This window comes from Dendrobates tinctorius, unplaced genomic scaffold (genome assembly GCF_039654945.1).
Source record: "Dendrobates tinctorius isolate UK_male_01 unplaced genomic scaffold, ASM3965494v1 ptg000026l, whole genome shotgun sequence".
In the NCBI taxonomy this organism is placed as follows: Eukaryota; Metazoa; Chordata; class Amphibia; order Anura; family Dendrobatidae; genus Dendrobates; species Dendrobates tinctorius.
The window spans coordinates 9,365,081-9,437,169 of record NW_027361694.1 but is presented as its reverse complement, the minus strand read 5'-3'; the positions used below and the strand labels follow the sequence as shown (position 1 = coordinate 9,437,169).

Here is a 72,089-nt window from a genome sequence, read left to right as displayed (position 1 = left end):
ACGGGTTCGGGGTGACTTAGCCCTAGCGCACGTGATGCAAGCTGCCACGTACGAGACCACGTCCTGCCGGATTTTGGGCCACCAGAAACGACGCGATACCAGCTCTAAGGTGCCCTTCACCCCTGGGTGACCAGCCAGTACCGAATCGTGGTGTTCCTTCAACACCTTAGGCCGAAGATGCAGGGGTACAAATGATTTGTTGGCGGGAAGTCCTGGTGGTACCTCCTCTTGGGCCTCGGCAATCTCCGCCTCTACCTCAGTCGTGAGAGCCGAGACCACTACCCCTTTCTGGAGGATGGGTACCGGCTCTTCCCGAGGTTCTCCCCCCGGAAAACACCTAGACAAAGCATCCGCCTTGGTGTTTTTAGCCCCGGGACGGTACGTCACAAGAAAATTGAAACGAGTAAAAAACAATGCCCAGCGAGCCTGCCTAGGAGACAGACGCTTGGCCGACTCCAGGTAGAGCAGATTCTTATGGTCGGTGATAACTGTGACCTGGTGAGCCGCCCCCTCCAAGAAGTGTCGCCATTCCTCAAAAGCCAGTTTGATGGCCAACAACTCCCTGTTGCCGATATCATAATTCCGTTCGGCCGGCGACAACTTCTTGGAGAAGTAGGCGCATGGATGCATCTCGCTCAAGGACGAGCCTTGAGACAGTACTGCCCCCACTCCCACCTCCGACGCATCAACCTCTACCACAAAAGGTTTAGACACGTCTGGTTGCACCAGAATGGGGGCTGAAGCAAAACTATTCTTCAGACGCTCAAATGCACGTATAGCCACCTCAGGCCAGTTCGCCAGATCGGCACCCTTTTTTGTCATGTCCGTGAGCGGTTTGGCGACAGTCGAAAAGTGTTTTATAAATTTCCTATAATAATTCGCAAACCCCAGGAACCGCTGGAGTGCTTTCAGACTCTCCGGCCTCTCCCATTGCAACACCGCTTGCACCTTAGCGGTGTCCATTTTAAAACCAGCTGCGGACACAATATATCCCAAAAAGGGCAACTCCTGGACAAAAAATAAACATTTTTCCAGCTTAGCATAGAGCTGGTTCTCCCGGAGCAACTGTAACACCTGCCTAACATGCTGCAAATGAGTGTCCCGATCGCTAGAATAAATGAGGATATCATCCAGGTATACAATCACAAATCTCCCCAGGACATGAGCAAAGACATCATTAATAAAATGTTGGAAAACGGCAGGCGCGGTGGTCAACCCAAACGGCATAACCAGACTCTCAAAATGACCCTCAGGAGTGTTAAACGCCGTCTTCCACTCATCCCCCTGACGGACCCTTATGAGGTTATACGCCCCCCTGAGGTCCAGCTTGGAAAACCATTTTGCCCCCGCTACCTGGTTGAACAAATCCGGGATCAACGGCATTGGGTAGGGATCACGGATAGTAATCTGGTTTAACTCTCGGAAATCCAGACACGGGCGTAACCCCCCATCTTTCTTCTTAATGAAGAAAAACCCCGCGGCTACAGGCGAGGACGAAGGCCGGATGTGACCTTTGCTCAGACTCTCCGCGATGTAGTCTTTCAGAGCTTGTCTCTCAGGACCAGAAATATTAAACATCCTGGCCTTAGGTAATTTGGCCCCGGGTTTTAGCCTAATAGCACAGTCATAGGCTCTATGTGGAGGCAGTTCTGAGCAACCCTTCTCAGAGAAAACATCCGCGAAATCCTGCAAAGCCTCCGGCAGGCTGGGCGTCACGGCGGACACACATGTGGCCAAGCAATTGTCTTGGCAGAAACCACTCCATTGTACTATGTCCTGAGTTTTCCAATCAATTACCGGGTTGTGCCTGGACAGCCATGGAAAACCCAGGACCATTTGAGCTGGGAGATTACGGAGGACCCTACATGTAACCGACTCAGAATGTAGGACCCCAATGTGGAGTTTCACCTCTGCCACAAACTCAGTAATCTCCCCTTGAGGGAGGGGAACAGCATTAATGGTCACCACCTGTATGGGGTGAGGAAGTTTTTCAATCTTAAACCCGGCGGTGTGTGCAAACTCCTCATCTATGAGATTGGTGGCGGAACCGCTATCCACAAACACTGATATAGGTAGCTCTCTGCCGGCGACAATAACCTTGGCAGGGAGCATACATTGAGATACCATCATGGAGGATACGCATACGCTCAGTTGGGTCTCCTCCATACCCTCTGAGCTTAACAGTTTTCCGCCGGTGTGACCCTCTTAGGTAGTACCGGGCAAACGTTAACATAATGACCACCTTTACCACAGTAGAAACATGCTCCGGACTTCCGGACTCCCGGAGCGCGAGGCCGAACCTGTGCCACGCCAGCAATCTGCATAGGTTCAGGGGACTCATCTACTTCAACCACACCTGCACCTCTGTTTTCCCCCAGAGGTAGCGTCTCCTGTGCCCCCTGACGAAAACGGCGATCAATACGTATCACCAAACTCATGGCAGACTCCAATGATGCCGGAGTCTCATACATCAGGAGGGCTTGTTTCACCCTCCCTGATACCCCATGAATAAACTGGCTCCGCAGTGCTGGGTCATTCCACTGTGTGTCTACAGCCCAGCGGCGAAATTCCGAACAATAGTCTTCTGCCAAGCGCTCCCCCTGGCGGAGGGCGCGGATTTTAGATTCCGCTAGAGCCAGTCGGTCAGGGTCATCGTAAATGAGCCCGAGGGCAGAAAAAACATTATCGACCGAATGAAATGTAGCAGAGTCAGGTGGTAAGGAAAATGCCCATGCTTGGGGGTCACCACTCAGTAATGACAACACCAGCCCTACTCGCTGGGCCTCATTACCTGAGGATATTGGCCGCATGCGGAAGTATAATTTGCAGGCCTCCCGAAATACGACAAATTTGCTGCGATCGCCTGAAAATCGTTCTGGCAGCGGAAACTTCGGCTCTGCACCGATACCTGCAGATGCCGTTTGCACCTTTGCTACTACCAGGCCCTGCTGCTGAACTGCCCCATTCAACTCGGAGACCTGTATGGACAGCGCCGCCAACTGGCGGGTTATGGAATCTAATGGATCCATGGACTCCTGAAAAAATGTGGGCCGATTATAATGTCACGGGGGCTTAGTTCAACTAAGGCTGAAAGACCCGGGGCCCCTGTGGTGTCCCTTTACTAGGGGAAACCCTGTCTGACCCTCAACCCAGGGTTTTTGCTGAAGGTGCAAATGCCTGAGCCTCCGACCTTTCCTTATCTCCTGCTCAGCCCTGCACTTAACCCTCCACCCTCCACCCAGTGAGAAGTCACCACCAAAGCTCCCACACAAATAATGACAGGCAGGGAGAACTTAAACTGCACTGCGCCGCACACACACAGGAATAAACAGTAATGTGAACAGGGCACAACTAAACACAAATATGGGAAGGAGAAAGGATAACGACGGATCATACGACACCAGATATGAATCTCTCTCTCTTGAACACCTCCACTCCAGACCGGAACCACTTGGTATGAAACACAAGCTATAATCGGCGACGCCCATAGGCCAGCATGACTATTTAAAGACCGTGGGCGTGACTAACCATCCAACCTGGTCTCCAGCAGGATTAACCCCCAAGAGCCTGAAGATCAGGCCGGCGCCACTGAGGCTATAGTGGCTGGAGGTGGAACTACCTCTGCCTGCCGGATGCTGTGGTGTGAACAGCGTCCGACATGACACGTTAGGGCCCTTGGATGCACTCAGCTTGTAAGGATACAGGGAAAGATGGACTCAGACTCTATGAGGTGGAAGGTGTTGCAATTTGGGTGTACTGCTAGTGGTGGAGATAACTTCCTAGTGCTAGTGAAGATAGCAAGGAAGACACTCGATTTATACAAAGAGCAAGGACTGAAGTTGTGTCCGGTACCTGTGTTAAAGACGATAACCCATTAGGCCTTATCCAATATGCCTGTGGTATGGACTGCCAATTGTCCAGTAAAAGTGTCTCCTGGATTTATTGCTGCCAAGGTTCCAGAATAGATTTACAAAGAAAGAATTTTTGGATTTAAACGTGCGCTGCTAGACAAACGACTCCTTGCAGATTGTATGCTTATATACTTTTAATTCCCAACGCGTTTCAAAGTTAACACTTCTTCCTCAGGGGATGATAGGTACATATCATCCCCTGAGGAAGAAGTGTTAACTTCGAAACGCGTTGGGAATTAAAAGTATATAAGTATACAATCTGCAAGGAGTTGTTTGTCTAGCAGCGCACGTTTAAATCCAAAAATTCTTTCTTTGTAAATCTAATGATTTATGGTCACTGAGTGGCCATTTGGATGTGCAGCAGCTTGACCTCTATTCCGTTGTGCCTGAAACTCTCCTGTTATTGGTGAGTATAATAGCTTGATTTATATCCATTTTACTTGGGTAAGACCCTATTGCGCTCTTTCTCTTTTAGTTTTAACCACAAGGTTCCAGAATAGGAACACCTGGAGCCAATGGAGGCATGAATGCAAGAAGTCAGTGTGATGCACCCTACACAGCAACACATCTGGATGGGGGCACATATTGTCTGTACAGTGCCAGGGAATGTGAGATCAGCAACTCGCCGACGACTACCTCTCTTGGGCACTTTACACAGACATAATAAGAATATTAAAACTAAACCAGCCTATCTCATTCAGCTGTAAGTTTTTGGAACATAGAAGTAATATGAATTAGAAAAATTAAAACAAAAATAGTTTGAGTATTGGAGGCAAAGGAGGGGGCAATGTTTATGAGAATTACTCTGGCATATAGTAAAAACTCTCATGTGTGTTAGCTACAGTATTTTATTAATTTGTAGAATTTATTGCTGTCAAGTGTATCCTTCTTACTGACGCTGAGTATCAGTGTTTCACAGAATATTTATTGTGTCATATCCCTAAAAATATGACTGGCAAAGCAGGATATAGTATCATACAGTGCTAACTAGCCAGCAGTGACTTCACTTTGGCAAGCTCCTTCGCCAGCGTGAAAGATCAACAAGATGGATATATTTCAAATTATACCTTGTTACTGAGAAAATTTTAGCTCATATATACGTAAACCTCTATCAAAGCACATTCAGTATGGACAGTATTCAGAATATGAGATTCCAAACAAGAAAACAAGAGGATTCCCTTATAACCTATCTGTACTGCAATGTAAGGTGAATACAAGTGAAGACCTGTCATGTCTGAATACTCTTTCACTTTAGTGGACTTGGGATACCATAGTTTACGCTGTGGGGGCACTCCAGGTAAATTGACACACCCTGCCATGCTCCTTTACAAAAATTAAATGCTTAGTTTATAAAATGCTGCAAAGTAAAAAGGCTTAAAAAAGTGTTAATATTTTATTTTTTATCAAGCAACACAATGCAAAGTAAGGAGAAATCTAAAAACAATCAATATTTTAGTGTTACCACCCTTTGTCTTCAAAAAACATCAAATCTTCTAAATACACTTACAACAAAGGCTTGGATTTGGTAGGATTATGGTCATGGTGTATGAATAACAAATTATATAAAACAGGTGATAATAATCCTCGTGTCAGGACTCAAACCCAGCAGCTCTTGGGCACCAGCTCTCCTCTCTGAGCTATTCAGCTCACTGGACAGTTCCTTGCTAACCCTGTGTTGTTTCTGATTGTCTCCACCCTTAGTTCCTGATTGTCTCCACTGAGTTCCTGATTCGCTCCATCCTGTAAACTACTGATTGAACATCCTACTTAAACCTGGCATTGCACTTCCTTCCTTGCAAGATTATTGAGCTCCCTGCCTTTAGTCAAGCTTTCCTTTCACCTGCTACTTCATAAAAGATTATTCCTCTGCTACCATGTACCAACCCCTGTTTATTCCTTTTTTTTTAAACCAGTTATTTTTATTTAGGTTTCAAAAGATTTTAAACAATAAACAGTGGATATCAATATACATGTAACAATTCACATATCTTGTAGTAATACAATCAAAGCCATCCCCCCCTCCCCCCTCCCCCAATACTCCTTATGCCGGGTATACTTGAGAGTCTTAGCAATCATATCACCGCCATCCAGGCGGACCATATTTTTTCGAAAGTGCTTTCACCATGTCTTCGCCTGTAAATGCTTTCCTCTAAATGCATTACCGAACGTGTCTGAGCAATATTTTCCCTCCTAGTGGGGGGTTCCGAATCCTTCCATTTTCGTGTTATTAGTTTGCGTGCCACATACAGCAACCTCGCTATTGCCACTTTGTAATGTTCTGAGACAGGTATCCCATCCACCTCCCCCAAAACACACAGCACTGGATTCCTGTCGAGCGTACATGCATAAGCTCTCTCAATTTTGTTGATAACGACCAGCCAGTATGCCACCAGCCGCGGACACGACCATAACATATGTAACAGTCCGGCCTGGTCTGTGCCACATCTAGGGCAGCTAGAGTCTCCCCTCAAGCCCGCCTTGAATAGGACCAGCGGTGTTTTGTATGTTCTATGTATTACATATAATTGGGAGAGCCGTGCCTGCCCGCTTAGAGAGATCTTCGGGACATATTCAAGAATAGTCTCCCATTGTTCTGTTGTGAGGGTACCCACCTCCCTTTCCCATTTACTCTTTGCAGTGAGGTGATTGTCCCCCAGATAGGAGTGTAGTAGATCATGATATATGCTCGATATAACTCCCCTCGTCCCTCCCTTCATACACACAAAGTCTAGTACAATGTCGCCCTGAACCGTCATGGCTCCCAATCTACACTGTGCCCTCCAAGCATGTCGAAGCATATAGTATTTAAACCCCCATACCAAAGGCAAATCAAATTCCTCTCTCAATGTCTCAAAGGTCTTCAGGTCCGTTCCACTCTGCAGCTGGCACACATATCTTACTCCTTTCGCCTTCCAATTGCCCATTTGACGCAGCTTATTAAGTTCCGTCAGATGCTCATTGTCCCACACCGGTGAGTACCTAGTCAGCTCATCCACCCCTCTGATCCTTTTAATGGTGTCCCATACCTTCTGAATCATGCCTATGGTAGGATATGGTGCTCCCAGTTTCTTAAAGGTACCATCCTCTAGACCCTGGATAAGTGGGCGTCTCCCCGTCACATGTACCAGCACCCGGTGAGCTGCTCCTCCACAATCAAGGTCTTTCCATGCCCTGACATGCTGGCCCTGTACTGTCAAGAAATAGACCCATGGATTTGGTGCGGCCAGTCCTCCCTCTTCCTTTCCTTTTTGCAGAGTTCCAAATTTAATCCGTGCCTGCTTCTTGCCCCATATCAAGGATCTGAAGATAGAATCAATGCCCCGAAACCGTTTTTTTGGTAGCCATATCGGCGAATTGTGCAAAACGTACTTTAGTTGTGGCATAAGGACCATCTTAATCAGGTTAGTTCTACCCGTTACCGTTAAAGCCAATTTGCACCATGCACCTATTTTCCCTTTAAATTTCTCTAGCAGAGGAACCAAATTCAGACCCGTGAATCGGGACAGTGGAAGAGCTACCCATATCCCTAGGTATTTAAACTGTGAAACTAGCTGGAGTTGTTTCCCCCTCTCATCTATCTCCTCCGCTTCTATTGCTCTATCCACAGCCATGACATAAGACTTGTGCCAATTTATCTCCAGTCCCGAAATGCTCCCAAATTGTTTAATTACATCCATCGTGCACCCCAGTGTCTCAATGATATTTTTTCTTCCAGCTTCCCAAATTTAAATCCGACCACTCCCCTCTCAGCTCTGATCTTGGCCGCCAGGGGCTCCACTGCCACCGCAAACAATAGCGGGGACAGCGGACATCCCTGCCTTGTGCCCCTATGCAAGTCAAACATCCCGGACTGTTCTCCATTCACCTTAACTACCGCCTTTGGGGATGAGTACAATAACTTCACCCAGGCCATGAACGCGGGGCCGAATCCCATCAGTTCCATGATTTTCCATAAGTATTGCCATTCCACGCTATCAAATGCTTTCCTAGCGTCCAATGACATCACTATTCTCCTGCCACCATTATCTGCAGGCAGTTGCATATTAAGAAATAATCTTCTTAAGTTAACAGCCGTGGAGCGGTTAGGCATAAAGCCCGACTGGTCCTCGTGTATAATGGTATGCGCAACCCCGGTGAGCCGGGTGGCCAGGATCTTAGCGAGTATTTTGACATCCGTTGTCAACAACGAAATGGGCCTGTACGACTCTGCATCCATGGGATCTTTTCCCTCCTTCAGCAGAACTACTATCACCGCTTCCTCCATTGATCTCGGCAGTGCCCCCGTCACTAAAGCCTCATCAAGCACAGATTTCAATTTCGGAGCCAGCAGTTCCACTAACTCCCTGTACACCTCCTCAGGTAGACCATCAGCTCCCGGTGATTTGTTATTGGGCATAGACAGTATTGCACATTCCACCTCCTCCACACTCACAGGTTCTTCCAACCTCAACCTATCTTCCTCAGACAATTTAGGTAGTGAAATGCCTTCCAAAAATTTCTCCACATCCCCCTCTGTGTCCCGTGCTCTCGAAGTGTACAGTGCCATGTAATATGCCTTGAAGACCTCCAGTATGTCCTTTGTGTCTGTCAGAGTCGCCCCTGTTTGATCTCTCAGTTTATACACCCTGGAAGACTCCCTTTGTGCCGCAGATATCACCGCCAACAAGTGACCTACTCTCTCTCCTTCTTCAAAGAATTGAGCTTGCTGAAATGCCCTTTTCCTCTCAGCTTGCATCATGTGCAGTTTATCAACTGCCTCCTGAGCCAATTTTAGTCTATTGTGAGCTTCACTCGTTGGCGCCAAAATCATGTCTGCCTCCGCTCTTGTCAGGTCATCCTTTATTTGTTGATCTGCCAATTTAGTTTTGGTCTTACACCTCGCAATCTCACTTATAAAAAGTCCCCTTGTAAACGCCTTCATGGCATCCCATACCGTTGTGGCCTCAGTACTCCCTTCGTTCATTTGGAAGAAGTGCTCTAGCTCTTTGGTTATGCCACCCATGTCCACCACTTTAAGCCACGTCGGGTGAAGACGCCAACCTCCCCTCTGACCCTGAGCAGATCTCACCAGAAGCGTGACCACCATAGGACCATGATCCGAGAGAGTCCTCTGTAGGTATTCCACCTCCCCCACCATCCCGTCCATAGCGGTATCCCCCAAAGCCAGGTCTATCCTCGACAGTGTTCCATGTGTTGCCGAATGACATGAAAAAGTCCTCTTACCCTCATTTCGTACTCTCCACAGATCTACCAGCCCAAGTTCCCCTACATACTTGCCAAAGGCAGTCATCCTGTCCTGTCCAGCTTCCGTACCTGCCGGTCGTACTTTATCCCAATAATCATTCATAGTGTTGTTAACATCTCCCATAATCAACAATGGAGTCTCCCCCCATCTGCCCGTCAGTTCCAGTACTGCTTGTAGTTTCTTTTTAGAGTAAGGTGGAGGGATATATAAAGCCACTAAAATCATTTTGTGTCCGAACAATCTGCAAGCAATCCATACATACTGCCCTTCACTGTCTACATGCACTTCCAGCTCTTCATAATGTGTGTTTTTGTGTATTAGGACTGACACCCCCCTGGAGTACGAGGAATAAGTAGAATGATATGTCTTTAGCATCCAGGCTCTTGACAACCAGTGCATAGTGTCTCTAGTGAGATGTGTCTACTGCAAGCACGCGATCATAGGTTCACAGGATTTGATATGATTCAGAACAGCCGCCCTCTTAACCTTATCAGATATACCACGTACATTCCAACTTAACATCCGAACAGTACGGTTACTCATTGTGCATTAGAAAGAACAATCCATCATCATCAAGTAACATCAATACATTGTGGTCCCAATCATACCCGGTCAAACAGCATGAAAACCCCCATCTCCCTACAAATCCGCCCCACCCACCTCCCCCCATCCCTCTCCGCTTCCCCTCCCCCCACCCTTCCCCTTTTGCAGTTGTCACTCTGTCCCCAACGTGAGCGTGGGAGCTCAAAGAACCTGAGCAACTTCTCAGTATTCCGCACTTCAACATGCGTCGTGTCCTCCTCCATCATTGGCAGCCTCTCCGCCATATTCTCAACAGTATGCATAGTCCCGAACCATTAGTCAAACAATTAACCATAATACGTAGATCCCAGTGGGGAGTTCTCCCCCTCCTCTGCGCTCCTATTTCGCAGAGTAAAGCAGCGCCACAACCCTGTCCAGTGATCAGTCTAGCAGGGTCATGTGGTCATATTGCCATTATCTTCTCTCAATTTGCTCCGGTTGCGCTCCAACCACGAAGCAGCCTCAACCGGTCACGGGAAAAAAATGACCTTTCCAAAAGCTTCCACTCTTAATTTAGCAGGATAAATTGTAGAGTATTTCAAATGCAAAGAGCGGAGCTGTTTCTTCACTTCGCCATACCGCAGTCGCAACTTTTGCACCTCGGCTGAGTAATCCGGGTATATTTCGATTCGTTTGCCCTCCAGGTTAAGATCTGTCAACTTTGCAGCCTTTCGTAAGATAGTGTCCCTGTCTCTGCAATTCAGGATTCTGGCTAGCATCGTGCGAGGTCCATCTCCCGGCACTGGGGGTCTCATGGGTACGCGATGGGCAAGCTCCACCGCAAACACTCTCGACAAGTTATCAGCACCAAACTTGTCCAGCAGCCAGGTTTCAATAAAGGCTGTGGGGTCAGCACCCTCAGCTCTCTCAGGGATGCCCACAATGCGCAAATTGTTCCTACGTGACCGGTTTTCCAGGTCATCATTTTTTTTGGCTACTACCGTGATCCTCTGAGTGTGCTGTTGTTGTGTCTTTTGCACTGAGGTTAAGTGATCTTCTGTTACACCAACTCTGTCCTCCACCTCAGTTAATCTGGCTGTAACTTTCTGCATAGATGTTTTTATGCCTCCCATTTCTTCTTTCAAGCAATTCACTTGCTTTGTTAGAGCAGTTAATGCAGTCTTGCAGTATAAGACAGCTTGGAATACATCCTGCAGGGTGGGCTCTACTACATCTGCACTTTCAGCTAACTGCAGAGTGTCACCATCCCCCTCTTCCTCCTGCTCCAGCTCTGCATTCAGCACAGGCATCTCCTCATCGTCTTCCTCCTCATCTCTGTGCTTCTCACTCCCTCCATTTCCTTCTTCATCTGTCTCTATGCCCCTCACATACCTGTTCAGCCGGGCTGAGACTTCCAGCCTCTGTGCAAAGGCTGTGTTTCTTCTTCCCGCCTCCTCCTCTCTCTCAGCACCATCTTGGACTGAGGCACTGCTGCAGGCTCCGACATCTTTCTGCCTTTTGCGGCCCATGTCTGTCTCTCTGAGTCTGGCAGAAGCTCACCCCTGACTCCTGGGACCTTCAGACATCTGATCCTGGTAAAGGAATTAGCTGGTTCGGGCTCTGTGCAGGATAATTGAGGCTAATGGTGGCAGAGAAGCACAGCCACCCGACTTCTCACATGAAGAGCTAGGCCCCGCCCCACCCCACCCCTGTTTATGCCTGACTGTGCAACCTGCTGTTCCTTTAACTATATTACTGTTCCTGTGTACCGACCCCTGGCTTTTCCTGACTATGCAACCTGTTGATTCTTTAACTACATTACTGCTCCTGTGTACCGACCTCTGGCAATTCCTGACTATGCTACCTGGTGGTGTTGCCCCTTGTGGTTGCAATACCACTACTCCAACCCATGGCAGTCCATAACAGCATAATTTTGTGCACAAAAAATGTAGTCTTTTGCAATCACCCTGAGGTAATAAGTTGCTGAACTTCAGTATTTTGGTGCAATATACCAAGAAAAAAAAGAAACATTTTCTAAGTTGCAAACACAGGTGGTGGGTCAGCAAAAAAGAAATTATTGAGTTCCAGAGGCAACTTATGGATTTGCGCAACTCAGGCCCAGAATCAAATGCACGCATGCCGCTGCCTGCAAAGTTCAGTGGAGATCATTATCATTACCGTGGATTCCTTAATCAATGCTGTATCTATTTTCAGATGTAACCTTCTCCGTTTACCAGTGACAGGAAAAGGTTCTGTTCATCTTTAAACTCCCGATAGATGAGGCTATTGCATGGGCCTCACCTTATGTGGAAAAGACTTCTAACCTCCTGAATTACTTAGTTTCCTTCATCACAGCCATGGATCAAGTGTTTGATGACCCAAATCGTTGTGCTACAGCTGAAACCAAGTTGCATAACCTACTTCAAGGGCGGTGCTGTGAGCTGAATATACTTCCGAATTTGCTGGGTTGCAGACACCACATGGAATTTAGATGCCCACGGGAATCAATTTTGACAAAGATTATCAGCCCTAATAAAGGATGAACTTGCAAGGGTCGAGAGTGACCCCTGATAATTTAGAGGACTTTATTAAATTATGCATTCAAATTGATCAGAGACTCACTGACTGAAGAAAGGAAAAACTGAGAGTATTTGGAAACAACCCTAACTACTCCTTTATTCAATCAGCATTTAAAAAAAACAACAGGAAATGGAACGTATGCATGGGCCTATGCAAATTGATATAATCCGAAAACCTCTCTGAAGTAGAGAAGGAGAGGCGACCTACAGAAAATTTATGCCTCAACTGTGGGGGCTCTGGGCATCTTGCCATTCACTGTCCTAATAAAAGGACTACAGCCTTCACAAATGCCAAAACTGCAAGCTATTAGAACCTTTCAGAACAGCTAGATCTGGTTATGCAGACCATCTCATCTGTAATGCAGGATAAGGTCAAAAAGAATCTCCATCTTCTCATTTTTCATTCCTATACAGGTAATGATTGGGAGCCAAAAATACAATGCTCTGCCATATTAGATTCTGAAGGAGGAATGTCATAGACTTACAATTCACACTTGATAATAACATTGCAAGTAGGACTAAACTGTGGCTGAATCACCTTTATCTTCTGGACCTGTTACTTACGAGACAATTGAACTAAACATCTCGAATCATCATGAAGCGGTTAGTATTCATCTTATTTCCGCACCAAAATTTCCAGTTATTCTAGGAATTCCCTGATTTTCAATCTAAAACCCTTCTATCAGCTGGGTATCAAGGACCATTACCTTTCCCTCTGAGTACTGTAAGAACTTTGCTCAGGGCCGGCGTCAGCACTAGGCGCACTTGGTCAAGTGCCGGGACCCACTCATCATCGGTCACACCAGCGCTATGGAGGTCAGGTGCTATCGCCCACAAGTGGGCCCCCTCCTGCTTGCTTAGGGCCCCAGTACTTGCAAAACTTACCTCTCCCCATTCTTCCACGGCCTCTGACTGCAACATTTCAGTTCAGATGGCATGATGACATGACTAGTGAGTGCCCTTTGTTTTGTACAGTCACAGTGCAGAGAGCCGGAAGATGGCGACGCTGAGGAGTCTGGAATAGCGGCCAGCAAGAAGAGGTGAGTATTTCATTTTTTTAAATGTTTGGAGAATATATGGGGCCATTATTATATTATTATTTATATAGCGCCATTAATTCCATGAGGTTGTACATGAGAAGCGGCTACATACAAAGTTATAGATATCGTTTATAGTAAACAAATTTACAATGACAGACTGGTAAAGAGGGGACTTACATTCTGCAGGATAATGGGGAAGAGACAGAAGGTCAGGGGTGCAGCAGCTGTGTTGGTGGTGATACGGCAGCTCGGTGGTGGTGAGGCGGCAGAATGGTTATTGCAGGCTGTAAGGTTTCCTGAAGAGATGGGTTTTCAGGTTCAGTCTGAAGGATCCGAGGGTGGTGGATAATTGGACGTGCTGAGGCGTGGAATTTCAGAGGATGGGGGATATTTGGGTGAAATCTTGGTGGTGGTTTTGTAAGGAACGAATAAGTGTGGAGGAGAGTAGGAGGTCTTGGGAGGATCGAAGATTATGTGAGGGGAGATATTGGGAGATTAGTTCAGAGATATAGGGAGGGGACAGTTTGTGGATGGCTTTGTAGGTCAGTGTTAGTAGTTTGAATGGGATTCGTTGGGGAATTGGGAGCCAGTGGGGGGATTTGCAGAGGGGAGAAACAGAGGAGTATTTAGGAGAGAGGTGGATTAGTTGGGCAGCAGAGTTGAGAACAGACTGGAGTAGTGCAAGAGAGTTGGCAGGTAGGCCACAGAGGAGTGTGTTGCAGTAATCAAGGCGGAAGATAATGAGGGCATGCAGAAGAGTTTTAGTAGATTGAGGGCTGAGGAAGGGATGGATTCTGGAAATATTTTTGAGTTGGAGGCGACAGGAGGTGGTAAGAGTGTGAACATGTGGTTTGAAGGACCGGGCAGAGTTGAGAGTTACTCCGAGGCAGCAGATTTCAGGTGCGGGAGAGAGTGATGCCATTTACGATAATAGATAGATCAGGTAGGGAAGATACATGAGATGGAGGAAAGATGATGAGTTCAGTTTTGTCTACATTGAGTTTTAGGAAGAAGAGGTGAAGAAGGAGGATATGGCTGATGGACACTCCGGGATTCTGGACAGCAGAGAGGTGACATCTGGGTCAGAGAGGTAAATCTGAGTGTCGTTCACATACAAGTGGTACTGGAAGCCATGGGACTGAGTAGTCCTAGGCCAAGGGTATAGATGGAAAAAAGTAGGGGCCCCAGGACAGAGCCTTGAGGGACTCCAACAGAGAGAGGGTGGGATGAGGACATAGTGTGTGAGTGGGAAACGCTAAATGTGCGGTTGGAAAGGTAAGAAGCAATCTAGGACAGGGCAAGGACTTTGATGCCAAGGGAAGAAAGAATCTGTAGCAGTAGGCAGTGGTCAACTGTGTCAAAGGCAGAGGACAGGTCGAGAAGGAGGAGGGTGGAGAACTTGTCTGCTAGCTTTGGCTGTGAGTAAGTCATTATTAATTTTGGTCAGGGCAGTTTTGGTGGAGTGGTGGGGACTGAAGCCAGATTGGAGGTTGTCAAGGAGAGAGTTAGATGAGAGGTAGGAGAAAAGTTGAGCATGGACATACTGCTCAAGGAGTTTGGAAGTAAACGGGAGCAGCGATATGGGGCGATAGCTGGGCATAGCAGTTGGGTCAAGGATTGTTTGTTTGAGGATGGGTGTGATGGTGGCATGTTTGAAGGCAGAGGGGAAAGTACCAGAAGATAGCTATAGGTTGAAGAGATGGGTTAGGGCTGGAATGAGTGTGTTAGTGAGTTTGGGGAGCAGGTGGGAAGGGATGGCGTCAAGTGCACAGGTGGTGAGGTGTGATTTGGAAAGGAGATGAGTAAGCTCTCCTTCAGTGATGTTGGAGAGGGAGGTTATTAGGGAAGGTTAGGGGTCTGGTAAATGGAGTGGTTGGGGTGATGGAACAGTAAAGGCTTTCCTTGTTTGGTCGATCTTATTTTTGAAGTAGGTGGCAAAGTCCTCGGCAGAGATGAGGGGAGTTGGAGGTGGCAGTGATGGGTGGAGGAGAGAGTTGAATGTGCTGAACAGTTGTTTTGGGTTGTAGGATACAAGGTTTGTGAAATAGGTCTGTTTAGCAGAGGTGAGGGCTAATTTGAACTGTGGCTTGTTTGAAAGCAGTAAAGTCTTCTGGCAGGCGTGGTTTCTTCCAATGCTGCTCTATGACCCTGAAAGATTGTCGAAGTTTTTTGGTGAGATTGTTGTGCCAGGGTTGCCTGGCACAACATTATAGACTGAAGCATTATATGGGGCCCATCATATATTGGCGCATTATATGGAGCTCATTATATATGAAGCATTATATGAGGTTCATTAAACACTGCTCAAAAAAATAAAGGGAACACAAACAACAGAATATAACTCCAAGTAAATCAAACTTCTGTGAAATAAAACTGTCCACTTAGGAAACAACACTGATTGACAATCAATTTCACATGCTGTTGTGCAAATGGAATAGACAACAGATGGAAATTATTGGCAATTATCAAGACACACTCAATAAAGGAGTGGTTCTGCAGGTGGGGACCACAGACCACATCTCAGTACCAATGCTTTCTGGTTGATGTTTTGGTCACTTTTGAATGTTGGCTGTGCTTTCACACTCGTGGTAGCATGAGACGGACTCTACAACCCACACAAGTGGCTCAGGTAGTGCAGCTCATCCAAGATGGCACATCAATGTGAGCTGGGGCAAGAAGGTTTGCTGTGTCTGTCAGTGTAGTGGTCAGAGGCTGGAGGCGCTACCAGGAGACAGGTCAGTACACCAGGAGACATAGAGGGGGCTGTAGGATGGCAACAACTCAGCTGCAGGACTGCTACCTCAGCCTTTGTGCAAGGAGGAACAGGAGGAGCACTGCCAGAGCTCTGCAATATGACCTCCAGCAGGCCACAAATGTGCATGTGTCTGCACAAATGGTTAGAAACCTACTCCATGAGGATGGTCTGAGGGCCCGACGTCCACAGATGGGGGTTGTACTCACAGCCAAACACCGTGCAGGATGCTTGGCATTTGCCACAGAACACCAGGATTGGCAAATTCGCCACTGGCACCCTGTGCTCTTCACAGATGAAAGCAGGTTGACACTGACCACATGTGACAGACATGACAGAGTCTGGAGACGCTGTGGAGAGTAATCTGCTGCCTGCAACGTCCTTCAGCATGACCGGTTTGGCAATGGGTCAGTAATAGTGTGGGGTGGCATTTCTTTGGAGGGCCGCACAGCCCTCCATGTGCTCGCCAGAGGTAGTCTGACTGCCATTAGGTACCAAAATGAGATCCTCAGACCCCTTGAGAGACAATATGCTGATGTGGTTGGCCCTGGGATCCTCCTAATGCAGGACAATGCCAGACCTCATGTGGCTGGAGTGTGTCAGCAGTTCCCGCAAGATGAAGGCATTGAAGCTATGGACTGGCCCGCCCGTTGCCCTGACCTGAATCCGATTGAGCACATCTGAGACATCATGTCTCGCTCCATCCACCAACGTCATGTTGCAGCACAGACTGTCCAGGAGTTGGTGGATGCTTTAGTCCAGGTCTGGGAGGAAATCCCTCAGGAGACCATCCGCCGCCTCATCAGGAGCATGCTCAGATGTTGTACAGTTGGGAGGTCATACAGGCACGTGGAGGCCACACACAATACTGAGCCTCATTTTGACTTGTTTTAATGACATTACATTCCACTTAAATTTTGTGTGTGACTCCAAATCCAGGCCTCCATTGGTTAATAAATTTGATTTCCATTGATGATTTTTGTGTGATTTTGTTGTCAGAATATTCAACTTTGTACAGAACAAAGTATTCAATGAGAATATTTCATTCATTCAGATCTAAGATTTAACAAGCATTTTTCACCTACTGTGTCCCCCCATTTCCTTGTAGATTGTAAGCTTGCGAGCAGGGACCTCACTCCTAATGTCACTGTTTGAATTGTCTTAACTTGTATTGAATTTATTGTCTGTACATGTCCCCGCTTAATTGTAAAGTGCTGCGGAATATGTTGGCGCTATATAAATAAAAATTATTATTATTATTATTATTATTATTATCTAAGATGTGTTATTTGAGTGTTCCCATTATTTTTTTGGGCAGAGTATATGGATCATTATATGGGGCCCTTTATATATGGAGCAATATATGGGGCCCACCATATACTGTATGAATCATTATAATGGGCCCATCATATACTGGCGCATTATATGGGGCCTATCATATACTGTATGAAGAATTATCTGGGGCCCATCATATACTGTATAGAGCATTATATGGGGCCCATCATATACTGGAGCATTATATGGGGCCCATCACATACTGAAGGGATCACTGTATGGGGCCCATTATATATGGAGCAATATATGGGGCCCATCATATACTGGACCATTAAACGGGGCCTATTCTGTATGGAGCATTATATGTGGGGTATTATATATCGAAAATTATATGGGACCCATTATATATTAAGCAATATATGGGGCCCATCATATACTGTATGGAGAATTATATGGGTCCCATCATGTACTGTATGGAGCATTATATGGGGCCCATTATTCTGTATAGCACTATATGGGGCTCATTATGTATGGATCAATATATGGGGCTCATTATTCTATATGGAGCTCCCATAATACTGTATGGAGGACTATACGGTCTGGTTTCTGAGCTATTGTAGAATTTACAATAGGTATCACTCATGTAATGTCAGAAACAAAATCTTTGGCATTGTTCTATATTTCTCTGCCGTATCTGTGCATCATGAATCGTGGTATGTGTTAAAAGGGCCCACTGAGATTCTTTCGCCTGGGGCTTACGAAAACCTGTAGCTGGCCCCTGCATGCTAATGTATCTGTTTTCAAACAAATTCAGGCATCTGAGATTTCTCATCAGAATTATGATAAACTACCACCTCAGTACCAGCAGTTCAGTGAGGTCTGCTGTAAGAAGAAAGCTGATCAACTGCCTCCTCATTGTTCTTACAACTGTCCCATTGAATTGTTTCCTGGAGCATCCATTCCATTTAGGTGAATTTACAATCTTTCTGAGCCAGAATTGAAAGTACTAAAAGAATATCTAAGTGAAAATTCAAAGAAAAGCTTAATCCAACCTTCTTCTTCACCAGCTGGAGCATGCCACCCATGTTTTTTGTAGAAAAGAAGGCAATGTATTGATTACAGAGAAATAAATAAGATTACCATTAAAAATTGCTATCCACTCCACTTAGGCTGTGTGCACACGTTGCATTTTTTTGCATTTTTTCAAGGCGTTTTTCTGCTGCAGAATCGCAGCGAAAACGCAAAAAAATGCATCCTATGGGATTCCGCATGCCCATTCTTTTTGCGAACCATGGCGATTCCGCACCCATAGGAATGCATTGATCCACTTACTTTCCGCATGTGGCTATGCCCACCATGCGGAAAGTAAGCGGATCATGTGCAGATGGTACCCAGGGTCTGGAGGAGAGGAGGCTCTCCTCCATGCCCTGGGTACCATATCCCTGTAAAAAATAGAATAAAAATAAAAAATAGTGATATACTCACCCTCCGGCGGCCCGCGAAGTCCTTCCCGCCTCTCACCACGCTCCCGGCATCTTCCGGTCCCAGTAATGCTTTGCGCAAATGACCGCAATGCTGTCGCGCTCTCACGTGCGTGACGTCATCTCAGGTCCTTTGCGCAAAGCATTACTGGGACTGGAAGATGCCGGGAGCACCGCAGAGCAGATCGAGGGCTGTCGGAAGGTGAGAATAACAATATTTTTTATTTTTTTTATTATTTTAACATCCTACCTATCATATTCCAATAATAAACAACAGAAAAGGCGGCACAACAAGCTAGAAATAAATAACATAATGTATGAAAAATCATAAATAAAAATAATATAATAGAATAATACCCCAGCTCATTGTAGCACAGTGTAGGACACACTGAAAGCATGCAATTAAATCAGGAGGAAAAACCAGTGCAAAGACGTCCAAAATAACATGTAATAAAATCACAAATCTTTATTGGAGACACAGGTAACAATTGACAGTTAGTGAATACAAAAGTGACACAAGAAAACCTTGTGGCCAGACAAGTATTATGGTTCCAACACATACCAGGGAGAGGAGACACGGGGTTTGCAGCGTGTGGTGCTCAGTGTCTCTTCTCCCTGGTATGTGTTGGAACCATAATACTTGTCTGGCCACAAGGTTATGTTGGAGCTATACTTTCTAGTATGGTGACCAGCCTGGGATTTTTCCTTTACTTCATTTGTGCAGGCCATCCATTTATTATTAACTCTTGATGCTCCTTTTTCTTGTAACCATATGCAATCTATACTCTTTTACACAACCGGATTGTATACCATTTTATTGAGGTACACTGTTCATCTACACCCTGCATGTTTTCTTGTGTCACTTTTGTATTCACTAACTGTCAATTGTTACCTGTGTCTCCAATAAAGATTTGTGATTTTATTTCATCTTATTTTGGATGTCTTTGCACTGGTTTTTCCTCCTGATTTAATTACTATCATATTCCAAGCAATGCTAATCGCTTGGAATGCGCAAGCATTCCGCAAGCGAAAAACGCTTGCAAAACGCTTGTTTTCCGTGGGAAAAATGCATGCGAATTCGCATGCTTTTTACCCGCTGCGGGAGTGCTGAAATGTTGCGAAAATTTCCGCAGCATTTCTGCAACGTGGGCACATAGCCTAAATCTCAAGCCAAAATTATCCCACATGTACTTTGTGTCAATTTAATTGCAAGAAAATCCGTCTGTTCCACTAAGAGTCCACATAAGGAAGTGGACAGAATAAACACAAAGTTCCCAAAAATTATCTTAGAGTTAATCAATATTTACTAACAAAATTCGATTTGTAATTGATTGAATTTTGTTAATAAATATTGTTTAATGAACTCTAAGATAATTTTTGGGAACTTTGTGTTTATTCTGTCCACTTCCTTATGTGGACTCTTAGTGGAACAGATGGATTTACCACTCTCCTTAATTCCTGAGTTGCAGGAGAGAATGCATTCTGCCAAGGTGCAAAAATTAAAGATGTGTCTGACAGGATATCAGGACTCTTCAGACCTACAGATGACTACCCATTCCTGCTACTACATGTGGGGACAAATGACACTGCAAGAAATGACCTGGAAACCATCTGCAGAGACTTTGAAGACTTAGGCAAGAAAGTGAAAGAACTGGGAGCGCAGGTGGTCTTCTCTTCCATCCTCCCAGTGGATGGCCATGGAACAAGGAGGTGGAATAAGATTCTGCAGGTGAACAACTGGCTTCGTCGATGGTGCTGTCAGCAAAGATTTGGATTTCTGGATCACGGAGTGAATTATCTATATGATGGACTACTTGCTAGAGATGGGGTGCACCTTACGAAGACTGGAAAGCATGTATTTGGAAGTCGCCTTGCTACACTTGTAAGGAGAGCTTTAAACTAGAACAACATGGGAAGGGAAGCAAAAGACCAGAAAAAGCCATACACCTGACAAATGCTATTGAGAACTCTGCTATTAGAAGTGGAAAGGAAGAACAAAGACAAAAGAATCTAATTAATAAAAATATTGGAGAAAGAGAAACCTATCACAAACTAAAATGTTTCTATACTAATGCACAAAGCATGGGCAAAAAACAAGGAGAATTGGAACTACTAACACAGGAAAAGAAATATGATGTCATTGGAATCACTGAAACTTGGTGGGACAATACACATGATTGGAATACAAGACTAGAAGGATACAACTTATTTGCAAGAAACAGACTTGACAAACGAGGAGGAGGTGTCGTATTGTATGTTAGAAACGCGTATATCTGCACAGAGATTGAAGCTTCAGAGACTGGGAGCTCTGTGGTAACTGTTTGGGTAAGAATACAAGGACAGAACAATGGAAAGGACACCATTGTAGGCATTTACTACAGGCCACCTGTGCAAGCTGAAGATATGGATGAACTCTTTATGCATCAAATGGCCAAGTTCTCCAAAAAATATGACATAGTTGTCATGGGAGATTTCAACTATCCAGACATTTGTTGGGAATCTCTCTCAGGCAAAACTAACAGGTCAAGGAAATTCTTATCCTCTCTTGCTGACAACTTTATCTTCCAAAAGGTAGGGGAGAAAACAAGGGGAACTGCTACCTTGGATCTAATCCTTATAAACAGGGAGGAAATGGTTGAGGAGGTAAAAGTGGCTGGGACCCTAGGAGGTAGCGACCATGCTATTTTAGAATTTTGGATAACTAGAGGCGGAAGACCTGTGAAGTCTCAGACGTCAAGGTTAGATTTCAGAAAGGCAGATTTTAAGGGATTCAGAAAGAGAATTGGAGGGATCCAATGGTTGGATATCCTTAAAGACAAAAATGTCCAGGAAGGATGGGAAATCTTGAAAAATGAAATTCTCAAAGCACAGTTGTTAACAATTCCGAAAAGAGCGAAGAATAGGAAGCATTTAAGGAAACCAGGATGGATGAACACAGAACTTAAGCACATGCTAAAAAGGAAGAAAAAAATGTTTATAAAATGGAAAGAAGGAGGCATATCTAAAGAAGAATATAATGCTGTCTGCAGAACCTGCAGGGCACAAATCAGATTATCTAAAGCTGAAAATGAATTGAGGCTTGCAAGAGATGTCAAAAGGAATAATAAAGGATTTTGGGGATATGTCAAAAGTAAAAGAAAATTCAAAGATGCTATAGGATTTTTACAGGATGAAAATGATGAAATGGTAAGACAGGATGTTGAGAAGGCTGAACTTTTAAATTCCTATTTTGCATCTGTTTTCTCTCAGAAAGGAAATGTAACATCAACTGTTCTTCACTGTCCTATTAAGGGAATAGAAGAATCCAGGATATCTATAAACAGAAAGACAGTGAGGAAACACTTAGCTAACCTAAATAAATTCAAGTCTCCAGGTCCAGATGAATTACACCCCAGAGTACTGAAGGAGATAGCAGAAGAAATTTTTGAACCCCTCTCCATAATCTTTGAAAAATCTTGGAGAACAGGAGAAGTGCCAGAAGACTGGAGAAGAGCAAATGTTGTTCCTATCTTCAAAAAGGGGAAGAAGGTGGACCCAGGCAACTATAGGCCGGTGAGTCTGACTTCTATACCAGGAAAGATCTTTGAGCAAATTATTAAACAACATGTATGTCAGTACCTGGATAAGAATGAAGTGATTAAACAGAGTCAGCATGGGTTTGTAACTAATAAGTCATGTCAGACTAACTTAATTTCCTTCTATGATGGAATCACTGATTGGGTGGATCAAGGAAATGCTGTAGATATAGTATATCTTGACTTCAGCAAAGCATTTGACAAAGTCTCTCATACAATCCTTATTGAAAAAATGACTAAGTATGGAATGGACAAGGCAACTGTTAGGTGGATTAATAACTGGCTTAGTGATCGGACCCAAAGAGTGGTCGAAAACGGCTGCACATCCAGTTGGAAGAATGTCTCAAGTGGGGTACCACAGGGCTCTGTCCTGGGCCCTGTATTGTTCAACATCTTTATCAATGATTTAGATGAAGGAATTGAGGGTAAACTGATTAAATTTGCTGATGACACAAAGCTAGGAGGGATAGCTAATACTAGAGAAGAGAGAGAGAGGATTCAAAAAGATATAAATAAACTGGAGAAGTGGGCAGCAACTAACAGAATGGTTTTCAACAGGGAGAAATGCAAAGTACTACATCTGGGCAATAAAAATGAAAAAATCATATACAGAATGGGAGGAATAGGGCTAAGTGACAGCACATGTGAAAAAGACTTGGGTATACTAATAGATCACAGACTGAATATGAGTCAACAGTGTGATGCAGCAGCAAAAAAGGCAAATGCAATTCTAGGATGTATTAACAGAAGCATACAGTCTAGATCACGTGAAGTCATTATTTCCCTCTACTCCTCTTTGGTCAGACCTCATCTGGAATATTGTGTCCAGTTTTGGGCACCACATTTTAAAAAAGACATCAACAAACTGGAGCAAGTTCAGAAAAGAGCGACCAGAATGGTGACCGGTCTGCAAACCCTGTCTTATGAGGAAAGGTTGCAGGATTTGGGAATGTTTAGTTTGCAAAAGAGAAGACTGAGAGGAGACTTAATAGCTGACTACAAATATCTAAAGGGCTGTCACATTGTAGAAGGATCAACTTTATTCTCATTTGCACAAGGAAAGACTAGAAGCAATGGGATGAAACTGAATGGGAGGAGACACAGATTAGATATTAGAAAAAACTTTTTGACAGTTAGAGTGATCAATGAGTGGAACAGGCTGCCACGAGAAGTGGTGAGTTCTCCTTCAATGGAAGTCTTCAAACAGAGGCTGGACAGACATCTGACTGGGATGATTTAGCGAATCCTGCTTTGAGCAGGGGGTTGGACCAGATGGCCCAGGAGGTCCCTTCCAACTCTACGATTCTATGATTCTAAGGTTTTAACCAAACTCGATCTAAGGCTAGGTTTACATTAGCGTTTGAGTTCGCAGCGTATCATCTGCATGCAAAAACGCATGTTTACGCAGCGCTTTCTATCTGCCTCATCTTGCGCATGATGGCAAAAAAACACTGCATGTGCATGCGTTTGTATTCATTTTTGCATGCGTTTGTGTTGTTTCTGCGCATGTGCTCGATATTTCTAATGCTTTTCCAGTAGAGTTTCCTTGATACCAGACACCCAATGTGCGTGTTTCATGGGCTTTCTATATATAGACTCACTGCACAGATGAAATCCTCTTCTTTTGCTGCTGTACCAGCTGCAAGACGGATTTTAGCATGGAGAGCTTCCTTATTAATCTTGACTGGCAATTGAAATTGGCTGTTGCCTTTGCTGTGGCTTGCGAAGAAGAAAGAAGAGAAAGACGGAGAAGACCTCCTCGTCGCTATTGGCAACACCCCATCTTAGAAGTCTGAGAGAGATGTGGAGCCTACCACTCGTTGTACACAGAGCTGCGTGAAAACCCTGAGAAGTTTTTTGAGTACAAAAGAATGTTGGAACAGAGCTTCGATGACTTGCTGCAACGTGTCCGAGGATTCATCACCAGGCAGGACACACAACTACATCGAGCAATTCCTGCGGAGAAACGTCTGTTGGTGACCCTGAGGTACATAATTTTGAAAAACAAACACATGTCGTTAGTATTATTGTTTGAAAAGCCATGTACTTATTTTTTTCCCCATTTTCTGTTTGGCAGATTCCTGGCTACTGGAGAGACCTTATCATCTCTACATTTTCCATTCTGGATTGGAGTGTCCACCCTTTCTGGGATTGTTGGAGACACCTGCCGTGTTTTATGTGACGTTCTGCATGAAGAATTCCTCCCCCAACCCACAACTGAACTCTGGCTGGAAAATGCTGTAAAATTACAGGACATTTGTAATCTTCCAAACTGTTTGGGGGCTGTGGATGACAAACACATTTGGATTAGGAAACCTGCTGGAAGTGGATCTGAGTATTTCAATTACAAAAAATACTTCTCCATTGTTCTCATGGCGATTGCAGATGCTGACTGTCGATTTTTCGCCATGGACTTTGGCTCATATGGATGAGGAAATGACTCACACTTTCAAAAACTCTGACATGGGCCACCGTTTGTATGGCAATAATTTCAATTTTCCACAGCCACGACCTCTTCCGAACACTGAAGGACCGCCAATGCCATTTGTTGTGGTTGGGGATGAGGCATTTCAAATGTGTGCCAACCTCATAAAACCGTGCTCAAGTCGGTACTTGAATTACACCAAACAGATTTACAACTACCGACTGACAAGGGCAAGAAGAACTGTGGAGTGTGCCTTTGGATTTCTGGTATCTACATGGCGCATTTTGGGAACGGCCATCAATCTAAAAACTGAGACAATTGATGAGGTTGTGAAAGTGTGTGTTGTTCTGCACAATTACATCCTGGTGAAAGAGCTACAACAATTAGAACTTGACGAACCTGTTCATATCACATTGCAGGATTAACAAGATCACCCTCTGAGGACTACAGTGGAAGTTGCTCTGATGAGGGATACATTTGCTGCCTACTTTATTTCGGATATTGGACGTGTGGCATGGCAAGACGAAATGGTTTAAGCCGCTAAGTTAAATGGTCCTGTAATGTTATGTACCTGTAAGGTTATGTACCTGTAATATTTGCTGACTTTAAGGCCGGCATCACACTAGAGAGGAATACGGACAAGTGAGAGGCGTTAAAAAAACGCATTGCACACGGACCAATGATTCTCTATGGGGCAGCTCCCATCAGCCATATTTTTCTTGTGTATATTTTATGGTCCATGCCAATCGCAGCATGCTGCGATTGTTAGCGTACTACGGCCATAGTACGCCAATGCAAGTCTATGGGTGTGCTACAAATACGCATTACACACGGACCACATGTGTGACTTTCAAGAAATACGCACCCGGGGTCTTTTAGAAAAGCCGGCAATTCAGTGTGCAATACAGTAAACTCGCACTGACAGGTTTAATAAAGAAGCAAAAGATTAGATATATACACATAGAATACATATATATATATATATATATATATATATATACACACATGTCATTGAGACACATATATATATATTTATATTTCACAGAGTTATTCATAGCAGAATAGCCGCTAATGCAATTGCTGGCTTCTGTCAACTCATTCCCCAACCCGACATGAAATGACACATGGTTTACATACAGTAAACCATTTCATTTCATGTTTTTTTTTATATGTCTTTCACTAGTAATTAGATGAGGGTTTGTGTGCTAAATTTGGGAGGTGTAGGTGTTAATTTAAGGGGTTAATTCGTTGTTCAAAAATGCGTGGGCTCCCGCATTAATTTGTCAACCAGAGAGGTAAAGCAGGTGAGTGAGGGCACATTTTAAAAGCCGTGAGAGGGACCATTGTTTTTGCCCCCCCCGGCTACAAAAATCTGCCCCCAGACACCCCAGAAATGGCGCATCTATAAGATGTGCCATTTCTGGCACTTATCCTCTCTATTCCCATTGCCCTGTGGTGGTGGCTAATGGGTTAATATAACAAAGGGCAAATGTCACAATTCGATCGTAAGGTGACATTAAGCCGATTAGTAATGGAGAGGTATCAATAAACCACCGATCCATTATTAACCATATACTAAGAAAGGGTTAAAAACCACACACAGACATTAATTAAAAAGTTTTTTAATGAAATAAATAGACCAAGTTTTTGACAAATATTTATTACTCTGGTAATCAAAAAAAACCCATGATCTGCAAAAAAAACATAAAAAAACCCAATATCCTTACCTCTCCGCCGTTCAGTCATGTCCCACGCTGCAATCCTTCACAAGGGGTTAAATAGTTTACAATGAGGACCGGTGCTAATGCAACCAGCCTCACTGTAATCTACTGCAAAATGAAGTGATTCAGCTCTGCGCAGCCTCAATGGCTGCCTGGAGATGACCTAATTAGCGTGGGAAAGTTTCTGACTTTTTTCCCACGGTCATTAATTCATTCTAACATTAGCCGGGGACTCCCCGCAGGCTAAGTGACGTCAGAGGGAGTCCCCGGCTGATCTGAGAATGAACTAATGACCATGGGAAAAAGTCAGAAACTTTCCCATGCTAATTAGGTCATCTCCAGGCAGCCAGTGAGGCTGCGCAGAGCTGATCTAATTCATTCTGGCTGTAGTTTACAGTGGGGCTGGTCGCATTAGCACCGGTCCTCATTGTAAACTATTTAACCCCTTGTGAAAGATTGCAGCGTAGGACATGAATGAACGACGGAGAGGTAAGGATATTGGTGTTTTTTTATGTTTTTTTTGCAGATCATGGTTTTTTTTGATTATCAGAGTAATAAAAATTTGTCAAAAACTTTGTGTATTTATTTCATTAAAAGACTTTTTAATTAATGTCTGTGTGTGGTTTTTAACCCTTTCTTAGTATATGGTTAATAATGGATCGGTGTCTTATTGACACCTCTCCATTATTAATCGGCTTAATGTCACCTTACGATCGAATGGTGACATTAACCCTTTGCTATATTAACCCATTAGCCACCGCTACAGGGCAATGGGAATAGAGAGGATAAGTGCCAGAATTGGCACATCTTATAGATGCGCCATTTCTGGGGTGTCTGGGGGCAGATTTTTGTAGCCGGGGGGGGCCAAAAACAATGGTCCCTCTCATGGCTATTAAAATCTGCCCTCACTCACCTGCTTTACCTCTCTGGTTGACAAACTAGTGCGGGAGCCCACACATTTTTTAACAACGAATTAACCCCTTAAATTAACACCTACACCTCCCAAATTTTACACACAAACCCACATCTAATTACTAGTGAAAGACATATAAAAAAACATGAAATGAAATGGTTTACTGTATGTAAACCATGTGTCATTTCATGTCAGGTTGGGGAATGATTTTACAAAAGCCGGCAATTGATTTTGCGGCTATTCTGCTATGTAGAACTCTAGGATATATATATATATATATATATGTATATATATGTGTCTCAATGACATGTATATACACTCACTGGCCACTTTATTAGGTACACCATGCTAGTAAGGGGTTGGACCCCCTTTTGCCTTCAGAACTGCCTCAATTCTTCGTGGCAGAGATTCAACAAGGTGCTGGAAGCATTCCTCAGAGATTTTGGACCATATTGACATGATGGCATCACACAGTTGGCGCAGATTTGTCGGCTGCACATCCCTGATGCGAATCTCCCGTTCCACCACATCCCAAAGATGCTCTATTGGATTGAGATCTGGTGACTGAGGAGGCCATTTGAGTACAGTGAACTCATTGTCATGTTCAAGAAACCAATCTGAGATGATTCGAGCTTTATGACATGGCGCATTATCCTGCTGAAAGTAGCCATCAGATGTTGGGTACATTGTGGTCATAAAGGGATGGACATGGTCAGCAACAATACTCAGGTAGGCTGTGGCGTTGCAACGATACTCAATTGGTACCAAGGGGCCCAAAGAGTGCCAAGAAAAAATTCCCCACACCATGACACCACCACCACCAGCCTGAACCGTTGATACAAGGCAGGATGGATCCATGCTTTCATGTTGTTTACGCCAAATTCTGACCCTACCATCCGAATGTCGCAGCAGAAATCGAGACTCATCAGACCAGGCAACGTTTTTCCAATCTTCTACTGTCCAATTTCGATGAGCTTGTGCAAATTGTAGCCTCAGTTTCCTGTTCTTAGCTGAGAGGAGTGGTACCCAGTGTGGTCTTCTGCTGCTGTAGCCCATCTGCCTCAAAGTTCGACGCACTGTGCGTTCAGAGATGCTCTTCTGCCTACCTTGGTTGTAACGGGTGGCAATTTGAGTCACTGTTGCCTTTCTATCAGCTCGAACCAGTCTGCCCATTCTCCTCTGACCGCTGGCATCAACAAGGCATTTCCGGCCACAGAACTGCCGCTCACTGTTTTTTTTTTCTTTTTCGGACCATTCTCTGTAAACCCTAGAGATGGTTGTGCGTGAAAATCCCAGTAGATCAGCAGTTTCTGAAATTCTCAGACCAGCCCTTCTGGCACCAACAATCATGCCACGTTCAAAGGCACTCAAATCACCTTTCTTCCCCATACTGATGCTCGGTTTGAACTGCAGGAGATTGTCTTGACCATGTCTACATGCCTAAATGCACTGAGTTGCCGCCATGTGATTGGCTGATTAGAAATTAAGTCTTAACACACAGTTGGACAGGTGTACCTAATAAAGTGGCCAGTGAGTGTATATGTATTCTATGTGTCTATATCTATTCTTTCGTTTGGATTTGAAAACCTGTCATTGGGCTCCATTATATGTCCGTTTTGCAAGCCTGCGAGAGAAAAACGGTATACGGATGCCATACGGATTAAATACGGATGCTTACATGAGAAAAATATGCGGCCACACCCTGACAACGGATGACATACGGAGCACTATTTAGGGACCATTTATGCGTATTACGGCCGTAAAATATGGTCCGTATTTCTCTACGTTGTGTGTGACTCCAGCCTAATACTAACACCTTGACTGTAGCTTTAATAATAAACACCTTTACTGTAACACCCGTTAATATTTCGATCAACAATACACACATGTTTAAATAAAGAGATAAAGAAACAGGTATTGTGAACCAAAATAATTTTTATTAACAAACATAACAACAAGAGGAAAATTAAAAAAAAGGGCTTTACTTTTGGGATCTGTGTGGTGTGCTGTGATGGTAGGCTATGACTGGTTGGGGAAGTTTTTACAGGGGAAGTGGCAGTCAATTGGAGGATTGTTCAGTCTGAAGTACGTATGCATATCGAACGCATGCATACGCATGTCTGTGCATACCAATGCATTCCCATAGACAGTAATCCGTTTATTGATGCACTCATCCGCATGCCTGCGCATATTTGATGGCTTTTTGACACCTCAAAAATGCAACATGTTGCGTTCGCCACGCCTCGCCGCACAGTGAAACGACGCATACATACGCATCTGCATGCGAACGCATTCAAACACATGTCCTTGTGTACACCATGTTAAAGATATGTACACATGATGCATGTGGATCTATGCGGATCAAACGCAGTGCACAGATACGCAAATGTGAATCCAGCCTAAGAGGGGCTTATAATCTCATATGACTTCAACTGTGAGATCAATGGAAAACTGCCCTTAGAACTAGATAGAGACATTTTGTCGTCAGCCTCTGCTTCATCCATATTGTGAGTCTTCAGTCCACCTCAGCTCTTTCGTACACACTAGACTCTGCTGCTTTGCTGTAATTACTGATCTTCTTTCCTTCACGCTTCCAGTCTGGAACAGCTCAGCTACATTGTTAGCCTACTCTGTTGTGCCAGTATCCTCAATCTGGTTCAATAGTCTTCCTACGCTTCCTAAGTTTCCCCCTTACTAGTGGATTTCTATTCATCTCCTCCAGGTGTCATCTGTTGTTCTCACCGGGCAGCCCTGTTAAGCCAATGTCATCTCTCTATGCTGCATTATTACTGCTCTTTTGGACCACGTACTTTGTGGATCCATTTCACCAGTTAAGACAGGAATGTTAAACTCAAATCCACAGATAACCAAAATGAAAAGCTTGGACAAAGCCATGGGCCAACCTTGATATTTCTAAAAAAAAAAAGTCTACAATTGAGGAAGTTTTACCTTATCATCAAATATAATAATGACATTTTTCATATTGAAACAAACTTAAAGGGGTTGTCCCAAGAACAAAGTACATTTTAATTAATAGATCTTAAAATATAATATTGGAATAATATAATAGGTTATGTAAGAGCAGCAAAAAACATATGGCCGAATGACCTCATTTAACTGTAATAACAAAGGATAAAAAACCTTGAATAATGAAGTAAGATGCAAACAAAAGTGCCCCCAAACACAGTATGATACCCCCACATGCACGGTATGATGACCCTACTGTACTGTACCCCCCTCAATCCGCTCTACAAAGAATGGTGACCCCATCACAGTATGATTCTCCAACAGTAATCTCCACACAGCCCTCCATACATTACAATGACCACAAAAAGTGCTCCATATAGAACGTTGGGACTCACATAATTCTTCATACAGTATAACGGTGCGCTGCATTTCTTTCCATACAGTATAATGGCCTCACATAGTGCTCCATACAGAATAAAGGCCCCACATAGTGCTCTATACAGTATAATAGACACAAAGAGTGCTCCATAAAGTTTAATAGCCTCACATAGTTCTCCATACAGTATAATGGCCCCACATAGTGCTCAATACAGTATAATGGCCCCACATAGTGCTTCATAGAGTTTAACAGGCCCCACATTAAAATAAATACTCACCTTTGCCAGTTCTCCTTCTGCTCCAGTCTCTTCATGATGTCTTCAGATCCTCTGCATACTTTGGTCCTAGATGCCGATACACTTGAAAGCAATGATGGAGGAGGGAGAATCAGCTGACGCTCCCTCTCCGTCTGATGTCACAGTCCAGTGGCTACGATATTGTCATTACAACGCGCCCTCTGCGCTGAGACATCAGAAGGAGAAGGGGAACGATGGGAGAGGGAGCATCAACTGACACTCCCTCCTCCATCATTGCTTTCAAGTGTACTGGCATATAGGATGCTGATATAGTTAAAGTGCAATGCCAGGTGAATGTACTATGCCGGACGGGGAACCCATTCAGCATCGCGGGCCATATATACTTGGGGGACCCATCTAGCGTGAAAGGCCAAATATACTCACCCTACGGGCCAGATTTGGCCCACAGGCCAGAGTTTGACATATGTGAGTTACTGTAAGACATAAAATGTAGTAGTCATTCTTTAATCTGTCAATATTATTAGCATCTGATTTTGCAGTGCTCTAATGCTGTTCTAATGATCTTTACAATTAAGCTATAGGTTTTTAATATAGAATACTTAGCACTTTAAGGACCAGGTAAGCCTTAGGAACTATAACCTTTTTATTTTTCCATCAACATAGACATGTGAGTGATTGATTTTAATGAGACAAATCACAGTTTTGGCACCATTCATAGAATCATAGAATCGTAGAGTTGGAAGGGACCTCCTGGGCCATCTGGTCCAACCCCCTGCTCAAAGCAGGATTCGCTAAATCATCCCAGTCAGATGTCTGTCCAGCCTCTGTTTGAAGACTTCCATTGAAGGAGAACTCACCACTTCTCGTGGCAGCTTGTTCCACTCATTGATCACTCTAACTGTCAAAAAGTTTTTTCTAATATCTAATCTGTGTCTCCTCCCATTCAGTTTCATCCCATTGCTTCTAGTCTTTCCTTGTGCAAATGAGAATAAAGTTGATCCTTCTACAATGTGACAGCCCTTTAGATATTTGTAGACAGCTATTAAGTCTCCTCTCAGTCTTCTCTTTTGCAAACTAAACATTCCCAAATCCTGCAACCTTTCCTCATAAGACAGGGTTTGCAGACCGGTCACCATTCTGGTCGCTCTTTTCTGAACTTGCTCCAGTTTGTTGATGTCTTTTTTAAAATGTGGTGCCCAAAACTGGACACAATATTCCAGATGAGGTTTGACCAAAGAGGAGTAGAGGGAAATAATGACTTCACGTGATCTAGACTGTATGCTTCTGTTAATACATCCTAGAATTGCATTTGCCTTTTTTGCTGCTGCATCACACTGTTGACTCATATTCAGTCTGTGATCTATTAGTATACCCAAGTCTTTTTCACATGTGCTGTTGCTTAGCCCTATTCCTCCCATTCTGTATATGCTTTTTTCATTTTTATTGCCCAGATGTAGTACTTTGCATTTTTCCCTGTTAAAAACCATTCTGTTAGTTGCTGCCCACTGCTCCAGTTTATTTATATCTTTTTGAATCCTCTCTCTCTCTTCTCTAGTATTAGCTATCCCTCCTAGCTTTGTGTCATCAGCAAATTTAATCAGTTTACCCTCAATTCCTTCATCTAAATCATTGATAAAGATGTTGAACAATACAGGGCCCAGGACAGAGCCCTGTGGTACCCCACTTGAGACATTCTTCCAATTGGATGTGCAGCCATTTACGACCATTCTTTGGGTCCGATCACTAAGCCAGTTATGAATCCACCTAACAGTTGCCTTGTCCATTCCATACTTAGTCATTTTTTCAATAAGGATTGTATGAGATACTTTGTCAAAAGCTTTGCTGAAGTCAAGATATACTATACAGTGGGGCAAAAAAGTATTTAGTCAGTCAGCAATAGTGCAAGTTCCACCGCTTAAAAAGATGAGAGGCGTCTGTAATTTACATCATAGGTAGACCTCAACTATGGGAGACAAACTGAGAAACAAAAATCCAGAAAATCACATTGTCTGGTTTTTTTTCATTTTATTTGCATATTATGGTGGAAAATAAGTATTTGGTCAGAAACAAGCAATCAAGATTTCTGGCTCTCACAGACCTGTAACTTCTTCTTTAAGAGTCTCCTCTTTCCTCCACTCATTACCTGTAATAATGGCACCTGTTTAAACTTGTTATCAGTATAAAAAGACACCTGTGCACACCCTCAAACAGTCTGACTCCAAACTCCACTATGGTGAAGACCAAAGAGCTGTCAAAGGACACCAGAAACAAAATTGTAGCCCTGCACCAGGCTGGGAAGACTGAATCTGCAATAGCCAACCAGCTTGGAGTGAAGAAATCAACTGTGGGAGCAATAGTTAGAAAGTGGAAGACATACAAGACCACTGATAATCTCCCTCGATCTGGTGCTCCACGCAAAATCCCACCCCGTGGGGTCAGAATGATCACAAGAACGGTGAGCAAAAATCCCAGAACCACACGGGGGACCTAGTGAATGAACTGCAGAGAGCTGGGACCAATGTAACAAGGCCTACCATAAGTAACACACTACGCCACCATGGACTCAGATCCTGCAGTGCCAGACGTGTCCCACTGCTTAAGCCTGTACATGTCCGGGCCCGTCTGAAGTTTGCTAGAGAGCATTTGGATGATCCAGAGGAGTTTTGGGAGAATGTCCTATGGTCTGATGAAACCAAACTGGAACTGTTTGGTAGAAACACAACTTGTCGTGTTTGGAGGAAAAAGAATACTGAGTTGCATCCATCAAACACCATACCTACTGTAAAGCATGGTGGTGGAAACATCATGCTTTGGGGCTGTTTCTCTGCAAAGGGGCCAGGACGACTGATCCGGGTACATGAAAGAATGAATGGGGCCATGTATCGTGAGATTTTGAGTGCAAACCTCCTTCCATCAGCAAGGGCATTGAATATGAAACGTGGCTGGGTCTTTCAACATGACAATGATCCAAAGTACACCGCCAGGGCAACGAAGGAGTGGCTTCGTAAGAAGCATTTCAAGGTCCTGGAGTGGCCTAGCCAGTCTCCAGATCTCAACCCTATAGAAAACCTTTGGAGGGAGTTGAAAGTCCGTGTTTCCAAGCGAAAAGCCAAAAACATCACTGCTCTAGAGGAGATCTGCATGGAGGAATGGGCCAACATACCAACAACAGTGTGTGGCAACCTTGTGAAGACTTACAGAAAACGTTTGACCTCTGTCATTGCCAACAAAGGATATATCACAAAGTATTGAGATGAAATTTTGTTTCTGACCAAATACTTATTTTCCACGATAATATGCAAATAAAATGAAAAAAAACCAGACAATGTGATTTTCTGGATTTTTTTTTCTCAGTTTGTCTCCCATAGTTGAGGTCTACCTATGATGTAAATTACAGACGCCTCTCATCTTTTTAAGTGGTGGAACTTGCACTATTGCTGACTGACTAAATACTTTTTTGCCCCACTGTATCTACAGCGTTTCCTTGATCCACCCAATCAGTGATTCCATCATAGAAGGAAATTAAGTTAGTCTGACATGACTTATTAGTTACAAACCCATGCTGACTCTGTTTAATCACTTCATTCTTATCCAGGTACTGACATACATGTTGTTTAATAATTTGTTCAAAGATCTTTCATTTTACCATATAATGTACTGAAACACATGAAAAAATTCCAAGTGGTATAAAATGGTGAAAAAAATGCAATCCTGCCATTGTTTTTTGGGTTTTCATTTTATGTCGCTCATTGTGTAGTAAAAAATTACCTAGAAGCATGATTGGTCAGGTCAGTCCAATTAAAGCAATACCAAACTTCATTTTTTTTCTATTTAAGTGCTGAAAAAAGTAGACTATTGCAAAAAAAATTTTTGCTTTGTGTCAATATTTTCCAAAACTCGTAACACATTTATTTTTATGTTGATGGGGCTGAGTGAGAGCGTGTTTTTCATGCGGTGAGTGTCACGTGGACCCGTCCTGTGTGATGCAACCAGCAGGCCGGTAACTAAAACAACAAGATGCGACACGTGATACTGTCCTGTGTGACATGGCTCGCAGGCCGGTAACTAAAACAATAAGGCAAGGGGAAAAGGGAAACAGTTAAAACGGTGGGCCCTGCGATAGGCAAAGGGGAGGTGGAGACCTCCTGCACTCCCCTGAGTCAGTGTCCCTACCGCTCCTAACGTTCCCTATGCCGGTTCCGCACCGGGCGCCGATCAGGATACCTGTCGTCCTAGCACACCCTACACCTATCCCTTGCTAGGGAGCTAGGTGGCGCAGGCACTGGCCCCACCGCTGTACTAATACACACTAAGGAAAAAACACAAAAAGGGAAACACAACTTAGCTTTACTCTGTTGCACTTGCTCCTGGCAACAGAGTCCACCACCAGCAAGCAGCTCTCCTCCTGAATCGCTGCCACCAAGCTCTGTCAGAGCTACAAGGAAATCCCCTATGATTCCTTCCACACCAGGGCTAAGACAGAGCTGCAAGGAACGCTCTCCAGCTCCTTCCTCCACCAAGGATGGTTGAAATGAACACTCACCAACACTGATTGCAACACCTGTGACTCTTTTATAACAGAGCCAGCAATCACACCTGCATTATAAGCATGTGCACTTAACTAAAGAAACTAGAGTGCAATGACGCTCACCACCACCGAGGGCAAACTTAGAACAAACGACACCACAGTGCAATAATCCTAATGGCCACCGGGGGCAAAAACCAAACTTAAGCACAGCTTAAGAAAAAAAAGGTTACCTGTGCTTTTTATCAGTCCTGATCCACCATGGATCATGACAGTACCCTCCCCTTAATGAGGGGCCTCTGGACCCTCAAGACCACACCCCATCAGGGAACCACCTACAGCGGGGACGCCCAGACCCAGAGTTCACCCCAGCAACTACCTGTATGTCAGGCTGATGAGAAACGAGCCAGCTGGTATTGGCAGCAAATGTTCTGGAGGCAACACACATCTCCGAAGCGCTGATCTGTGGAACAAGTTGTGTATGTGTATGTTTGGTATGAGCTGGTAACACTCCACAACACACTTCCACTGGATGTTTTTTGGTGGCCACCCATACACGCTCGTTCACACACAGGTCCGGACCTGAACATTTATTGCCACTCGTTCGTTTGTCACCACTTGGAGAACTCTTTCTGGGATTGACAACAGAGGCATCCCCCTGTGTCACCACACTCACGCCCACGCACCTCACCAAGGGGTACACCACCCTCCAACCCCTTCCACCACGAGGTCTGCGCCTCCCAGGGTTGGCCAATGGCGAGGGTTGAAACTTGCCCCTACTCTCTTGCAGCACATCTGCTGCCCTCACCGGAGAGGAAGGGGTCCGTTGCAGAGAGATGGCAGAGACAGTAGTTCCTAGGCAGCAGCCCTCACACGAGTGCCACCAGCTGACCACTTCCCTCGCCTGCCAATCTATTACTGGGTTGTGTCTCTTCAGCCAAGGGAGGCTTAAAACAATAGGTACTGGCATTCCCTCCAAGACGTAGCATGACAAGGACTCCTCATGATGTCCTATACGCAGATGGATATTCTCTACGACCTTGGTCAAGCTCCCCTGGCTCAGTGGAACAGAGTTTATGGCCTGGACGCTTATAGGCTGGGCTAGCGTCCTACACCTCAGACCATGAGTCTGGACAAAGCGAGCATCCACCAGACTGACTCCTGCTCCACTGTCCACAAACACCGGTATCACCTCCGGTACCCCGCCAGCCAATACCTCTGCTGACATGGTACTTTGGGAGGGCAAAATGGAGGAAATGTATACTCCCTGGTTACCTCCCTCCAAGCGACCAGGGGAATGCGGCTTCTCAGATGGCACAGATAATTTGGCGCACAATGGGCAAGCCTTCAGAACATGACCAGTCTGCCCACAGTACAAACATGCCGACACCACTCCCCGAACCATAGGCAGCTCCGAAAACAAACTAGCTCCTCCTACTTGCATAGGTTCGACAGGAGACTTGGCATGAACTGGGCAGGCTATCATAAAATGGCCAGGCTTCCCACAGGAAAAGCATACCCCCCACCACGACGAGCCGCAGACACCCCCTTTTTTGTATCAACAACACCGGGCTGTCTGGGTTCCTCCGTCCGCACTGGTGGGTCCTCCTCCCTAGCGAGGACATCAGGAGGCACTTTTGTATATGTCTTTCCCTAAGGCGTCTATCCACCCAGATGGCAAGGGACATGGCGGCCTCCAGCGACCTGGGGGCGGCGTACTGCACCAGAGTATCCTGCAACTTTGGAGACAAACCCTGCACAAATTGACTCCTAAGTGCAGGGTCATTCCACTAAGTATTAGTGGCCCATCTCCTAAACTCTGAGCAGTACTCCTCAGCGACCCGGGCTCCCTGTTTACACCTACGGATTCGGGATTCTGCCAGGGCGACGCCATCAGGATCCCCATACACAAGCGCCAAAGCTGCAAAGAACTCGTCCACGGACTCTAAAGATGGAGAATCGTCCGGTAGGGAGAAGGCCCAGGATTGGGGATCCCCTTTCAGAAGGGACATAATGATTTCCACCCGTTGCTCTTCACTCCCTGATGAACAAGGGCGCAGCCTGAAACACAATTTACAGGCTTGTTGAAACACCAAGAATTGATCTCTCCGTCCAGAAAATCTGTTAGGGAGGGATATCTTGGGTTCTGGCTGAGCCGTCTCTGAACCAAGCCCCCAAAGCCCACCAACTGCTGCAGTTGCTGCACCAACTAACCACGCAGCCCCCTAATCTCATCAGTAAGGTTCTGCAGCATTTGGGCAAAGGTCTGAACTGGGTCCATGGCTCAGCAGAAAAAAAAAGTTGTGGTTGGTGATAATGTCACTTGGACCCGTCCTGTGTGACGCGACCAGCAGGCCGGTAACTAAAACAACAAGACGCGGCACGTGATACTGTCCTGTGTGACACGGCTCGCAGGTCGGTAACTAAAACAACAAGACAAGGGGAAAAGGGAAACAGTTACAATGGTGGGCCCTGCGATAGGGAAAGGGGACGTGGAGACCTCCTGCACTCCCCTGAGACAGTGTCCCTACCGCTCCTAACGTTCCCTATGCCGGTTCCGCACCGGGTGCCGATCAGGATACCTGTCCCCCTAGCACACCCTACACCTATCCCTTGCTAGGGAGCTGGGTGGTGCAGGCACTGGCCCCACCGCTGTACTAGTACACACTAAGGAAAAAACACAAACAGGGAAATACAACTTAGCTTTACTCTGTTGCATTTGCTCCTGGCAACAGAGTCCACCACCAGCATGCAGCTCTCCTCCTGAATCGCTGCCACTAAGCTCTATCAGAGCTACAAGGAAATCTCCTATGATTTCTTCCACACCAGGGCTAAGACAGAGCTGCAAGGAACGCTCTCCAGCTCCTTCCTCCACCAAGGATGGTTGAAATGAACACTATCACCAACACTGATTGCAACACCTGTGACTCTTTTATAGCAGAGCCAGCAATCACACCTGCATTATAATCTTGTGCACTTAACTAAAGAAACTAGAGTGCAATGACGTTCACCACCACCGGGGGCAAACTTAGAACAAATGACACCACAGTGCAATAATCCTAATGGCCACCGGGGGCAAAAACCAAACTTAAGCACAGCTTAAAAAAAAAAGATTACCTGTGCTTTTTATCAGTCCTGATCCAGCATGGATCATGACAGTGAGCTGATGTTTTCATTTATACTAATTTTGTCTACATATGATGGGGATATACTGTGTGTAGGGACTTTGTGTGTACATCATACTGTGTGGGGGGACATCATATTGCGGGACAGATAGCATACTGTTTGAGGGGCTTTGTGGGGATATTATACTGTATATAGGGGCTTTGTGTGGACATTACATTGTGGGGGGAATCATACTGTATGGGAGAGATATACTGTGTAATTGGCTGTGTGGAGATATCGTACTGTGTGAGGGGCTTTGTTGGACATGATATTTTGCAGGGGTGTAAGAATGTGGACATGCTGCCCGCATTTCCCCCTTGAAGAGACAAGTTTCAGTGTTGTGAAATGTGTTAATTGGTGTAATATGAAATGTTGTGTAAAATGTAATGTCTTAATGATATGCAATATGAATTGTCATGTGCATTAGATATGTGTAGTTTGACTCTAGGAATGGTCAGAGTTAATGTTTGGGACTAGCCCACAGTGGGGGGCATAGTTTTAGGGAAAGCGATTGTTTCCTCCTAGGAAGACCAATAGTGCCTGGAGTGCTTAGTGAGTGGACCTGAAGGTCCAGGGTGAACAGTGTAGCATTCTGGGGTGACCCCAAATGAGAGTAGACTGAAGATAACGGAGAGCTAGATCCAGAGCATAAGTGACAGAGAGACAGAGTGACCTTCCGAAGACAGGTCCTAGGAGAGGATGTCTAGTAACAAGACCCCAAGCTTGCAACAGTGGAAGGTAACGGGCCTAAACAAAATTGAGTATGTGGGACTAATGAAAGGTCCCAAGTGGGAGTTCAAGGGCGCAATAGTGGAAAGAGGACGTGGAATCGCAGAACAAGTAAAGGAGGCTTGTTGATTAGGACTGTAGTGTTAAAGCTGGGTTGTTGTGAAGTAGAGAGAAACAGCGAACATAGAGATCCCTGCAGTATACTACTAAGGAAGAAAACTGTGTGGTAAAGGAAATGTTTATAAGATATATAATTGATATAAACGAGTAAAATAAAATAAAAATATTTTATACCTATTTCTTGTATATAACCCACCCCAAGTTACTGTTCAGTAAAGAGTTTATTGTAAAATGGTGGTCTCCCACATCGAACTGTGAAACATCTGGTCCTGGCAAAACAGCGGTTACCTGCAGCCTGCAAGAGCGCAATGTCCTCGTAGCACACGTCCACACACTCAGCCAGGACCTCCACTTTCATATAACATGCCAGAGCACCACAGACAAGTGCCTTGCCCACGACTACCGCCCCAAGCCACATTACAGGGGTACAACATACTGCTTGGGAGGGTGTGTAGGGCCATACACTGTTTGAAGTGCTGAGTGTTGACATCATGCTGTGTATGTGAGGCTATTTGAAATCATCGTACTTGTTTGGGGGGCAGCGTGGGAACATCATACTGTTTGAGGTGACATAATACTGGAGACAGTAATAAAGAAATAGAGCGGCACTCACCACTGGTATATGAAATTAAGCACTTTATTAAGATCTTCGCATGAGATGAAAAGGATACATGAGGGAGTAATTGAGCAACAGCTGTTTCGCGTAAAATATGCTTCTACCATACAATCTCAACTATGGATTTCTCTAACACAGTAAAATTTAAACAATAAAATTATGAATTTAGTCAGCATTACAGCGCCTTTAGCATACATGCCTTTATTTTGGGGTACAAAATGCTGATGACAGGTTCTCTTTAAGGAAAGTCTGTGGATGACACTGTTAAGTGGGATAGAACTGACATTCATTTTACAACTTATTCATTAATTTCGAATTTATATTAGCACATCCATTATTTCTGGTAGTTGCATCTCCTAGCTTTGTACAGTTTAATGCTCAGACTTGGCAGATCATAGATAACCTTCAAGTAAAATTGTTCTTGAAATTTTTGAATAAATTTATTTTCTAGAAGTGTATTCTCTTTCCTAAATTTCATTGCCCAAAGTATTGTGGTGTTTTCATTACACAAATAATCAAATGTGTCTAGAAGTTCTTCTAGATATGGATGGTTATAAACAACATCGGCTGCAAGAATATAGTCAAACTGTAAAGAGGTCTTTGAAAACTTCTTTTCCAAATTAGTCCCCCACATTAGTTCTTTAACTTGTGGGACATGTTTACTTTTCATTTTGGTATTTCGAAGCATATTGTACTGCAGATTTCCAATCAGCTCCTCCATATCAGTTGCTACAACTTGTGCCCCTAGAACAGGAAAAAAAAAATAAAGAGAATAATGTGAGGAGATGAATTCTAAAATGAATTGATAAATGTCTACAGTGTCTGCAATCTATATTTATTAAAGTGTGATTACCTCTGTCTGGTTGTTGTGATGGATTTTTCATTGTTATTTTAGTTAACCAGAAGCCAACGTGTTAGTTTTCAACATTTGCTGGGCCAAATGTTTTGCATTATTTGTCATGGTTAGTCAAATTTTTCCTACATTTTTTTTGGGGGGGTTAAAACATGGCAAAGACAAACCCAAATTTATCACCAGATATCAGGAAACTTATTATTCCTCCAAAGTTGATCACATTATTAAGAAAAAGTCAGTATCTGATGTCCATAAAAGTGCTGTACAGATTTTGCATGAAATGAATGAAGAATATGAGGTCAAAGTGAGTCGTCAAACTGTGGTCTGACGGCTAAGAACAGTAGAGTTGAATGCACAAGTTCCAGTCAAGAAGCCTTTCATCTCTGCAAAAAAACAGATGGTCCGATTTGAGTTTGCCAAAGAACACAGACTATGGAAAGAGACAGATTGGTCTAAGGCAGTGTTCCCCAACTCCAGTCCTCAAGAGCCACCAACGGTTCATGTTTTCAGGATTTCCTTAGTATGTCCCAGGTGATAATTGCAGTATCTGCACAGGCAATAATTCCATCACCTGGGCAATACTAATGAAATCCTGAAAACATGACTTGTTGGTGGCTCTTGAGGACCGGAGTTGGGGAACACTGGTCTAAGGTGTTGTGATCAGATGAATCTACGTTTAATCTGTTTGGTAGTGAAGACAATTAGAAAACGTAATGATGTAAGGTACCAAACACCTACAGTAAAATATGATGGTGGCAATGTCACGGTTTAGGGCTGCTTTTCTGCATCTGCTGCATCTGCCCTTGGGCCTCTGCATAGAATTGATGGAAATATTTATTCTACCATGTAGAAGGATATACTGGAGAATGTAATGCAGCCACATGGTAAAACCAAAGTAGGCAGGGGATGAAAATTCTAGCAAGAAATGTATCATAAACACACATCCAATTTAGTAAAAAATTGGTTAGCAAAGAAAAATGTTTGCCTGTTGCAATGGCCAAGCCAATCACTGGATTTAAACTGTATAGAGCATCTTTGCGATGAGTTAGGGGGACAAGTTGGGGCACATACTCATTGCAATTAAGAAGAATTGTTTGCAGATTTGCAAATGGAATGGAGCAAGATCTCTCAGGATGTCTTGAATACCGTAGTGGCTCTAATGCCAGTCAGTGTATGCAGTAAGCACCCCTTCTGAGGAAGAAAAAGCCGAAACGTGCATCAAGAGCTCCACTGCTGCAAGTTCTGACAGTGGGTAAATATAATCACTAACATTCAATGTTTGAATCATATTCAGTATGGCCTGTCTAAGTAATCTTATGCCCACCTTTCCCTAAATCTGTCTGCAGACAGATGACTCAGATTTAATGCTATTATAGCTCTAGCTTCAAAATATCTGACTCCTCTGATCTGCAGTACATGATTGGGTTAGTCTCCAGTGTTGCTTAGCATTTTCTTTACACCTTGTGACCTTGCATTTTACCTGTAAAAATTTTTTTCATCATTCATACCAATGTGTATGTATGGAAATGCATTTATAATCGTATATCATTGTAAACTTAGCAACTGGGGCTATACAATATTTTAATATAATTTCTAATAAATGATTTTGTATGTTTGATGCACTCTATACTTGTCAATAGTATTTACCTTCTTGGGCAGTGTGTTTTCTCGTCTTTCGTGTTTTATAGTATGTGTTCTCTTCTTCTCTGTTACCGTGTTTTTATGATATTTATGTACCGTAATAAAGTTAAATAATTTTGTTTATTACTTTGTATTTGGAGGATCTTTTTTACTCTTCATCGGAGTGGTGCAGTAGTTAAAGTAAGAGGTTATGCTACAAAATACTAAGTTATGGCATTGTGAGCAATAAATTACTCGCAAAACTTTTGACTGTCTGTTTTCTTTAATTAAATGACGATACCTATGTCCTAAAGCATTTTGGTTAAAATTAAGGTCTTGCATGATGACAACTTCATGTACCTTCAATTTATCACCAGGAAAATGGTATCACAGCAACCAGACAGAAATAATCACACTTTTAAACAAAATACAAACCTTTTGGTCAATACTGTAGGATGAACTTACACAGAAATCACACCATTGTATTAGCATTTTAATTTTATACTATACTATTATTCAACACCTACAGGAAGCAAAATGATCATAAACCCTGCGGTAACTGGATAAGTAAATAGCAAAAGTGCATTTAAATAAAACAGGGTTCTTAGTAACACTGTTTTTGATCAAAAATAGCATAAAAGCCATCCCACAATCGGCAAGGTGACCCTGATCCCTGGTCAGGATGGTCCTACACTGTCTAATATTTAAAAATTACCATGTGTCAGAGTTGACCTTAGTGTGTGAATAAGGGCAGAAAAAGGACCGGTTCCCGAACTGTGGACATCAGCCTAGGGAAGCTTTTAAATGTAATTTCCAGCTCAAGGAATGGAGGCCATGCCCTGACTTGCACAAAATGCAAAAATACAAAGAAAAAAACACAAAACTTGAGTTTGGTTTAAGTTGGTATACATGCAGCACATAAACACATGGTCTAATATTAAAAACTTAAACCAATCTCAATTTTTGTCTACCCTTGCAGCCTAAGATCCTACAGGATAATGGGGAAGGAGACAGTAGGTTCAGGGGTTGCAGCAGATCTGGTGTCGGTGAGGTGGCAGCAGGGACATTTAACTGTTCTGAAGACATGAGTTTTCAAGTTCCGCTTGAAAGTTTCGAATGTAGGCGATCATTGGATGTGTTAGGCCACAGAAATCTACAGGATGTGGGATACCAGGGAGAAGTCTTGCAGGTGATTGGATGAGGAACGTTCAGCTGTTGAAGATAGAATGAGGTTTTGGGAGGATCAGAGATATAGGGAGATTAGCTCAGAGATATACGGGGGGAGACAGATTATGTACGGCTTTGTAGGTCAGTGTTACTAGCTTGAATTGGATAAGTTGCAGAATTGGGAGACAATAAAAGGATTTGCAGGTAGGAGAAGCTTAGGAGTAGCAAGGACAGGTGTGTATTAGTGAGACAGCAGAGTCACAGGCAGACTGGAGAGGTGTGATGATGCAATGGGGGATGATGAGGTCCTAGACCTCACATGGAGTCAGCCATTAAATTGGCTGCTACTGCGCACCATGGAACCGCCCCTAGTTTTTTCTCTGTCCATGTTGCCTCCTCCTCCTACTCCGTTTCCTCCCCCGTCTCCTAATCTGGTCTGAAAGTGCGGGCATTGTGAACACGCATTTGGTGTTCTCACCCTGCTGCTTACCTCTCTGCAGTGCAGGGTCTCTTCTGCATTTGTTCTGCCCATTTGAGTAAAGGTCAGTGCTGGTTTGTTGTGTTATAGCACCATCTAGTGGTGGCTGAATTTATAACCTGTGTCTTTAGCAGTAAATAGAGTGTTGCATTGTGGGATTAAACCAAGGTATGTTGGTAAGGGGAAGCTCCATTTTCTTCTGTGTACTTCCTGGGACACACGTGTTTATTTGCTCCAACTTGAGTTTGCTATCCTGGTAAAGCATATCTGGTACGATTAATATCTCTGTTCTTGCAATACAGTATTGTACAGAAATGTGATTAACTGTATAGCAGCCAGTACATAGGAGATGTGATTATTAGAGAGATCTGTGTATTTCCATGTTCAAATTTGCATCACACTGTATACTTTCCTGTTAATTGTAAAGTATCAGCTGTCTGATTACTTGCCCAATACTTACCTATGTTGTTTGTATTCTTATAGTTTTACCACATGTTCTATACTATTCACCAATAAACAAGTTAGACTACAGAGAACGGTCTGCTTATTTGGAAGACAGAAGTGGTTTATGCTGTATGCCAGACGGCACACCATATCAACGGGTATGAACACAGAACAACCTTCCTGCTCCCTGCCTCATATGCAACTCACCCACAAGGTGGAACTCCATCTTGCATATGCTTGAGAGACTGTGTGAGCTGCAGCAGGCAATAGTGGAGCTTTTATAAACAGCAATATTGCACCTACACATTTGTTGAGTATTATCACCTGGTTAAGAGAAAGATTTCTACATACCAATCCATTGGGTGCCATTGGGTGATTGCTATTCCTATTACACATAAATTGGAGGAATTGAAATGGGTACTGTGCAATCTATGCATGACTTGTGCTATAAGTTAGTGTTGCAGAGGATACAGATAAGTCATCAAACTATTTGACAAGGGAGATAATATCTCCCTAATTGCTCACTGGGTAAATGTAGCAGTGGCTGGACCTGAGGCAGAAAGAGTTTTGGCACAAGTCCTACCACCTCCGAGGATTGCACTGTACTTCTCTGTCCATGTTGCCACCGCTTCTTCATCCAGTCAATGTAACACTTGCACAGCCAAGGGGGAAACAACAGCAGGCTGTTCTGAAACCAATCTATTTAGGGAATAAATACCAAACCACGCAGGAGCTATTGGTCCACCTCCTCTTTCAGTCAATATAACGCCAGCGCGACCAACTTCAGCATAGCCAGGGGGAAATTACAGTATTCTGTTGTGAAAATCATATCTTTGTGGGGAAAATCTGACACCACGCTGGACCTGTGAATGGGGATCAAATAACAGATAGACGTGTGGTTGGTGCTGATAAATATCAAGCCCGGCCTAGTAGTGTGCAATAACAGGCAAAATCTCATAGCAGCTGTGGGCCTAGCCGGTTTAACGCACATCCATTGCCTGGGGCATGTGCTGAATTTGGTGGTGCAGAACTTCCCTAAAAATTACACAGATATATCAAGCCACAGAACCCCAGCCAGTGGAGTCATCAAAAAGCAGAAGCGACTGCTGTATGACTTGGGACTCAGACTGCTAGGTTGATTTGTAAGGGCTTAAGTCGGAAGTCGTATGATCATAGTAGTCAGGTGCCAATTCTGCACTCTCTGCAATGGAATAGGAAGAAGATAATGCAAAGGAACAGGAGCCGCTCAGCCTTCCAATCTAACACCTTTTCAACATCTTGATGCGCCACCATTCATGCAGCGGTATTCGGCCCTAGTGAAGAACGCATAACGTCCTGTTGAGGAAGGTGTTGTATTTGACCAGATAGCAGGCACAAAACGACCACATACTTTCCCTGCAACAGCTACACACCACCACCATCAGCAGCAGCACATTAAAATTCTTTGTTTGGCCTACAAATGGCAAAGAAATGGCTGTCGAGATTTAGTTATTTGCTACATTACTCGTGTAGACACAGCGGTACATTAAATTTATTTGTTTGGCTTATAAATATCAAAGCGATAGCTGCTGAGATTTATTTATTTGCCACACTATACTTATAGCCACATCGGTACACTAAAACAGTGCCACCCAGAAAGAGAAGACTTGAGCGACATATGAGTTATGATTTATGGAAACATTTATCCTTATTTTTTACATTTAATTTAGAAATACTTACCAAGTAGACTAGCCACAATTGCAACTAGGCCGGTCCCAGAACCAATTTCAATTATGCTTTTATCTTCCATACATAACTCTTTTCCATGTTTCTCCAAATAATAGCACAACACAAGGGCCTGTGCAAAAAAAAATATTCTGCATCAAAATTCAGAACTTCAGCAGCAATATCAGCACACTGGATATTATTCCCTATTTTAATAGGAACTGTCAGGACCTTTCGGGTCTACTAATTACATTGCTGGCTAGAGTAAAAGACAAGCTTAGACGTCTTATTGGCTGCAAATAATTATTCCGTCTTTGAGAAAATCAACTTTGAATCTTTATGTAAATAAGTTGATGAGAGCACCAAGGGTGGCCCGATCTCCGTAATGTATCAATCTTCTGCTAATATGAAAACTGGCTTGTTGCTTTAGTTTACTTTTTTTTGTTATTTACTCAATTCCGGCAAAACATCTAAATGTCATAGGGTTGTAAAGGGCAAGTCCAGCTTAGGGAAAGCTGTGGACTGCCCTTGTAAAGCTATGGGGCTTCTAGGTCTATTGTATTGACCCACAGGGCCTAACAGGGTCAATGTTCCTGCTTTTACCCATTTGCAGACCTGATGAGGATGCTGTCCTTGGATATATTGCATGAGGCATTTTATACTTCACCCTAGGGACGTCACATATTGGGTGAGACATTTCTTTTTTTTTCCATTTGACACTGTGTCATAATGATATTTGTCTCCATATGCTATATGCTCTGTTTGTGACCATGGTCATTCTAAGGCAGAGTAGCGGAGCATCAATCCACAGGTCTATCTTCTCTATTAATGACTTATCCACCACTGCGGCTGTCTATTCACTATACAACACCTATGTGAAATGAAGGTGTGTATCTCTTTTTCAGTGATTTGTCCACCATTATGTCTGTCTATTCATTTATATTACCTATGTGTAACAAAGGTGTTTTCTTTTAATACTACCTTCTACGTTATTTTATACTTACAGTTATGTGAAAAAGTATTTACCCTCTTCCTGATTTCATATTCTTTTGCATGTTTGTCACACTTAAATGTTTCAGATCACCAAACAAATGTACATATTAGACAAAGATAACAAGTAATCACAAAATGCAGTTTTTAAATGAAAGTCTTTGTTATTAAGGGAAAAAGAAATCCAAACCTGAAGGTCCCTTTGTGAAAAAGTGATTGCCCCTTAATCCTAATAACTGGTTGGGTCACCCTTAGCAGCAACAACTGCAATCAAGCATATGCAATAACTGGTAATGAGTCTTTTACAACGCTCTGGAGGAATTTTGGCCCACTCATCTTTGCAGAATTGGTGTAATTCAGCCACAGTGGAGGGTTTCTGAGCATGAACCAAATTTTTAAGTTCATGCCACAGCATCTCAATCGGATTAAGGTAAGCACTTTGACTAGGCCCCTCCAAAGTGTTAATTTTGTTTTTCTTAAGCAATTTAGAGGTGGAGTTTCTGGTGTCTTTTGGATCGTTGTCCTGCTGAATAACCCACATGCGCCTCAGCTTGAGGTCACAAACAGATGGCTTGACATTCTCCTTCAGGATTTTTTGGTAAACAGCAGAATTCATGGTTCCGTTTATCACAGCAAGTCTTCCAGATTCTGAAGCAGCAAACCAGCTCCAGACCATCACACTAGCACCACCATATTTTACTGTGGGTATGATGTTCCTTTTCTGAAATGCTGTGTTACCTCTATGCCAGATGTAATGGGACATACACCATCCAAAAAGTTCAACTTATGTCTCGTCAGTTCACAAAGTATTCTACCAAAAGTCTTGGAGATGATCAAGATGTTTTCTGGCAAAACTGAGAAGACCCTTTATGTTCTTATTGCTCAGCAGTGGTTTTGTCTTGGAACTCTGCCTTGCAGGCCATTTTTGCCCAGTCTCTTTCTTATAATGGAGTCATGAACACTGACCTTAACTAAGGCAGATGAGGTCTGCAGTTCTTTGGATGTCGTTGTGGGGTCTTTTGTGACCTCTTGGATGAGTCATAACTGCGCTCTTGGGGTAATTTTGATCGGCCAGCCTCTCCTGGGAAGGTTCACCACTGTTCCATGTTTTGACATTTGTGCATAATGGCTCTTACTGTGGTTTGCTGTAGCTGCAAAGCTTTAGAAATGCCTTTATAACTTTTTCCAGACTGATCTCAATTACTTTGTTTCTCATTTGTTCAATAATTTCTTTGGATAGGGGCATGATGTCTAGCTTTTGTGGTTCGCTTGGTCTACTTCACTTTGTTAGTCAGGTTCTAGTTAAGTGATTTCTTGATTGAGAACAGGTGTGGCAGTAATCAGGCTTGAGTGTGGCTAGGGAATTTGAACTCGGCTTCCCAAAGATGTGCTAAACCACAGTTAATTCATGTTTTAAGAGGGGAAGAGGCAATCACTTTTTCACACAGGGACCTGTAGGTTTGGATTTCTTTTTCCTATAATAATAATAATAATAATAATAAAAAAGACTTTAATTTAAAAACTCCATTTGTGTTTACTTGTGTTATTTTTGTCTAATATTTAAATTTGTCTGGTGATCTGAAACATTTAAGTGTGAGAAACATGCAAAAGAATAGGAAATCAGGAAGAAGCCAAACACTTTTTCACACAAATGTTCAGATTAAAAGCTAAGTTTTACTTTTCTCACCTTGCTACTGTACTCTTGAACATGTGAGTTTTAGGAATTGGACATTGATCAGAGCTGCTGGCAATTTGTATCTTTCTGTCTTGTCCTCTGCTATATTTTGCCACTGATAGCTGGCATGCTGATGTGAGCTGTAGGCCATAGAAGAGGACATCGCGCATTGTGTGAGTGAAGGAAAATAAAAAGTATCATTTATTTTTAATGCGTTGGTAAAGAAAGGAAGAATGGACAATATACCTGGAAAGGACCCAGCATGGGGATCATTTTACCAGGAAGGGGCCCAGCTCCAAAATAGGAAACATTGTACCTGTCACGAAGTGACACGACCCAACGGGTGGTCGGTTAACGGACGGGACAACACACTCACAACGGGGATGGTATAGGTGAGAGGAAGGCCCTACCAATAGGGCTACCAGATTGCCAGTGGGGGAAAAACTGAAATTAACCCCCAATGGTCCAAAAGGAAAAAGTTTTAAACTGAGTGGAACCAGAGCTGCCACAAATCTAAAAATGGATTGTGACAGTATGACAGTACCCCCCTTTCAATAAGGGGCCCCTGGACCCTCAACACCAGACCTCACCAGAAAATGACACTTGGTGAAGACACCTCGATCCACCAGAGTTCACCTCTGCAGACACCTAACCCTCAGGTTTACGACGAATGTAGCCCGATGGAGGTGACAACAATGTAGGCTCCGGAGGCGCCACAAATCTCCATACCACTGACCTGTGGAATGAGTTGTGTATGTGCATTACTGGAGGCAACCAGCTAGAAAGTCCCAGGGGCTGAGAATGGCCAACACCCGATATGGCCCGATCACCCTAGAACTCCAGGTCCCAGTAGCACACTTCCACCTGATGTTTTTGGTGGACACCCACACATACTCGTTCACACACAGGTCAGGACCTGAAAATTTATTTCCAAGCATACGTTTGCCACAAGATGTTGAGTTGAACTCTTTGAGGAACCAACAACAGAGGCGTCATCACACTCATTCCCCCACTATGCACAGAGGGAACCACCACCCTCCCCTGACTACTTCTCCTAAGAGGACAACAACACTCAGGCTATGTACCCATGTTGCAGAGATGCTGCGGAAATTTCCGCAGCATTTCCGCAATTCCCGCAGCGGGAAAATGCATGCGAATTCGCATGAGTTTTCCCGCAGAAAACAAGCGTTTTCCCCGCGATTTTCACGTGTGGAATTCAAGCTCTTTCCAAGTGATTTGAAGCATCGCTTGTAATGTGATTGACAGGTTGGTCACACTCATCAAACATAGTGTTTGACGAGTGTGACCAACTTTTTACTATTGAGGCTGCCTATGCGGCATCAATAGTAAAAGATAGAATGTTAAAAATAATTTAAAAAAAATAAAAAATCGTTTTATTCTCACCTTCCGACGTCCCGCGCAGCGTTCCCGATCCTTGCGATGCTCCCATCCCAGCAATGCCTTGCGAGACCTTTGATGACGCAGCAGTCTCATGATACTGTAGCGGTCTTGCGAGACCACTACGTCATCACAGGTCCTTGCCGCAAGTCATTACTGAGAACGGGAGTTGGCGGGAGCATCGGTAAGGCTGCGCCGGAAGGTGAATATAACCCGATTTTTTATTCTTTTTTTTACAGGGATATGGTACCCAGGGCCTGGAGGACAGTCTCCTCTCCTCCAGACCGTGGGTACCATCCGCACATGATCCGCTCACTTTACGCATAGTGGGCATAGCCACATGCGGAAAGTAAGTGGATCAATGCATTCCTATGGTTGCGGAATCGCCGCGATTCCGCAAAAAGAATGAGCATGCTGCTTTTTTGCCGCGATGCGATTCCACCTCGGAAAAAAACGCAGCATTAGCACAGCATGTGCAGAATGCCATAGGAATGCATGAGGTGCCTTCTGTATGTGTTTTTGCAGCGTTTTCCGCAACATGGGTACACAGCCTCAGGGTTAACTTGTGGTGAGGGTTGAGTCTTGCCCCTACTCCCTGGCAACACCTCTGCTGCCCCCACCGGAGAAGAAGCGGTAGGTTGCAGAAAGGCGGCAGAGATCGTAGCTCCCTGGCTGCAGTCCTTACACGACTGGTCCCAGCTGACTACTTCCCTGGACCACCAATCTATGACCGGGTTGTGTTTTTTCAACCAAGGGAGGCCTAAAACAATAGGAGTTGGCATACCCTCCAAGATGTAGCACTACAGGGACTCCTCATGACAAGTCCCTATCTGCAGGTGTATATAGTCTACGACGGGTCACCCTCCCCTGGCTGAGTGGGACAGAGTCAATGGCCTGTACGCTTAGTGGTCTCACTAGTGTCCTTACCCATCAGGCCATGGGTTTGAACAAAGTGAGCATTCACCAAATTGACTCCCACTCCACTGTCCACCAACACTGGTACAGTCTCTGTTACCCCACCAACCACCACCTCAGCAGGTAAGGTACACTGAGAAGAGAAAATGGAGGATATATACACACCCTGGTCGCCTCCCTCCAACCAATCAGGGGGACGCGGCTTATGTGACGGTTATGATAATTTGGCGCAAGCTGGGCCGACTGATGAAATGACCAGTCTGCCCACAGCAGAAACATTCCCCCATACCATAGCAAACCACGGGCAACCTTGTTTGAGATGCAACTCCTCCCACCTGCATGGGTTCGTCCATCTGCACTGGTGTGTCCTCCTCCCTAGAAAGAACAATAGGGGGCAGATTTGATGTATGCCTCTCCCTGAGGAGTCTATTCACCTGGATAGCAAGGGACATGGTGGATTTCAAAGACCTGGGGCAGCCTAGGTGACAGACCCTGACAAAAAAGGCTCCAAAGGGCAGGGTCATTCCACTGCATGTCAGTGGCCCACCTCCTGAACTCTGAGCAGTACTCCTCAGCTGGCCGACCCTGCTGCTTGATTTTACGAAGTTGATTCCGCCAGTGAGATGCCATCAGGATCCCCATACACCAGCGCCAAAGCCATGAAAATCTCGTCCACTTACCACAAAAATGGAGAATCGGTCAGCAGGGAGAAGGCCCAGGATTGTGGATCACCCTTAAGAAGGGAGACTATAATCCCCACCTGCTGTTCCTCACTCCCTGAAGAACAAGGGCAAAGCCTAAAATACAGCTTGTAGGTTTCTTTGAACACAAACTTATCTCTCCCTCCAGAAAAATGGACAAGAACAGATATTTTTGGCTCCGGTTGAGCCTGTATCTGAGCCGAGACCCAGAACCCCAACAACTGATGCAGCTGCTGCCTCACCTGATACCGCAGCTCCTTAAACTCATCAGTGAGGGCCTGGATCAGTTGGGCAAAGGTCTGCATTTGAGTCATGGCTCAATGGAAAAAATGTGACGACTGGTGATAATGTCAAGAAGTGACACGACTCAATGAGTGGAATGAGGGATGGTCACCACCTGAGCTCCAACCTGAGCCTGTCCCTGCACTCAACTAATGCCCTATGCGGGTCCTCCTCCAACCGCCATCAGGATACCTCGTCCCTCACTGTCACCTAAACTGCCCTGGCTAGTGCAGTGGCCGGCATAGGGCGCTAGCCTAGACATTACAGAAAAATACACACAGACGGAAGTGACAAACACCAAAGGGACAAGGTAAAAACACCACACTTAGCTTATGTACACCACTGCTAAGCTCCACACCAGAGATAACAACAGCAACTGGACTCCAAACACAAGTATCACCAACAGTCAGCTGATGCATCACGTAACCTTTTAAAGGATAGTGGAAGTGGTCACCATCTGCATTAGCTGACCCAGCTGCACTGCAGTAACACCAGATTGCCAGCTATGGAAAACCGACAATAACCCCCGATGGTTCAAAGCAAAAACATTTTTAAATTGAGTGGAACCATAGATTCCACAAATCCAAAAATGGATTGTGACAATACCATAAAGGGGCCAAGGATGGGGACATTGTTGGAAGAGGATCAGGAAGGGGAAATTATACTAAGAAGAGGCCCAGGATGAGGGACATTATAGCAGGAAGAGGCCCGAGGCAGGTAATATTATCAGAGAAGGAGCCCAAAAAGGGGGACATTATTACAGGATGAGGAGACATTATTTCAATATGAGGGCCAGGACAGGGGACATTATCACAGAAAAGGGCCAAGATGGGTGAAATTAGTACAAAAAAATGGGCCCAGGATGAGGAATATTATTACAAGAAGGGACCAGGACTGGGTACTTTATTACAGAAAGTGTTCAGGATAGGGGAGATTAATATAGAAAGAGGCCAGGACTGGGGCCATTATTACAAGGAGAAGGAGCCTTGACAGTATGTTATTACATGGCGTGTGAAAACAAATGTCTTTATAAGATCTAGAATGCTACAAGGGCCTATACATGTGACCAACATGCAGGTTGGGGCTCAGGTCAAAATTTTGCATTAGGGCTCATCGGACTCTAGTTATGCCATTGGTTAAAATACAGGGTGGGCCATTTATATGGATACACCTAAATAAAATGGGAATGGTTGGTGATATCAACTTCCTATTTTCTTTATTTCTTTCTCTATGTGTTTCAAAGTCTCAAAGAAGGTGAGTGCAATCTGATTTTACATATTGTTTTTCTTGTGAAATTCTCAATAAGTTTGATGTGTCACATGACCCTCTTCCCATTGAAAAAAATAAAGTTGGATCCAAAATGGCCAACTTCAGAATGGCTGCCATGGTCACCACCCATCTTGAAATGTTTCCCCCCTCCCATATATTAATGTGCCACAAGCAGGAAGTTTATATCACCAACCATTCCCATTTTATTTAGGCGTATCCATATAAATGGCCCACCCTGTATTGCTTGGTATCAATATTGGGCATTTGAAATGCAAAATAAAGTATGTAATAGAAATGTAATCAGGTCGCAGTAAGTGTATATTATTCTAACTATTCTATAAGACTAATAGCATAGTATATTCATTAGCTAAATTCAGCACCCTTCCTTTATACTTAATGTTTGACCCTATACAGTGACCTTTATTAGTAACTTTTGATGGATTGTGTTCTGGAATTGTCATTATTGTGACTTGATGCCCATGTTTGTGACACTAGATGATTAGAGGCTGCAGACAGCTGGAGGTGGCTAACACGACCATTCATTGTTACTGGACAAAATCCCGGAAAAATATATATCTTTCTACAGTAGATAGAAAAATTTTAAAATCTGAGAGTCCTCAGTAGTTGATACCTTTTAATGGCTAACTGAAAAGATGGTAACACATTGCAAGCTTTCGAGACTACTCAGGTCTCTTCATCAGCATAATTCAAAAACTCACGCTCATCTAAATTTACTGAGGATGTCACTTATGATGCACAAAAACCAGACGGCAGCAGGAAAAGATTGTTCTGATAATGTGCTTATTGCCAAGAATTCTGCCAAATCAGAACTGAACTGTGGCATAGTGAAACAACAGAAGGTATCACCAGAAAATATCCTGATAAGTGACCTTACACAGAAAACTCCCAGGTCCTTTGGGATTTTGGCACTGAAGGACATGGATGGTGGCCCACCCTCAGGGTACCTACCAATAAATAGAACGAGACATTGTTGCAGTCCCCGGCTAAATATATACTTTCATCTTTATTTTTTTTTTGCATCTTTAAGACTCCATATCCATACGTAATATTTAACCAGGAGCCTGGACATTTGTGCTGTGATTGTAAACCAACACAATTATAAACCAACAATTATATGCTAAATCTTGCTTTGTTTCTTGCATCAACCAATTGGAGCATAGCTTCTACTTTCTAAGTTGTTCTAAAATGTAGAAAAGTGTCAGAAATTGATCATAAATTAAATAGATGTTGTTGGGCAAATCTGAAAATCTATATTATTATGTCCAAGGGCTTTATCTAAATATTGCATTCTGCTCAATTGCTATCATTTTAAAATATTTACACCAGAAATCTTGTGAAACATATTGAAAAATTTGCTTCAAAAAGTGCAGGTATTCTGAAGACGTATGAGTCCAAAATGTAAGCAGCATAAGAGGAAGATACATGCATGTACAGTTGTGGCCAAAAGTATTGACACCCCTGCAATTCTGTCAGATAATACTCAGTTTCTTCCTGAAAATGATTGCAAACACAAATTCTTTGGTATTATTATCTTCATTTAATTTGTCTTAAATGAAAAAACACAAAAGAGAATGAAGCAAAAAGCAAAACATTGATCATTTCACACAAAACTCCAAAAATGGGCCAGACAAAAGTATTGGCACCCTCAGCCTAATACTTGGTTGCACAACCTTTAGCCAAAATAACTGCGACCAACCGCTTCCTGTAACTATCAATGAGTTTCTTACAATGCTCTGCTGGAATTTTAGACCGTTCTTCTTTGGCAAACTGCTCCAGGTCCCTGATATTTGAAGGGTGCCTTCTCCAAACTGCCATTTTTAGATCTCTCCACAGGTGTTCTATGGGATTCAGGTCTGGACTCATTGCTGGCCACCTTAGAAGTCTCCAGTGCTTTCTCGCAAACCATTTTCTAGTGCTTTTTGAAGTGTGTTTTGGGTCATTGTCCTGCTGGAAGACCCATGACCTCTGAGGGAAACCCAGCTCTCTCACACTGGGCCCTACATTATGCTGCAAAATTTGTTGGTAGTCTTCTGACTTCATAATGCCATACACACGGTCAAGCAGTCCAGTGCCAGAGGCAGCAAAGCAACCCCAAAACATCAGGGAACCTCCGCCATGTTTGACTGTAGGGACCGTGTTCTTTTCTTTGAATGCCTTTATTTCTCCTGTAAACTCTATGTTGATGCCTTTGCCCACAAAGCTCTACTTTTGTCTCATCTGACCAGAGAACATTCTTCCAAAACGTTTTAGGCTTTTTCAAGTAAGTTTTGGCAAACTCCAGCCTGGCTTTTTTATGTCTCGGGGTAAGAAGTGGGGTCTTCCTGGGTCTCCTACCATACAGTCCCTTTTCATTCAGACGCCGACGGATAGTACGGGTTGACACTGTTGTACCCTCGGACTGCAGGGCAGCTTGAACTTGTTTGGATGTTAGTCGAGGTTCTTTATCCAACATCCGCACAATCTTGCGTTGAAATCTTTGTCAATTTTTCTTTTCCGTCCACATCTAGGGAGGTTAGCCACAGTGCCATGGGCTTTAAACTTCTTGATGACACTGCGCACGGTAGACACAGGAACATTCAGGTCTTTGGAGATGGACTTGTATCCTTGAGATTGCTCATGCTTCCTCACAATTTGGTTTCTCAAGTCCTCAGACAGTTCTTTGGTCTTCTTTCTTTTCTCCATGCTCAATGTGGTACACACAAGGACACAGGACAGAGGTTGAGTCAACTTTAATTCATGTCAACTGGCTGCAAGTGTGATTTAGTTATTGCCAACACCTGTTAGGTGCCACAGGTAAGTTACAGGTGCTGTTAATTACACAAATTAGAGAAGCATCACATGATTTTTCGAACAGTGCCAATACTTTTGTCCACCCTCTTTTTATGTTTGGTGTGGAATTATATCCAATTTGGCTTTAGGACAATTCTTTTTGTGTTTTTTCATTTAAGACAAATTAAATGAAGATAATAATAACAAAGAATTTGTGTTTGCAATCATTTTCAGGAAGAAACTGAGTATTATCTGACAGAATTGCAGGGGTGTCAATACTTTTGGCCACAACTGTAAGAGTCTGCAAAAATGGTGCAAGTTGTACCAAATCTATTAACATAGTGATTATGTTTTATTATTATTATTTATTACTATTATAGCGCCATTTTTTCCACGGCGCTTTACATGTGAGGAGGGGTATACATAATAAATACAAGTACAGTAATCTTAAATAATACAAGTCACATCTGGTACAGGAGGAGAGAGGATCCTGCCCACAAGGGCTCACAATCTACAACATTCATTTCATATATTTCCAACATTATAATTCAGCTTGTTGTAATATCACATTATTTATTATTATCTATTGCTTTCCATAAGCCTTCAGGCAATTTATTGCATCATTAGTAGCTGGGCGATTCCATGCTGAGAAGGAATATTTTCAAAATTGTCAAATATTTTGGAAATAGCTAATTTTTTGTAAGTTGGTACTTCATTACACATGGCATAAGGTGGCAACACTGTTTCTTTCAAACTCCATATATTTCCAAGATGGCAGAGGGTTGCATGTGAACACCTACTGTTCTTACTGGAATCATACAGTAACAGGCTATATTGGTAAGTGGATTACTATTAACTAGCAACATGCATAACTTAAGTTACAAAAGAAGTAGTGTTAGGAAACCAAAATACTATAATATCTTTGGTTCTGTAAGATTATTGTTTAGCACAAATTTTGCACATATCCATTGTAGACATTTTATCAGTAACGTAAGTTACCAAAAAGATAAGTTTTTGTAGGATTGAGAACTAAGCATAAATTAAGTTGTAACTTTCAGAGTTCTTGCGTGCGCTGTGCCCTTTTGACAGTGCACCGACGTGTGCCAAACGCACCATGTTGCATTTTGGTGCGCTTGGAGCACCGTCAAAAGGGCGCAGCGCACTCAATATCCTACTAGCGCACGTCCAGCTCACGGTGCTAAAGATAGGGTGTGCAGATCGCATGCAGCGATGTGCGACACTAGGAGGAGATGACCGGAGGGGGTGCAGCAGGGGGCGGGGCTTAGCGGCCGCCGTGCGCTGCGGGCCAAAACGCTAGTCTGAAGCTAGCCTAAAGATGATGAAATTTATTATGATGTCTGTCAAATTTTAAGAGAGGTTGATCCTCCCTTGAAAATGGGTTCTAGGGACATTTGGGAATTTTTTTATTAACCAGGAAGTTAAATGAGCAGTGAGCACAAATGTACATCCTTGTTGAAGCTCTTTATTAGCTGTGTCTGAATTCATTGGACTGGACCACATATGTAGGCCTAGATTAAAACTTAGTCTACATTATAGAAAAATATTCAGAATTAAAAGTCCTCAGTGGTTGATACCATCTTTTCAGTTAGCCATTAAAAGGTAACACATTGCAAGCTTTTGAGACAACTCCGGTCTCTTCATCAGGCATGACTAATACAAAATCTGAAGAATCACATATTTATGCACAACACAGCACAGAAATAACGCAATACATAAGACAAGTGACGTGAAGCAGAACTATCATTATAGGGGAGTGATAGACAGTTACGGCCATAAATATTGGACCAGTTCATAGATAAGAAGTGAAAGTTTTATTGTCCTCTGATTGGGGTCTGGTTCTGTGTTGTGATGCCCCACAAGGTCTTAGGAGCAAATTCCTTAATTGATGTAAAAAGACATAAATCCATGCGACACATTCATTCCTGCACTGTGAGTGTCAAAGGTTGTCATGAGCTTGTATTCACAGACTCTTCTGTTTCTCTGAGATGTGAAGTTACCTTTCATTACAAGTAATTTCATGTCCATGGTGCTGTGATCAGCCATACAGATATATATTTTTCTATCTACTGGCTAACATGGTACAAAGATATACATCTTTCCTGTAGTCTACATTATATAATTGATCAACGGTCATATTTTGTAATCAAAATTTCCACTCTGCAAAAATGTTGACAACTGAAGTATGAATATTGAATGATTACATTTGTATGCTAAATTTTAGTCTACATATGTAGTTCACACCAATGAATTCACATGCAGCCTATGATTCATCTAAATAAAGTCAGTTTGCCTTCTCAAATATGAACACTGACAAAGTTGAACACATGCTTTGTTTTGTAACGTAAGTTACTATATTGTGTTGTAATGTAAGTTACCTACATTTCTTGTAATAAAAACTATTGCATTTAACTTGAGAGGTTAAAATAAATTTGTTAAAGTTGCTTGGACTATGGTGTTTTAATACAATAAAAACAGTGCTTCTCCCCTGTTCACCAGAACAGAAAATTTGGCAGTCTCATGATATGGACAATTGCTTTTCCTTTTTGTGTAACGTAAGTTACCAAGTAATAACACTGTATTTTGTATTTAATTTGTATTGTTGAAAAATCAAACTGTGTTGAAATCTATTGAGAATAGTGTAATGTACAATATACATTCACTCATTTTTGTGCCTGCCTTCAAAGAACAGTCTATAGCCATTATTAACTCAGTTTTTGGCTTGTGACTGTAATGTAAGTTACCATGGAATCGCCCAGCTGCAGTGTATCAAATGAGGTATGAAGTGTTTTTCTATCTTTATATTATTGTGAATGGCTGTCCTATACAATTACTTATACAACCCCTGGCAAAAATGTTGGAATCCTTGGCCTTGGAGGATGTTCATTCAGTTGTTTAATTTTGTAGAAAAAAAAGCAGATCACAGACATGGCACAAAACTAAAGTCATTTCAAATGGCAACTTTCTGGCTTTAAGAAACACTAAAAGAAATCAAGAACAAAAAAATGTGGCAGTCAGTAATGGTTACTTTTTTAAAGCAAGCATAGGGGGAAAATTATGGAATCATTAAAAACACCAACAAGAAAAAACACTCCAACACATCACTAGTATTTTGCTGCACCACCTCTGGCTTTTCTAACAGCTTGCAGTCTCTGAGGCATGGACTTAATGAGTGTCAAACAGTACTCTTCATCAATCTGGCTCCAACTTTCTCTGATTGCTGTTGCCAGATCAGCTTTGCAGGTTGCAGCCTTGTCATGGACCATTTTCTTCAACTTCCACCAAAGATTTTCAATTGGATTGAGATCCGGACTATTTGCAGGCCATAACATTGACCTTATGTGTCTTTTTTCAGGGAATGTTTGCACAGTTTTTGCTCTGTGACAGGATGAATTATCATCTTGAAAAATGATTTTATCATCCCCAAACATCCTTTCAATTGATGGGATAAGAAAAGTGTCCAAAATATCAACATAAACTTGTGCATTTAAGATGTAATGACAGCGATCTCCCCTGTGCCTTAACATGACATGCAGCCCCATATCATCAATGACTGTGAAAATTTTCATGTTCTCTTCAGGCAGTCATCTTTATAAATCTCATTGGAACGGCACCAAACAAAAGTTCCAGCATCATCACCTTGCCCAATGCAGATTCGCGATTCATCACTGAATATGACTTTCATCCAGTCATCCACGATTGCTTTTCCTTATCCCATTGTAACCTTGTTTGTTTCGGTTTAGGTGTTAATGATGGCTTTCGTTTAGCTTTTCTGTATGTAAATCCAATTTCCTTTAGGCGGTTTCTTACATTTCGGTCACAGACGTTGCCCCCAGTTTCCTCCCATTCGTTCCTCATTTGTTTTGTTGTGCATTTCCTGTTTTGGAGACATATTGCTTTAAGTTTCCGGTCTTGACGCTTTGATGTCTTCCTTGGTCTACCAGTATGTTTGCCTTTAACAACCTTCCCATGTTGTTTTGCATTTGATCCAGATTTTAGACACAGCTGACTGTGAACAACCAACATCTTTTGCAAAATTGCGTGATGATTTACCCTCTTTTAAGAGTTTGATAATCCTCTCCTTTGTTTCTATTGACATCTCTCGTGTTGGAGCCATGATTCATGTCAGTCCACTTGTTGCAACATCTCTCCAAGGTGTGCTCACTCCTTTTTAGATGCAGACTAACGAGCAGATCTAATTTGATGCAGTTCTTAGTTTTGGGAATGAAAATTTACAGGGTGATTCCATAATTTTTTCCCTCAGAATTGAGTGATTCCATAATTTTTCCCCTATGGTTGGTTTAAAAAAATAACCATTACTGACTACCACATTTTTTATTCTTGATTTTTTTTAGTGTTTCTTAAAGCCAGAAAGTTGCCATTGGAATTGACTTTAGTTTTGTGCCATGTCTGTGATCTGCTTTTTTTCTACAAAGTTAAACAACTGAATGAACATCCTCCAAGGCCAGTGATTCCATAATTTTTGCCAGGGGTTGTACCAGCTCTTTTAAGTGGAATCTAGCCCCAGTTTTTTGTAACCCCATCTGAGAGCAGCATAATATAGAGGCAGAGATCCTGATTACATCGATGTATCACTTACTGGGCTGCTTGCTATATTTTATTTTTATAAAATCATTGTTTGCTGCTCATCTACCAGTTATTTGAATGTTAGACAGCACTCATGAATATGGAGGACTACTTGGCAGCAGGTTTACTATTCCCCTAGTGATAGTCTCCTGCTAACAAAAGTGATTTATCAAAACTACAGCGAACAGCCCAGTAAGTGACACATCAATGAATTCTGTGTCTCTGTCCCTACATTATGCTGCTCTTGGATTATGTGGCAAAATCTCTCAGAAGAAGCTATATGCGAAACGCGTGTCAGGGGTGTTCTTCTTTGGTATGACTTTCACTTCGGGTTTGCCTTGCTATTTATGGGATCTACAGGTATGCTTACATCAATATATGATTACTTTAGTGTGTTCACTTTGATAGTAGGACTTGTTCCATTATTTATTTTCGGATAGTATTTGTTAGGATTGGAGGGATTTACCCTGTAATATATGGCCTTGGTGAAGTCAACCCCTGTTTCCGCTCTGAGCCTCTACAGTTCCTCATGGAACTGTTCCTCCTGTTTTCTCAATGCTGTAGGATGGATGCCTTTTTCAGATTTTCAGTATCATTTTAAAGCATGAAGATTGACTTACTGAAGGCCAAACAGTAGCTCCATAAAGGTCTGTCGATTCCACTATTTTTATTTCATACCCAGCAAAGTTGAAACCTTCCCAGGCCACGCTTTTAAGACAAGCTGGAACATATCGCCGGTCCAAAATTTCTGGCACTATAATATCATCATTCTCATGACAATCTTCAACAAACAAGGAGAAAAACAAATGAATATGTTAATGAGCTGATTTCATAAATTATAAATCATACATTGTATTTATTGTTTTGGACTGTCAAATATAAGTAGTTATTACTGTAAATAACTGAAAAGTTTATGTAACTTTTACTCTAGATTGTAGCCCAAAAATTCTCTCCTCCAACAATATGTAATAGTTCATAAAATAAAAATAATGATAATAGAGACTAATCTCTCCACTGAAAAGTATCCTCCATATATTTAGTGAAAAAGTAAAAAGAATGAGTGAATATGGTGATCAGAGAGGCAAGAATAAAAGAAGTAATCCGTCTTTTTTTTGCTTTTCTTGCATTCCTGCACCCCCACCTGATTGACAATCACAATCTGCACTCCTCTTATACATGGTATACTTACTTCCATGCACTTCAACCCCTGTTTTCTTTTTTCTTTTTTTTTTTTTTTTCAGATTTCATCTTCAATTTGAGATTTCACTCTGCTTCTTCCTCCTCTATGATCTGCTGTCAATGCCATGATGCATCGGTACTGCATCTCATGACTAGCCAGTCCCACCTCTGCTTGCTGTAGCAACTGTCTCCTAATTGGACGTATTAGTACACAGGAGGCTGAGCTGCACAATCCTCCATTATAACTGTGTGACTCTAGATGAGTAATCATCTTCATCAACTATTTGCTTCTTTGCCCCTCACCCCTCATGGAGAAAGTCTGTGTTACATTCCAAGCAATTTCATCATACAGGGAGTTCTGGTAACTGAAATTGTGACCCTTCTTATCTCCCCAGGAAGAGAACATAAGGCCATATAATTGTCAGGTGGCCACCATGTGGTCACATGACCTAGCTTAAAGGGAACCTTCCAGATTCAATAATGCTAATTACCTGCAGCTACAGTTGTGGCCAAAAGTATTGACACCCCTGCAATTCTGTCAGATAATACTCAGTTTCTTCCTGAAAATGATTGCAAACACAAATTCTTTGGTATTATTATCTTCAGTTAATTTGCCTTAAATGAAAAAACACAAAAAGAATTGTCCTAAAGCCAAATTGGATATAATTCCACACCAAACATAAAAAAGAGGGTGGACAAAAGTATTGGCACTGTTCGAAAAATCATGCGATGCTTCTCTAATTTGTGTAATTAACAGCACCTGTAACTTACCTGTAGCACCTAACAGGTGTTGGCAATAACTAAATCACACTTGCAGCCAGTTGACATGGATTAAAGTTGACTCAACCTCTGTCTAGGGATGGGCGAATCCTGAAATACTCGGAATCGCTAGACTGTAACGAGTCCGAGTCGGAAACTCGCTATTCGTTGCAAGTCTAGCGAGTCCAATGTTAATGAATGGGGATGCGAGTATTGCAGTGATTCCTGTGCTGGGGAGAGAGAGAGAGAGAGAGACCTTTTTTTTTTTTTCCCCTGCTGACACAAAATCGCTAAGAAACTAGAATTGCTTGTATTAAACTCTGAAAAAACTAGGATTGCCATTGATTTGTATTGGACTCGTTACTGTGCGAGTAATCGCTTGGAAACTCGCAGAGTACCGATTCCTGCGAGTCCCCTACTACTCGCAGAGTAACGAGTCCTAACGAGTAGATTCGCCCATCCCTACCTCTGTCCTGTGTCCTTGTGTGTGCCACATTGAGCATGGAGAAAAGAAAGCAATCTCAAGGCTACAAGTCCATCTCCAAAGACCTGAATGTTCCTGTGTCTACCTTGCGCAGTGTCATGAAGAAGTTTAAAGCCCATGCCACTGTGGCTAACCTCCCTAGATGTGGACGGAAAAGAAAAATTGACAATAAATTTCAACGCAAGATTGTGCGGATGTTGGATAAAGAACCTCGACTAACATCCAAACAAGTTCAAGCTGCCCTGCAGTCCGAGGGTACAACAGTGTCAACCCGTACTATCCGTCGGCATCTGAATGAAAAGGGACTGTATGGTAGGAGACCCAGGAAGACCCCACTTCTTACCCCGAGACATAAAAAAGCCAGGCTGGAGTTTGCCAAAACTTACTTGAAAAAGCCTAAAACGTTTTGGAAGAATGTTCTCTGGTCAAATGAGACAAAAGTAGAGCTTTTTGGGTAAAGGCATCAACATAGAGTTTACAGGAGAAAAAAAGAGGCATTCAAAGAAAAGAACACGGTCCCTACAGTCAAACATGGCGGAGGTTCCCTGATGTTTTGGGGTTGCTTTGCTGCCTCTGGCACTGGACTGCTTGACCGTGTGCATGGCATTATGAAGTATGAAGACTACCAACAAATTTTGCAGCATAATGTAGGGCCCAGTGTGAGAAAGCTGGGTCTCCCTCAGAGGTCATGGGTCTTCCAGCAGGACAATGACCCAAAACACATTTCAAAAAGCACTAGAAAATGGTTTGAGAGAAAGCACTGGAGACTTTTAAGGTGGTCAGCAATGAGTCCAGACCTGAATCCCATAGAACACCTGTGGAGAGATCTAAAAATGGCAGTTTGGAGAAGGCACCCTTCAAATATCAGGGACCTGGAGCAGTTTGCCAAAGAAGAATGGTCTAAAATTCCAGCAGAGCATTGTAAGAAACGCATTGATGGTTACCGGAAGCGGTTGGTCGCAGTTATTTTGGCTAAAGGTTGTGCAACCAAGTATTAGGCTGAGGGTGCCAATACTTTTGTCTGGCCCATTTTTGGAGTTTTGTGTGAAATGATCAATGTTTTGCTTTTTGCTTCATTCTCTTTTGTGTTTTTTTCATTTAAGACAAATTAAATGAAGATAATAATATCAAAGAATTTGTGTTTGCAATCATTTTCAGGAAGAAACAGAGTATTATCTGACAGAATTGCAGGGGTGTCAATACTTTTGGCCACAACTGTATAGGGTTAATTTGCATGTTAATAACATTATGATGGTGCCCAGCCATAGTACTGAAAGTGCGGGAATGGGGAGAAAATTAACTTTATCTCTCCCGGAGGCTCCCGGCTTTCTGTCACAGAGGCATGCCCGGGGCAAGTTACAATTTCTGCTCACAGCACTGAGAGTGGCGGCTGGAAGCATGGCCTGGCACTGGCTGACAGCTCACTCTGCGCTGATGCTCTGCGGTCAGTGCCGGGGTGTGTCTACAGTTACCGCTCAGAGAACTGTGAGTGGTGACTGTGAGTGGTGACTGTAATTGCTCCAGTCACGCCTGCATTACTGAAAGCCAGCAGCTCACAGGAGAAATAAAATTGATTTTCTTCTGGATGCCGTACTTTCAGGCACCTTCATAATGCTATTAGCCTGCAGATTAATCATATATCTGTTGGCTAACAATGTTATCAGATCTGACAAATTCACTTTAAGAGAAGTATAACATAAATTATGAACTCATAAGGTAATACTAGCTGAATAATATGTATTGAACTATTGACAGGGTGAATAAAAAACCACAGTGTTACTTTAATAATGGCTCAACCAAGGAAAGAAGACTATAGTAAACAGTTTTAAATGTAATCTGTCAGCAGGTTTTCGGCATTTATTCTGAGAGCAAAATAATATAGGACAGGAGACTCTGATTCCAGGGTTGCGTTGCTTATTAAACTGTGTGATGTAGTTTCAATACATTCATCAGTTTCTCAGAGAGAGATTCACACTTTCTGATACAGCTTCTGTGAAGCTCAGTCAGACTAATTTGCGTACCCCAACCACTGATTGGCAGCTAGCTCACATTGGAAAGTGTACACAGGAAACTGCCAGTCAGGGTGTGGGCTCTGCTGCATCTCCAGAGAAAAAAAGGTATTATATGACAATGATCCCCAACTCCAGTCCTCAAGGCCCACCAACAGGTCGTGTTTTCAGGATTTCCTTAGTATTGCACAGGTGATAATTGCTTCACCTGTGCAATACAAAGGAAATCCGATCCGGGTCTTCTTTGGCTCTGCATGAACACTTACCATATTCTTCCATTTATATAGAACATTTGTGCAGGTGTAGCAAGTTTGACAATGTACAGTGTAAAATTAGAGGCAAATACGGGCAATTACAAATACTGTACTCCTTTATTCCCATGTGAAAAAGCATTGCCAAGTAATATTGGCTTTCTTTTCAACACTCATACATGGCAGAAGGATGATTTGGCTCCATATTTATTACACTGGTATACAGTAATTTTGGTGCCACCGATGTGCTGATTGGGAATATGACTTCAGTTTTGCCAGACTGGCTCTAGTTTCTGAGATATTTAATAGTTAATTACAGTAGAATTCTAGATTCAAAAAGTTGCTCTTATAGCATTACAAACCTACAAATTTAAATACAAATATATGGAATATTTCATTACATGAGACACTGTTTGTTAACCCTTTCGCGCCTGAGCCTGTTTTTGCCTTCGTGACCAGGCCAATTTATTCAATTCTGACCAGTGTCACTATGAGGCCATAACTCTAGAACGCTTCAACGGATCCTGCTGATTCTGACATTGTTTTCTCATGACATATTGTACTTCAGGATAGTGGTAAAATTTCTTAGATATGAACTGCGCTTATATGTTAAAAAAATCGAAATTTGTCAAAAATTTTGAAAATTTTGCAATTTTCAAACTTTTAATTTTTATGCCCTTAAATCAGAGAGTGATATCGCACAAAATAGTTAATAAATAACATTTCCCACATGTCTACTTTACATCTGCACAATTTTGGAAACATAATTTATTTTTTTTGGAAGTTATAAGGGTTAAAAGTTGACCAGCGATTTCTCATTTTTACAACAAAATTTACAACACCATTTTTTTTAGGGACCACCTCACATTTGAAGTGAGTTTGGGGGGTCAATATGACAGGAAATACCCAAAAGTGACACCATTGTAAAAACTGCACCTCTCAATGTACTCAAAACCACATTCAAGAAGTTTATTAACCCTTCAGGTGCTTCACATGAATGAATGGAATGTGGAAGGAAAAAATAAACATTTAACTTTTTTTCACAAACATTTTACTTTTTTTATTTTCACAAGTGTAAAAACAGAAAATGAACCACAAAATTTTTTGTGCAATTTCTCCCAAATACGCCGATACCCCGTATGTGGGGCTAAACCACTGTTTGAGCACACGGCAGAGCTCAGAAAGGAAGGAGTGCCGTTTGACTTTTTCAATGTAGAATTGGCTGGAATTGAGATAGGACGCCATGTCGCATTTGGAGAGCCCCTAATGTGCCTAAACAGTGGAAACCCCCACAAGTGACCCCATTTTGGAAACTAGACTCCTTAAAGAACTTATCTAGATGTGTCGTGAGCACTTTGAACCCCCAAGTGCTTCACAGAAGTTTATAACGTAGAGCCATGAAAATAAAAAATCATTTTTGTTCCACAAACATGATCTTTTAACCCCCAATTTTTTATTTTCACAAGGGTAACAGGAGAAATTGGACCCCAAAAGTTGTTGTCCAATTTGTCCTGAGTACACTGGTACCCCATATGTGGAAGAAAACTACTGTTTGGGCACACGGTGGGGATCGGAAGGGAAGTAGTGACGTTTTGGAATGCAGACTTTGATGGAATGGTCTGCGGGTGTCATGTCGCGTTTGCAGAGCCCCTGATGTGCCTAAACAGTGGAAATCCTCCACAAGTGACCCCTTTTTGGAAACTAGACTCCCCCAAGGAACTTATCTAGATGTGTGGTGAGCACTTTGAACCCCCAAGTGTTTCACTAAAGTTTATAATGTAGAGTCGTGAAAATAAAAAAATCATTTTTTTTTGCACAAAAATGATCTTTTAGCTCCCAATTTTTATTTTCACAAGGGTAACAGGAGATATTGGACCCTAAGAGTTGTTGTCCAATTTGTCCTGAGTACGCTGGTACCCCACATGTGGGGGGGCACCACTGTTTGGGCACACGGTGGGGCTCGGAAGGGAAGTAGTGATGTTCTGGAATGCAGACTTTGATGGAATGGTCTGCGGGCGTCATATTGCATTTACAGAGCCCCTGATGTACCTAGACAGTGGAAACCCCCAATTCGAATTCCAACCCTAACCCCAACACACCCCTAACTCTAGCCCTAACCCTAGCCCTAACCCTAGCCCTAACCCTAACCCTAACCCTAGCCCTAACCCTAGCCCTAACCCTAACCCTAGCCCTAACCCTAGCCCTAACCCTAACCCTAACCCTAACCCTAGCCCTAACCCTAGCCCTAACCCTAGACATAGCCCTAGCCTGCCTACCTGCTTTTTTTTTCTTTACTTTTTTTTTATTTTTGTGTTTTTTATTTTTTGTATTGTTGACTCATAGTAACGCCACTTCTCCTCTGATCTCACACTGGCAGATGATCAGAGGAGAAGCAGCGTTACTATGTGACAAGATCGCTGCCCGCCACATAGTAACGCCACTTCTCCTCTGATCTCACACTGACAGATGATCAGAGGAGAAGCAGCGTTACTGTGTGACAAGATCACTGCCCGGCACATAGTAACGCCACTTCTCCTCTGATCTCACACTGACAGATGATCAGAGGAGAAGCAGCGTTACTATGTGACAAGATCGCTGCCCGGCACATAGTAACGCCACTTCTCCTCTGATCTCACACTGACAGATGATCAGAGGAGAAGCAGCGTTACTGTGTGACAAGATCGCTGCCTGACACAGCTGTGCCAGGCAGCGATCAGCTGTGCCAGGCAGCGATCTAGTCACACTGTAACGCTGCTTCACCTCTGCTCATCTGTCAGCATGAGCTCAGAGGAGAAGTCGCGTTATAATGAGGGAGATCGCCGGGAAACAAGCAGCTTTCCCAGCGAGCTCTCTCATTGGCTGCTGTGACGCGACGTCATCAGGACCTGAACCAATCAGGTCTCGATGACGTCGGGGGTCCCAGCATGCATTGTGCACCGGGATCCCCGCGTTATAAGGTATGAGGGGGTCCCGGGGGGCACAAAACCGCCGACAGTAGATAAACGTCGGCGCTGCACAAAGCCCAGCAAGCGCCAACGTTTATCTACTGTGGGCGGTCGAGAAGAGGTTAAAGAATCAAAAGACCAAATGCTATTGCATTTGTTATCACACAAGTCACATTGGGGGAATGCATTAGTTTCACGGATGAATTTTCTCAAAAACTAGAACCAATTCAGCAAAAATAATGGGATTTTTGAATTCGGCAACCTGAAAATTCCATAAATCCATTCAAAAAACCTTGGCACCTGAATTTTTTTTTTTTTAGACCTGTGTTATCATTAAAGCCCATGCGCCCGTTATACATTTACACTAATTTCTTGGGTCAGCCAGTAGAACACAGTGGACATCTTGTATGGCTGTGTTTTCTGCTAACTAGTACTGAGCATGAGCATATACAGAATTTTCTTCATTCTAATTTTCTTAAATAATGTTGTTTTTTAATATTTCTACACTGGTGGTATATCAGCGACATCAAACCATGACCATAGTTCCAAGAAGACAATGTTTCGACTAATGGCAAAGAAAAGGATCTTTTACTCAAGCATAAATTCTAGGGGCGCAATGTGTTTTTTAGGCACCAGAGTCATGTCAGATCTTCAATAATCAGCTGTACAACCCCATTGGTAATGTGCTGTATAAAGATAAAGCAGAATATCACAGACAATACTTTGGACATACTGTTGGAGTCCGCATTTTTCCATTTGGAAATATCTGAACAATCCAATCCTTACTTTTGGTAACTGATCTTTATTAGATCCCCTTTTATAAATCTTTAATTTTGAATAAGGAGCTGAATTGTGTTTAGGGGCAGATCTTTTATTTTAAATATATAGGGCACTAGATGGAATAAGGATCACTCACTATGTAACACCTGGATACCGACACTTTTCTATGTATTGGAAGTGTCATTTCAAAGTTTGCCTGCAGGTGGCACTCATATGTAGGACCCAATACTTCCTGAGTGCTGTCACAGGGTTCACATACTTTATAGTTTCAGTAACATTTTTATTTATTTATTTACTTACCATAAGTAACATACTTTTTTTTGACAATTATTAGTAACAATTATTAGACACATTTCTCCTGAATTCCGAGATCTGATAAAACCACAGAGTAAATAGCAATGTGGAATTGGCAGGTCACATATCTACACAAAAATCACAATTACCTTGTTTGTCTGTCATCTTTTCTGAAGAAGTGACTTTTCCTTTTCTTGATAGTACACTACAGCAAAATAAAAATGACCATTAATTAAGGACCATAAAATGTTTTCGTTTTTGCGCTTTCATTTGTTTTGTGCACTTTCCAAGAGCCATAACTTTTTTTATTTTTTTTTATTGACATAGATGTATCAGTCTAGTTTTTTTTGCGGTAAAAGCTGTCGTTTTGAATAATAGCATTTATTTTGACATACAATATACTAAAAATTGGGTAAAAAAATCCAAGTGGGAAAAATCTGTGAAAAAAATGCAATTCTGCCCTTGTCTTTGTAATTTGTTTTTATGGTGTTGATTTTGTGATAAGAATTAACACGATTAGCCAAGGTAGTTCGATTACAGAAATACCAAACATGCATCAATGTTTTTCTATCTAAGTAAATAGATATCACAGTGATAGAGACCCTTTAATTAATTACGGTACATATGATTGATTGATTCCAATTGACAGATTGGAATTTTATGAACACACCAATACCAAATATGTTTAATTTTTTTTCTTTATTTTTAGACAAGGAAAAAGAGGAACATTTGAATTTTTAGATATTTCAGAAATGTTTGTATACTTTTTAAAACTTGATATTTTTACTTTTTGCATTATTTATTAGTTCCCTTAGGGGACTTGAATCTGTGATCCACAGTATTGCAGTATATGGTGAAAATATACACTGCTAAAAAAATAAAGGGAACACTTAACCAACACAATGTAGCTCCAAATCAATCACACTTCTGTGAAATCAACCTGTCCAGATATGAAGCAGCACTGATTGTGAATCAATTTCTCCTGCTGTTTTGCAAATGGAACAGATAACAGGTAGAATTAGCAAGAAAACCCCTATAAAGAAGTGGTTCTGCAGGTGGTGACCACAGACCAATTCTCTGTTCTCATCCTTTTTGGTTGTTGTTTTAGTCACTGATGCATTTTGACATTGCTCTCACCCCTAAAAGTACAGTAAAGTAGCATGAGGCGGTGTCTCAGGTAGGGCAGCTCAACCAGGATGGCACATCAATATGAACTGTGGCAAGAAGGGTAGCTGTGTCTGTCAACAAAGTGCCAGAGCATGGAGCAGATAGCAGGAGACAGGCCAGAACACCAGGAGAAGTGGAGGAGGGCAACATCCCAGCAGCAGTACTGCTACCTCCTCCTTTGTGCAAGGAGGAAAAGTAGGAACAGTGCCAGAGGCCTGCAAAATGACCTCCAGTAGGCCACTAACATCCATGCGTCTGCTCCAAAATGTCAAGACACTTAGGTAGGATGGAAGGATCATCCCCGTGCTGCCGCAAGAAGAATTCCAAAAATTGTATAGGTTTCAGCGTGGTTTATTCTATAAGTTTCAGGGTTCAGATGACCCCTTCATCAGGACTTACCACAAATATTGTACAAGAGTCATAGGCATACAGGGTTTAAGTACACATCAGCATTTGAAAACGATGCCCAATGGATCAGATGACACCCAGTTTCAAAGTTCAGGCTCATCAGAAAGTTCACATGAAGATTAAAAGTAATCAGAGAAATACAAATTAATATCTTACACATTTAACCTTATTTTTGTTTGTTGGATAACAAAATTGAAAAAGAGATATCATGGAAAGAGAAAAAAAAGTGGCGAGAAACATTCTCACTGAGAAAAAAGGTGGAATCGAACTCACATAGGAGTGATGGAATAAATTCAGAGGTGAAGGCATTTACTTTGAGTTACTGAGCTGGAGGGATGGACTCTTGAAGAACACAGATTGCCAACGTTGAACCATAGTTAAAATACTTTTTTATTAATAAACATTAAAAGAAATTTTTTCATATATATAAAGTGGAAATGTGTTTGTCAAGTTATTTGGGAGTATATTATACCACAAAAAGAAATTTTCTTAAATGAAAACGGGAGAGAATATAGTTGAAACAAACTAATAATTAAGAAATGGGGAGTTAAACACTAAAGCATACACCAAATGAGGATCTGGTCCTGAATCTAAAAAACAATTATAAAAATGAGTTTATAGGATCCTGAATTAAACTGACGAGAGAGATGATAAAAAAAAACCTTTTAAAATGTGAAAGCGCAAACAGCTTCACCGCGCTGCCAAGAAGCAACTTCAAAGTCAGAG

At 42.8% G+C, this 72,089-nt stretch overlaps 1 protein-coding gene across 1 annotated transcript; it reads right to left on the bottom strand.

Annotated features, from left to right (window-relative positions):
- Window positions 1–40,291: 40,291 nt before the first annotated feature.
- Window positions 40,292–71,738, bottom strand: LOC141084707 (protein-lysine methyltransferase METTL21E-like). The gene is made up of 5 exons (XM_073569582.1): window positions 71,677–71,738; window positions 69,938–69,993; window positions 61,708–61,868; window positions 46,478–46,595; window positions 40,292–40,940 (listed from the first exon to the last, which is right to left on the bottom strand). The coding sequence occupies exons 1-5, from the start codon at window positions 71,736–71,738 to the stop codon at window positions 40,531–40,533; spliced, it is 807 nt and encodes a 268-aa protein (XP_073425683.1). The 3' UTR covers window positions 40,292–40,530.
- Window positions 71,739–72,089: the final 351 nt, after the last annotated feature.

Coding starts and splice junctions, on each gene's coding strand:
- LOC141084707 (XM_073569582.1), bottom strand. CDS start 71,738: ATGGTTCAACGTTGGCAATCTGTGTTCTTCAAGAGTCCATCCCTCCAG. Junction 46,596..61,707: donor GAGCTACTGTTTGGCCTTCA/GTAAGTCAATCT, acceptor TTTTTTGCACAG/GCCCTTGTGTTGTGCTATTA. Junction 40,941..46,477: donor AATTGTGGCTAGTCTACTTG/GTAAGTATTTCT, acceptor TTCCTGTTCTAG/GGGCACAAGTTGTAGCAACT.